This window comes from Dendropsophus ebraccatus, chromosome 9 (assembly GCF_027789765.1).
Source record: "Dendropsophus ebraccatus isolate aDenEbr1 chromosome 9, aDenEbr1.pat, whole genome shotgun sequence".
NCBI classification, from domain to species: Eukaryota; Metazoa; Chordata; class Amphibia; order Anura; family Hylidae; genus Dendropsophus; species Dendropsophus ebraccatus.
Window position 1 is genome coordinate 99,190,331 of NC_091462.1, and position 72,089 is coordinate 99,262,419.

General features: G+C 45.0%; 2 protein-coding genes across 5 annotated transcripts in view; both read left to right on the forward strand.

Moving 5' to 3' along the window:
- Positions 1-1,406: 1,406 nt before the first annotated feature.
- On the forward strand, positions 1,407-44,982 carry LOC138801320 (hexosaminidase D-like). 4 transcript variants are annotated; one of them, XM_069984019.1, is made up of 15 exons: positions 1,407-1,779; positions 8,045-8,135; positions 12,424-12,679; positions 16,097-16,206; positions 18,746-18,833; positions 21,429-21,593; positions 22,160-22,343; positions 23,052-23,123; positions 26,713-26,917; positions 29,117-29,199; positions 29,274-29,352; positions 30,975-31,076; positions 32,645-32,734; positions 33,686-33,860; positions 43,396-44,979. In XM_069984019.1, exons 2-15 carry the CDS (start codon positions 8,047-8,049, stop codon positions 43,477-43,479), a joined length of 1,782 nt encoding a protein of 593 aa, XP_069840120.1. In that variant the 5' UTR covers positions 1,407-1,779; positions 8,045-8,046; the 3' UTR covers positions 43,480-44,979. The 4 variants fall into 4 exon arrangements, with proteins under 4 accessions (XP_069840120.1, XP_069840121.1, XP_069840123.1 ...); XM_069984020.1 differs by having other exon boundaries at positions 1,407-1,680; XM_069984021.1 differs by lacking the exon at positions 1,407-1,779 and adding an exon at positions 4,509-4,590 and having other exon boundaries at positions 43,396-44,982.
- An 18,352-nt stretch (positions 44,983-63,334) lies between these two features.
- CASKIN1 (CASK interacting protein 1) overlaps positions 63,335-72,089 on the forward strand; it is a 170,331-nt gene continuing 161,576 nt past the window's right edge. Inside the window, exon 1 of the mRNA XM_069984037.1 lies at positions 63,335-63,904. Within this exon, the coding sequence (XP_069840138.1) occupies positions 63,811-63,904 (94 nt within the window). The 5' untranslated portion in view covers positions 63,335-63,810. The remainder of the gene's footprint in view (positions 63,905-72,089) is intronic.

A 72,089-nucleotide genomic window follows, 5' to 3' on the forward strand; every position in this document is an offset into this window, starting at 1 on the left:
CATAGTGAACCAAAGAATGGTGTTCTAGTCAGTAGTGGATTATAATAGGTCTGTTTCGGGTGGTAGCCCGGGGCTCTGAGCTCATGGCCCACCAAACAGACTTATACTTTCAGTGGTGTATTATCTCCAAGCTAAAGTTCTGCCATGATTTGTTTTTTTTACCGCAATTTTGCACAAATTAGAGCAAAACCGTAGCCAGGAGACAATGCAGTAACATTAGAGAACATACCGAAGGACCTTAACGGACTACAAAAAGACTAAAGCTAGTGCCACCATAGTTACAGTTGGTTGGGGGGGGGGGGGGGGGGGCAAGTTAATCCGCCCCTGGTTCTAGTTACTCCAATAGTCATAACAGCCAGACAACATGCACATAACCAAGTTGATGTACTTGCCATTGTGAAAGTAGCTGGATTACTCAGCCAGGATGCCCAAATAACATGAAAGAGGTCTGGTACCCTGGTGATCTCAAAGCTACCTCTGTACATAGATAGACCCATATCCACCAGTTTTATCTGTTCCATGAGAGAGGGCTCCAGTGAAGGAGCAGGGTCTTCCTTACATAGAACAATAGAAGTCGGCAAAGCGTACGCCTGTGTTTGGTGGGAATAATATAGTTAACTAGTCCTAATAGGCAATTGGTGGGCCCTAAGACATCCAGGATACACAACTACTCGTTCAAGAAACAGTGGAATCTGGACCAATAGGTGTGGATTACTGGACATTTCCATACCATATGAGGGGCCCCTGTACATCTAATGCATATATCAGTACAGAGGTGGAGCACCAGCTAGAGCACAGTTCTTAAAAATATAGTTCAGCCGCCATGTTAGATGTAGAGTATAAAATATGGGTTGTGTCTTTTCTGTAGTTTAGGTTTGTGGGTCTTCATATAAACCCACTAGAATAGCCTTGAGCTGGTTATTGGTGTCTACTGCTGTGAGGGACAATCGTGTGGCGAAATAGTAAATATACATATCAGGTAGTGACAGACCACCCCTGTGATACAGAGCCTCAGTGTACACCTGGGTGCTTGGGAGTCCCATAGAAATGGAGAAAGAAGTTTGTCTATGGCCAGGAAGTAGACGTTGGGGATGAGCACGGCCATCACCCTATAGATATATATTAGACAGTAGAACCATCTTGAAAATTTGTAGCCAATTTTGGATTTGCAGGTAATTTTTCAGCTCGGGCATTGCTACGTTGCCGCTATTTTGTACCTCCAGCATTGAGTAGCCATACTTGTATTTTGCAAGGTTGGGGGTTGCTCACTTTTTCTAGTGCTCTTCTATATAAGTAGCTGCAGACCAAACTTTTTTTTTTGGTCTGTCACAAGGGTCAATGTTCCCTGTTCACATACTCTGTTGGCTCCTACTGGATTAACCCATGCAGTGCTGCTGGGACCGTCCCAGCGTGCGTTAACGGGCTTGTGGGCGAACACAATCCTCAGTAATTCATGTGACAATTGTCGGTTTTATCATCCAAAGGGATCAACGGCACAAAGCCTATCATTAAAGTGACAGCCGGTGACACACTGCTCTGGAGCAGGAAATACGAGTTCTGCTGTAGACTTCCTGGTGTGTCCTTGTCAACGGGCGGCAGAGCTGACAAGAGGATTCTCTGCAACTAAACTTCTCTGTTTCCATATTGCCATACCTGTGCAGGAATTCATGGAGTGACCAGGTACAGAGATCTGCATTTCCGTCTTCTCACTTTCTTTCCAGTCTGGGTATCTGAAATAATAACTGACTGTAGCCTATAGGATTTGGCATCTATGAAGTGGTACGTTGTCTTTATTTCTATTGTAGTATACTTTTGTGCACTTCATTTTTAACCCTATCTGGACCTCCGTTTATGCCCTAGGTCTTGGCTATGCTTCCCAAATATATTAGATGACTGTGACTTGATCAGCATGGTTGTACCCCTCAAGCCACGTGTAACAAAATTTGGATGATTTATAATTTTTTGGGTTGTGATTGAATCCCTATTTCTATCCCAATTACTTCAGCCTGTTCACTCATCTGTTCACTGTCCACTATCTATTAAAGTTACCTTAGGGCCCTTTTACACGAGACGATTATCGTGCAAAAAATCGTTAAATCAATCATCGTTCAGTGTAATTCCAAATCGTTCATTCTTTTGCTGGGATAAGATGGCATAAACAATCATATTAATGACTGTTGTAACCATCATAACTAACGATTATCGTCCTGTGTAATGGTCCATTTAAACGGAGCGTTAATTTGCCCAATGGAACGATTAACGATTTTGAAGTAACAATGTGTTTTTTATAACGATCAGCATTAAGATGGAACGATATATCGTTTGAAATAATCGTTATAAGGATCGTTTTAAGATCGCTTAAGCCCATCTCAGTCATACATAGGGTGAATTATTGAAAGACTGTTTACACGTAACAATCTGCAAATTTTCAGTAAACGACGCATGCCGATTTGAGAACCTGTTGAAGGATCACAATGAAAGATTTATCGTTCGCCGCTTGATCGTTCGCTGTGTTTACACGAGCCGATTATCTCTCAAATGCGATCATTATTGTGAAAATTCGAAAGATAATCGTTTCCATGTGAACGCACCATAACATGGTGAACAATTTCAGGTTAACGATAAACAATCTCGTTTGTAATCCCTAATCGTTAAAAATAACTTTAAAAATAACCCTTAAGCCCCTATTACACGTGACAATCTCTGGGAGCAAGCCAGCGCCAAACTCGCAGGTCAGCACTCTCTTGCTTCTCGTTCCCCGCTCGCTGCCGGCGCTATTACACACGTCAACAGCAAGCAGGTAAGTGCGCGCGGAGGGTGTCGCAGGGAGCGGGCTTTAGATCATTTTTAGATCGCCCGGGGAGCCCATGGGAGATAGCAGCGATCTGCTACTGCCGCTCCTATTGCACAGAGCGACGGCAGCGGATCATTGCTATCCAGATTGTTGGTCTTTTAACATGTTGAAAGAAATTAAAAAGACAACGATCAGCTGACATCATGCTTGCCGGCTAATTGTTGCCTTTTATTACACAAAGCGATTACTGGCCATGACGGCCGGAAATTGGCCAAATACGGTCGATGATCGCTTCATGTAATAGGGCCTTTACTATCCAGTGGACAATACCTCACACTTTGGGGTTAAATCTGCAATCTATGGCGTCTCCTAACAGAAGCAATCTTTGTCTAAACTTTTGTTTCCCAGTGAGATACACGGCGTCAGAGATAGCTGGCAGCCACATCTCTCCCTATTGAAACAATAGGTGCACGTGTCCAAGACTAAAGACCCTATTGCACACACAGATATCTGGCAGATTTTTGAAACCAAAGCCAGAAATTAATCTGAAAAGAGGAGAAATCTCAGTCTTATCTTTATGACCTGTTACCTGTTTATAGTCTGTGCCTGGCTTTGGCCTCAATGATCTGTCAGATAAATCTTAAGAGTATTTTTACACGCTTAATCACTTGTTTAGCAAACGACAACGATAGGCGTTTAGACGAGAGGATAAATCGCTATGAAAAATGTAAATGCGATCGCAATTGTATATATTCTGCGATAGACAACATATCAACGTACAAATCAACAGAGTTTAGAAAGTTATATAGATTTGTTATTTATTTCTATTTAAAAAAACACAAGTCTTCCAGTACTTATCAGCTGCTGTATGTCCTGCAGAAAGTGGTGTTTTATGTTCAGTCTGACACAGTGCTCTCTGCCATTCCTGTCCATGTGAGGAACTGTCCAAAGTAGCAGCAAAACCCCATAGAAAATCTCTCCTGCTCTGTACAGTTCCTGACACGGACAGAGGTGGCAGCAGAGAGCACTGTGTCAGACTGGAAATAATACACCACTTCCTGCAGGACATACAGTAGCTGATAAGTGCTGGAAGACCGGACATTTTTAAAAATAAGTAAATTACAAATCTATATCACTTTCTAAAACCAGTTGATTTGAAAGAAAAAGATTTTCTCTGGAGTACCCCTTTAAGAACGATCTGAAATCACTCAACAGAATACATGAAACAATGGTTGTTGTTAACTATTGTGATTGTTATATGCTCGCTTAGGATCACCCACAAAGCATGTTTAGGCTGGGTTCACACTATGTATGACACCGGCTGTTTTATGTCCTGGCCTGGTCACAGAACGGCCGATGTCAGTGAAGATCATCCTGATGATCTTAATTTCTGTTGAATTGGGATGCAGGCGCATCTGTGTGTGCCCCCATCCCAATTCACCATAGCACACAAAAGAGAGTGCAGCTGGAGCCGGAGCCGCACTCTCCATTGTGTGAGGTGACCGGTCTCTGCAACCGCTATTCAATGACATGTCAGTTTTCCGTGTGGCCGGTTGGAGTCCCGACCAGAGTGTATACTGTGGGGGAGATTAATCAAACATGGTGTAAAGTGAAACTGGCTCAGTTGCCCCTAGCAACCAATCAGATTCCACCTTTCATTCCTCACAGACTCTTTGGAAAATGAAAGGTGGAATCTGATTGGTTGCTAGGGGCAACTGAGCCAGTTTCACCATGTTTGATTAATCTCCCCCTATGTGTATACCCTCTGGCCCGGATCCCATTCATTCACACAGAACGTACGTTTTGCATTAATTGGATTTATGTAAAAGATGCATTGTGTGAACTACCAACAATGATTATGTGACATATTAAAACACAACGATGGGCGACTTATCGTTTGTCATTCGATGACTAGGTGTAAATATCTGGGCAAATAATTGCACATTTTCCGTCGTTATAGCGAGTTTTCTAAGCTCTTCTGAAGTCCGGCTTTCTCTTTCCAAATAAAATCTATATAGCCGGCTCCACCTCCTCTCTTTAAGGGTTATTTTTGAGATTGGTGGTCGTAAATGGTCAGGATACACATACAGATTATTGTACAACTCCTGCTACATATGTGTGCTATAAGAATGTCCAATTGGCATTGCTTTGCAGTATTGGATCCCATATGGCCGCATGGCTAGCCGAACCTGTAGCTGTTGTGTTGATGGCCATATAAGTTTTAATGGGTAATTTACTAAAACCAGGAACACACAGCGCAACAATAGGTTCCCATAGGGAAGAAAGTCATACGCAACTTTTCAACACGAAAACTTTTATCACGAAACTCATGTAGTCAGAATATTTCCATTAGTTATAATGCAACTATTATATTGGTGAAGAACAATTGGAGTAGCATTTCCAGTTGTACAGTCGTAGTCTTATGCTTTGCTACTGCGATGTAACCATTACATTGCACTAGGATAGTCTGAGTATTCCAGAATTTATTGTAGTGTTCTCATCCACCCAGATCAGAGGTTCCTAAACATATTTGGCCTACTGCCCCCTTATTAGAAAAAAAAAATCACTCATCATCGCGCCTGGAAATCTTTTTTATTTAAAAGAGAAGTCCGGCCAAAAATTTTATTAAAGTATTGTATTGCCCCCCCAAAAGTTATACAAATCACCAATATACACTTAATACGGAAATTGCTTATAAAGGGTTTTTTCCCTGCACTTACTATTGCATCAAGGCTTCACTTCCTGGATAACATGGTGATGTCACTTCCTGGGTAACATGGTGATGTCACTTCCTGGATAACATGGTGATGTCACAACCTGACTCCCAGAGCTGTGCGGGCTGTTGCTGCTGGAGAGGATGATGGCAGGGGGAGACTGAGGGACACAGGGCACTGGAGGGACACTGAGCACCCCTCTGCCATCATCCTCTCCAGCAGCCACAGCCCTGGGAGTCGGGTCGTGACATCACCATTTTATGCAGGAAGTGACATCACCATGTTATCCAGGAAGTGACATCACCATTTTATCTAGGAAGTGACATCACCATTTTATCTAGAAAGTGACATCACCATGTTATCCAGGAAGTGACATCACCATTTTATCCAGGAAGTGACATCACCATTTTATCCAGGAAGTGACATCACCATGTTATCCAGGAAGTGACATCACCATGTTATCCAGGAAGTAAAGCCTTGATGCAGTAGTAAGTGCAGGGAAAAAAGCACTTTATAACCATTTCCCGTAATAAGTGTATATTGGGGATTTGTATAACTTTTTTTGGGGGGGAGGGGGGGCAATACAATACTTTAATATAAATTGTGCATTTTTTAAATATACATACAGCTCTGTTGCACTTACATACACAGCTCTGGCGCACATACACACACAGCCCTGTGTTACATACATACAGCTCTCCCACACACGTTTTTCACTACTGAATACAGTGAGTCAGCTTTAATCACTACAACAAGCCAATGTATGCTATCCTTTAGCCCTGACACTGAGGCTAGACCTGGTCCTTTAGGGAACCCCATAACCAGAAGTCACATAGGGTGAGATCAAATGTGCAATGAGACAGTGCTGTTGGGTAATAATAACAGATAATCCCCTGTGCACCTTTGAAAGTCAGTCCAAATTTATAACAAAAAAAAGACCAGTTCCTGCTAGAGTGCCACCTATTGGTGACTTTTTGCACAAAAATTTTTATTCAATAAATAGTGAGTGCATCATCTAAAGTGCAGTTGTCTGATTTTTGTCACATATAAACCATCAGAGCATCCTCCAGAGCTAGGGAAGTTTAATCTTGCTATCCCTGTATAATACATATTGTAATGCTGTGGTGGCAGCGCTGTCCAGGTGCTTCACATGCTCTCCAGTACTGCCCTGTCCGCTCCTCTGCTGTATTCCATATGGATCCTGGCAGGGCTGTATTAACAGTTGCTGCTGCCCTAGGCACTAAACCTGAAGACGCCCCATCTTCATGCACCTATTGCTGATACCAGACCTGACCAATACCACCATACCCCCCACCCCCCTAGAAAAGACACCAGATTTACTGGCAAGTCTGACCGGGAGGAGGGAAACTAAAAAATTTAAAAAAAAAATAATAGTTTTTTCTGTCCCCCTGCTCCCTGCTGCTGCCCCCCTGCAAGGTGCTGCCCTAGGCACCGGACCACGGGTGCCTAATGGTAAATACAGCCCTGGATCCTGGGGCTGCTTGAGTTCTTATGTCTTCCCCCTTCTCTTACAATGACACCACTGGGGTGCGCATGCTCTGGATTTATAGAGGCAGCTTGTCTCCACCTTCTTCTGCTGTCTGCCAATCCATAGGAACCCGCACCAATTTTTTTCTTTTTTTTTTTCTCAGAATTTTTTTTTTTATTGGTATTTTAAATAAATGACAATACAGACAATATGATTGTGTTAAAGGTGGAGAAGGGGAGAAGGAACCCGCACCAATTTCAACTAGCTCCACCTGCTCCTCCTTGCCTGAGCGTTGTTGCATTGCTGCATTCTAAGGAAAGGTTCCTTCCTGTGATCCTACTGATTCTCTAAATAAAACGCACACGTCAATTGCAGTTATTGTAAACCTATTTTAGTTATCTTAGTATGTAATCAGTAAACCATAAAGATTGACCATGAATTATACTCCGTAGGTACTTCTTGCAACATTGTTAGAGCTGCTTATCAGACAAGTCAGAAACAATCTAAATGAGATGTTATATGTCATGTATTGAAAAGCCACATATAAAAATGACACAGCTATCAAAAATGTATGGCCAGCTATAGAAACAGGCCTCTTTGTAGGACCAGGACAGTAGACAATAATGGATTGACAGCAATCAGAGATCTTGTATATTGGATAATGGTATAATTTACTTATACAAAGAATAACATGAACTCTAAATTTAAAGGGGTATTGCCATCCGGCCTGTCAATGACCTATCCACAGAATGTGGCATAAATGTTGGAGAGCTGGAGGATCTGACCCAACTAGACAACAAGGGCACCCCAAACCCATCGGCCTGCTTATAGACACCAGCGGTGGTCGAGAAGCCAAAAACATCTGAACCACCTGTTTTGTGCAAATTGAGGAATTCCTATTGTGGGCTTAGGGTCACACTATGAAGTATGGAACATGTTCCTATAAGAAGTCCTGTGAATCCCTCCCTCTTCACATCCCGTCTCCTGGTATCCACTTGCTGCAGCAGCTTCTGTATTTATGTTTCCCGTTGTCTCTTATCTCTGTAGAGATGGCGTCCCCAAGGAGAATCCAGTTTCTGCGGCTGGGAGTCATGGGCATTGTGGCGCTGGCTTTAATAAAGTATATGTACAGGAGCAGGTAAGTGATCTCCTCCACAACGCTTTCTTAGCTTCCATAGCCTTTGGTTATTTTACATATTATTGCTGATACCTGGGGGGGGGGCTAGTCCCACCAAAAGCTTATTAGGTTATACCCTCAGGCCCCATCCCCAGGTGTGACTACCACCTCTGCACCCTCTATAGTCATACCTCTGTCAGAGCAGGACATGTATCTCCATTGGGACCCCTGAGGACAAGATGGCCGGACAGCAATCTGACCGTGGAGCTTGTAAACTAGGGATGGGGAACCTACAGCCCTCCAGCTGCTACAAAACTACAATTCCCATCATGCCTGGACAGTCAATACCAAAATTCTGTCTGTCCAGGCATGATGGGAATTGTAGTCTTGCAACAGCTGGTAGGCCGAATTAAACCATCACTGCTCTAAAGTCCAGGCATCTATAGACCTTTAACCTCTTCACTGATCCTAAACTACCAGCAATATTTCTAATAAACTCTTGAGTAGTTAGGCATTGCATGACAGTCAATGAACATGCTCGGTCAAGCATAGTGCTCGATGAGGCATCTGGGTGCTCGATAGAGCTTGTGGTGCTTAGGTAAAAGTTGCCATACACCTGGGATAGCAATTGCCGGTGTTCCTGCCAGAGTTCTAATGTGTCTTGCAGAAACCTATTGCATTTTCTTGTTCTAATTTTTGTTTAAGCATCCCTTCAAGGGATGAAATATGCAAAAAAAAAAAAAAAATAAATAGAACGATAAAATGAAATCAATTAACCAGACACCCCGAGCAAGGGGGCATCTGGTTAAATACTTGAGTCTCCTATTGATTTTAATGGGGGATTGTTATTTGAGTCAAGCACTTGAGCATTGAAAAATGCCCGACATGAGTAACAAGCCCTCAAGCATTTAGTGCTCACTCAACACTAGTACCTACATAATATATATAGTGCCTATGTTATACTGCCATATAGTACCTACATAATACTGGCATATAATACCCATATAATACTAATTTCCCTGCAGTGACACCTCTGGTAAAAAAGAAGCATTACACTGCTCCAAATTAAAGGGGAACTTAGGCATATACTTTTTTTTTTTAGATCAACTGGTGCCAGAAAGTTATACAGATTCGTAAATGACATTAATTTAAAAATCTCAAGTCTTCCAGTATTTATCAGCTGCTGTATGTCCTGCAGGAAGTGGTGTATTCTTTCCAGTCTGACACAGTGCTCTCTGCTGCCAACTCTATCAGTGTAAGGAACTGTCCAGCGCAATAGAGGTTTTATATCGAGTTTCCTGTAACGGACAGAGGTGGCAGCAGAGAGCACTGTGTCAGACTGGAAAAAAATACACCACTCCCTGCAGGACATACAGCAGCTGATAAGTACTGGAAGACTTGAGATTTTTGAATAGACGTAAATTACAAATCTGTATAACTTTCCGATTCCAGTTGATTTAAAAACATATTTTTGTCCCCCTTTCAATCCATAGACTGTCTGCGTATTGCGTAGACTTCACCCCCAACTAATTTTTCCAGTAAAGTAGGATGACAGAGAGAAGATCAGCGTGCGGTGCCTAGGCATGTCACACCATATCACATCTGTATTACATAACAGCTATGCTTTTATTAGCACAGGTAAGGGGAAATAGAACATGGGCGGTTATTTATATTCTCCCATAGATAAAAGTCATGTTGCTACCTGAGACGTCTTCATATATTTCCTGCCTGGAACGCTGCCCTTATTGTTTAAGTCTATTACATAGGAAAACAGTAATATTTCCTGTAGCTAGGATCCCTACTGTTCTAAAGAATTAGCACTTTGCCTATAGCCTGTGCTAGATTGCTGTACTTGCCTTGTGCCTATATATGCCAGTCATGTAAAGAAGTATCCCGGCACTCACCAAATTCTTAAATGCTTGTTCATTACAGAAGAAGAACGCGTTTCGGGCCTATGGTCTTCATCAGCTGATGAAGGCCATAGGCCAAAACGCGTCCTCCTGTACCTGCCTGATGTGACACTTATTAAACAAGCATTTAAGCATTTGGTGGGTGCCGGTATACTTTTTTTCATAATCACCTCCACCCTACAGAGTACCATCTCACCCCAATACTATATATGCCAGTCATGGCAGAGATTTATTGGCGCCCCTTGGGCACCTAGAACTTGAAGTACACACCCCTGCTACTCCCGTTGCCATACCCTTCCATTCCTAATGCCAGCCATCAAAGTCTGTCAATGACGGACCCTTAGGGTACAAACCCACACACCGTATACACAGCAGATACGCAACAAATACGCAGCAAATACGCAGCAGATTTGTTGGTACAGATTTGATGCTGTGTTCAGTTATTTAGATATAATCTGCTGCGTTTTTGCTGCGTATTTGCTGCGTGTTTGCTGCGTATCGCAGCAGTAAATACGCTGCTTATACGGTGTGTGGGTTTATACCCTTAAGCAGTTTCCTACTAATCCGCCGTTTGGTCAGATTAGTGACAACTCAAGACAATCTTTACTTGGATTAGGAGGAGTTTTAATAGGTTAATCCGGCCTATTATGCTACATGTTCATCCCTGTTATACACGACAGTCCTGCGTCCTGCTTTTCCTGCATTCACACCAATCCAGCGCTTGGCACTGTTATACTGCAAGATATGGGGCATGGACTAACATCTTACCAATAATACATTGCTCTTATGTCTCACCCATGTATGTGTGGTAGCTGCTCTGCTGCGACTGGTCACTTGCTAGATGGTGATGTGCGACACCACTTCTATGGTGGTTGGTCGGTGGAATATAGCTCAGCCGGTTAGGAGGTCATGACGCCAGCACACAGGTGTGATGGTATACCTGCTTTTAGTTTTTTTGTGGCTGGCTATAGTACTCCCCAATGGTCGGTGACTTGGGCGCTTATGACGGGCATCCGGAGTGGAGAGATGATCCACTTGGACTGTCGGTAACGCCACCCACAGAAAGGGGAAATGACCCAAGAACGGTGTAGCTTGTGTGTAGGTGCTGGTGCAATAATCACTGAGTCCCAGTAGAATAAATAAACTTTCCTTTACTAGCAAGTCTCTTGTAATACAGGACAATAGGTGACTGTGGAAGTACAGACTTGTGTTCACTGAATCTGTGCTGAGAGATACTGAGGTAGTGAGTAGTATAGTAGTGCTGACTTAGATACATGCTGAGAAGAGTACAGACTTCAGAGAAGTGGAGAGGAGTTTGTTTTGAGAGTCTCAACCCAATGTAGTACTGTGCTCTGCCGGAACTTTAGAAAAAAAGGAATACTTGAGAAGTGAATACTTGAAAGAAGAAGAATACTTGTGCCCGTGTTTCGACCTTTTTCGCTATAACGACCTTTTGCCCTGTAGTGTCGAGTTATCCCTCCTGCCAGGGTGACACAAGCCCCAGTCCTAGTTACCTAAGTTGAGCAAAGTGTCCGAAATTACCCAGTGCCACCTGCGCTGCAAGATACAGTACTTAGGCCCTTGGCTGCTTTGCTGTATTTGGATCAGTTCCTCTGCTCTAGGATACTGTCCTGCACTGTGTATATATGTTCACGGCGTGGGTTGGGGTGATCCCTGACTTGTCCTCTCTTTAGGATAAGTGTTGCTTCAGAAAAGAAAGCCTCTGTGTTCTCCATACGTTTCTGTGCTGTCCCTTAGAAAATCAGAGAAGAACTGAACTAGACTTCCTCTCCCCATGTGACTACTTCCTACAGGGTGTATGTAACAGCTCCTGTGAGTGGTGGAGAAGAGAGTGTAAGAAGAAAAGAGAATAGAGATAGGTAGAGATGGTGCACAGAATCACAAAATACAATACAGTAACCCTTACATGACTACAGCTGTGCAACATATAAACAATGCTTCATCACACCTTTACTTTTGAAGTACCAGGCTTTTGTGAGGGGTGTTCAAAAAAGAAACACCCGTGGTGGAATACCACATATGTGTGGGTTTTATCTTGGTCGTCTGGTTTCTTTATGGACAATTACTTGTCACCTCACAAGGGTGTGATGAATGGTTAGTGGAGATAAGCACAATCTGAGCATGCTCGAGTCTGATCGTTTGGCATTTGTATACCGGAGGCTGAAGAAGTTTCCTGGACTACCTAGGGCTGCATCCAACTTCTTCAGCCACTGGTATACAAATGCCAAACAATCAGACTTGAACGTGCTCGAGTTGTGCTCCTCTCTAATGGTGAACCCATAGCATCCAGTACTGACCCAGCTGAAATTTAATATATCTAATATATCTATCTCCTATCTATCTATAAAGAAGACTCACATTGTCCTTCATGTCTTCAGTCCTCCTCAGATCACACACCGTGTAAAGTTAGAAAACACAGAGGATTTTTTTTGGGGTGCAAATGCAGAAGATCTGGTACACCCGCTAATCAGGGATCTTCCACCGGAGCCGCCACATATGGATGAAATAGTTGCTCAACCAAAGCTGAAGATAGTGGAAGGAAAAATCCCGGTTAAAGACTTCAGTCACATTGAGATGAAGCTAGTCCACCTGGATCTTAAGGGGGCGCCTCCAAAGTTGTCCTACTATGAGCAGGTAAGTAGACGATCCTATAACCACGATTCACATTAGAGAGGGGCCGCATTACACTCTGGGCAGATCTTTCCCGTGTTTGTCTATTCATGTTCTATTATAGGAGAAGGCGGCCTGGATCAGAGAAATGTACTACAGCCGCAAGTCAGGACATAAGTGGTGCCTCATGCATATCCCCCTTCCCTATTGAAACAAATAGTAGTATATAGTCAGCAGAATAGACAGTCCTGTCCTACTAAAATACAGCTTATCTTCCCATGAGTAAAAGAGTGTGTATATACAGTGTATATATATATATATATATATATATATATATATATATACATATATATATATATATATATATAGTTATAAAACAGTAGATGGGGATGGGAACATCCCCTAACCTATAACAAGTCAGACGCACAGTTTTCTTATGCCTGTCCCTCCAACTCTATGAGGTCCTAATATAGTGGAGGAATCAGGCCATGTGTTCAGTTCAGTGAGTAGCTGGAGGTTAGTGTAGTTGGGGTTCCAGTGAGTGAGTGAGTGAGTTCTGTTTCTTCAATTGTTCCTGTGCTAGCCATGCTGGGCTAATAAAACCTGGAAAGTGGAAATGCAATGGCTAACTTACCCACAAGGGTAAGATCCGTGTCACTGGGTGGCCTCAACCAGCAATAGGCGGATCTTCATAGCTGTGGATACAAGTATTTGTTCTAAAATATATTGCCACCAAGCCAAAGTGGTTAGAGGCCCTACAGCTGGGGGGGGGGGGGGGGGGGGGCATCACGGTGGGGTGGTTGTGCTCTGACACTGTCCCTGGAGGTGTGGTGGAGACGGCACTGCTGTAGTGGTGGTGGTGCTCGTGGTGGGATGGCATCCCAGATGTAGTAAAGGAGAAAAGCGCCAGAGCGCACTCACTGTTACAGCGATCTTGGCCATCAATCACTCTGCCCTGACATGACAGCACTGCTGGGACTCGGCCACCCTGCTCCTCACTATCCTTGGTGTCCCCCGCTCACCCACCTCACCACCGATTACGCCACCCTCCCTGTAGGATGGACTGCCATGCTATGTTGTGATACGTACTCCCATGTGACTACTATGTTTCATTCATAAATGTATGTTATTGTTTACCATGATACGGTATATTGGTCACTCCCACTGCTGTTTGGCGGTCTTTTGTACCTATTTAAACCGCTTGTATACACTGTATCACTGAGCTGATGAAGGCTATACGCGAAAGGTGTCCTCCTGTACCTTATGATGTTTGCACAGAATAAATAAGCAATACTTTATTTGGTGAGTGCCGGGATTTTCTTCTCTACTGACACTGTCCCTGGCTTGGCAATTGATTCAGTCCTTAGAAGGTTAAGTTACGGCTGGACTCTGTGGTTCCTCACCTACACTGTTCATCATTGGGCATGTGTTGGGATAAATAATAAATAAGCAATACTTTATTTGGTGAGTGCCGGGATTTTCTTCTCTACTGACACTGTCCTTGGTTTGGCAATTGATTCAGTCCTTAGAGGGTTAAGTTACGGCTGAACTTTGTGGTTCCTCACCTACACTGTTCATCATTGGGTGTGTGTTGGGATAAATAATAAATAAGCCATACTTTATTTGGTGAGTGCCGGGATTTTCTTCTCTACTGACACTGTCCCTGGCTTGGCAATTGATTCAGTCCTTAGAAGGTTAAGTTACGGCTGGACTCTGTGGTTCCTCACCTACACTGTTCATCATTGGGCATGTGTTGGGATAAATAATAAATAAGCAATACTTTATTTGGTGAGTGCCGGGATTTTCTTCTCTACTGACACTGTCCTTGGTTTGGCAATTGATTCAGTCCTTAGAGGGTTAAGTTACGGCTGAACTCTGTGGTTCCTCACCTACACTGTTCATCATTGGGTGTGTGTTGGGATAAATAATAAATAAGCAATATTTTATTTTGTGAGTGCCGGGATTTTCTTCTCTACTGACACTGTCCCTGGCTTGGCAATTGATTCAGTCCTTAGAGGGTTAAGTTACGGCTGGACTCTGTGGTTCCTCACCTACACTGTTCATCATTGGGCGTGTGTTGGGATCCAGGGAGGGCACATAACTATCCGAGCCTTGTGACAAGTGCCTTTTCCTTGCAAATACCAACTTCAACCCCTGGGTCACCACATATATACAGGTAGAAGCCCTTTGTTTGTTAAAATTGTAATTGTCAATATTTTAAGCAAATAGGAGTCTCTCAATCACTGAGCAAATATCATATAACCGCAATGTCAGCTGACTGGTAATAAAAGACTGGTTGTTTGTACTGGAACACAGATAGATCCTGCAATAGAGGAAGGGTATTGTCTCCCTGTTACAGTTGCAGTATTACACCATTATCACAGCCTCTCAACAATACACTCCAAACACAACATAACCTCTCTTTAAGGTGGAAAGAACACAAGGAAACCTTCTTTTCTCTTCATTAGCATGGATGGAAAGCCAAATTGTAATCAAAAGGAAAATTTTCATGCACCCCTTTAAATCACATAGCCTATGACAACCACAGATGGCATAGCAAGGGGGAAATCAAACAGCACCCACCCCTTACTGTCATTGTGTGTGTGTGTGTGATGTGGTCAGCCATGTCCTACACATAAAGGGGTGTGGGTCTCATGAAAACCATGGAAAAATAAAATTTATGGTCCTTGAGAAGAGCCCTCCAAAAATTGTGTTTTACGTATGGCGGCAGGCCAGTTTATTTTTTTAAACCTTGCGTAGAGCACAAGAAACTGTCCTGTGAAATTTTGTATGTAACAGGAACTCAACTAAGCCAACACTGGCGTATATAGTATGCGTGTAAAGTTTTACGTATGGCGACAGGTCTACTGCGTCAATTTGAATGTAACAAAAAAAAAATAGGCCAACATAGGTTTTTTCATGAGAATTATACACTGCCTGCCTGTAGTTCTGTAGAAGGCGAAATGTCTATTATAAGATTCTGCAGCAACTAAGGTGTGTATTCTGAGGTTCTGCAGCAGCTGAGGTGTGTATTGTAAGTTTCTGCTGCAGATGAAGTATCTATTATGAGGTTCTGTAGCAGGCGAAATGTCTATTATAAGATTCTGCAGCAACTAAGGTGTGTATTATAAGGTTCTGCAGCAGCGGAGGTGTCTATTATGATGTTCTGCAGCAGCTGAGGTGTATATCATGAGGTACTGCAGCAGCTGAGGTGTGTATTATAAGGTTCTGCAGCACCAAGGTGTGTATTATAAGGTTCTGCCACAGCTAAGACGTGTATTATAAGGTTCTGCAGCAGTTCTGCTTCATAACACATATCCGCATGCTGCAGAACATCTTGCTGCCCGAGAGCAGGGCATCATGTCAGTGATTGACATAAATCATTTCTGTAGAGCACTATGCTCATATCACTCTGGTGACCGGCTGCTTTTTTTCTTCTAGTTATTTCCTCTTTTATCTAAGCTTGGAGCCAATGGATTGCTTATTGAATATGAAGACATGTTTCCATTTACTGGAGAGCTAGAAATCCTGAAGTCTCCATATGCTTACAGGTAGGATGAGTATACTACATCATATAACTATCTAATACGCATCTGAGCCAGGAATCAAAAAGAGCTGGGCTTTGTGGTTCTGCTGGGAGGCTGGGAAACAGAAAGTACAGAAAGAGGCCTTTTTTCCGTAATAAAACCTATTACAGAATTTCTTAAAATCAATTGTACTATTGATTTCTGCAATAAAAATTTAAACCACCCACCAACCAGCATTTACACTATGGACCACTTGCTTAGTGCACCTCCTTGGGCCTCCATAACTATAGACCTCCCACCACACCTTACAGGGGTTGGCCACTTTATAGTAAAATTTCTCAGTGTACAGTATTATTAAGGCTGGGTTCACACTACGTTTTTGCAATCCATTTTTTTTTCATTCGTTTTTTGCAAAATTATAGTAAAATTGCTCAGTTTACAGTATTAGTAACTTTACTCACTGTATATACTGACAGCAGCTTCTGTGTACCTCATAGACAGCTAAAATCAGACTCACCTCCTCCAGGCTGTACTGCCCTGCTCTGTGGTGTTTCTGTCCGTAAGATGGCCGACATGGAGGAGCATGTGACCTTCCTCCGCCTCCATTATCCTCCATAGACATACACAGGCTCAGGTGGACACTTGGGGGCGGGGCATAGTCACATGCTCCTCCAGGTCGGCCGTCTAATGCTGCGTTTACACGAAACGATAATTCACCCGATCGTACGATTAACGATTTCGAAGTAAGGGTTTTTTTTTATAACAATCAGCGTTTAGACATAACGATATATTGTATGGAAAAATCGTTTTACGATCGCTTAAGCCTTTCTGGATCGTTATCACGCAAATTCGTACGATAATCGTTCAGTGTAAACGTAGCATTATGGACAGAAATACCACAGAGCAGGGCAGCCCAGCCTATAGGAGGGGAGTCTGATTTTAGCTTTGTATGAGGTACACAGGGAGCTGCTGTCAGTAAGTGCTGTGAGTACACTAAGGGTACTATTACACGGAACGATAATCGGCCGAATCGGCCCGATTCGGACGATTATCGTTCCGTGTACTAAAGACAACGATCAGCTGATGATCGTTGTCATCGGCTGATCGTTGATATAAGTTCAGACCTATAATCGTCGGGCGCCGACCATGCACCGCTACGTGTAATAGCAAAGAAGAATACATACCTAATCCATGGTCCAGGGTTCCTCTTCCTCAGAGCTTCTTACCGGGTCCCGTGCGCTCCGGCTTCTCAGCGGCCTGTGTCAGCTGACAGGCCCCTCGGCCAATCACAGGCCGGAACCGGAGTCAGCAGAGACAAGCCGCTGTGAAGCTGAAGTGCGCGGACCCGGGGAGAAGTTAAGAAGAAGAGGAACCCTGGACCATGGATAAGGTATGTATACAGTTTAAACAAAGGCTGCAAGGACATCGGTAACGATGTCCCTGCAGCCCTTGTTTAACGATTATCGGGCCAAGCCCTTGTTTAACGATTATGTAATAGGCCAAGTAAACGAGCAACGTTCTAGCAGATCGCTGCTCGTTTACAGGTATTATCGGGCCCCCATCCGCCCGTGTAATACCAACCTAAGGCTGGGTTCACACTACGTTTTGCAATCCATTTTTTTCAGCTGTTTTTTGCAAAAAAACGGATGGAAAAAACGGATGCATGTGTGTGCATCCAATTTGATCTGTTTTTACATTGAATTCCATTATGAAAAAAAGGATCAAAACGAATAAGGTCAGACACAAAAATAAGGTCGACTATGTTTTTTGTGTGCGTTAAAAAAAAACGGATCCGTTTTGTTCTGTTTTTTTTTTTTTTAATAATGGAATTCAATGGAAAAACGGATCAAAACGGATGCACGCACATGCATCCGTTTTTGCAAAAAACGAATGAAAAAAAAATGGATTGCAAAAACGTAGTGTGAACCCAGCCTTAATAATACTGTACACTGAGAAATTTTACTATAAAGTGGCCAACCCCTGTAAGGTGTGGTGGGAGGTCTATAGTTATGGAGGCCCATGGAGGCGCACTAAGCCAGTAGTCCATAGTGTAAATGCTGGTGGGTGGTAAGTAGCTTATTGGCAGTACGCAGGCCTGCGCCTCAGGTGCCTAACATTAGGGATGTCTCAGTCAGTAAGTATGTGGGAAGGTGTGCGGAGTAGTAATCCCTCACTAGAAGGCATGGTAAAGCCATTGTTTGTTGTAGTGAGACACATAGCACCACGGGCATAGCTAAATCTGGACGCCAGCGGCTATTTCGGCGGAGCAATAAAGTAAACAGATTTGGCCCGTATTTAGGACTGGTTTCCCTGACCAAGGAATGGTATCCAGTGTGTGAGAGCTGAGGAACGTGGAGGAACATGACGCCGCTGACATGACCCTATAAACCAGTGTCTGTGGCGTTTTCTCCTCCTGCAGGCAGAGAACCATATAAGTGACACCCGGAACGCAGGGCAGAAGTAGTGTGAATAGATTGATTTGTGTGGTGCTCTTAAAGGGGTACTCCAGGGTAGAAAAATCTCTGTCTTTGCTGTGTATCTCAGCCTTTGTCTCTGTTTGCAGTGAGGATGATCTTAAGAAGATTCTGCACTTTGCGGAGCATAACAACCTGGAGGTGGTACCGCTGGTGCAGACGTTTGGCCACATGGAGGTAAGATCTGGCCAGTATGTGCTCACCGCATTACCAGATGTTATTAGATTGTGCAAGAAAACATTTATACTGTGGGAAAGGCTGTTGTATAATCTGTAGGTATAAAGAACAGGGCGTCACTGGATCATACACAATGTTTATGGCTGTATGCCAAGTCTGACTCTGTATGTACAGTATATGGGGTCCGCGTCTTCCTCTAGTTACCTCAGTTATGTCCCATGTCCCTTACCACTCTCAGTCCTAGGACAGGACGTAGCAGTCTTCTTAGCTGTATTAATGAGGATGCTTTTTGAGTCCTATTGCGAGAGTCTTTCCATCTCCCTCTGTCAACTCTTCCTGGCAGTCAGTCCCAATAAGAGTAACACTAGAACTAGAGATGAGCGAAGCTGGAGCATGCTGGAGTCCATCCGAACCCGGACTTTCGGCATTTGATAAGCGGTGGCTGCTGAAGTTGGATAAAGCCCCAAGGCTATGTGGAAAACATGGATATAGTCATTGGCTGTATCCATGTTTTCCAGACAACCTTAGAGCTTTATCCAAGTTCAGCAGCCCCAGCTAATCAAATGCCGAACGTTCGGGTTCGGATGGACTCGAACCTGAACCCAGTTCGCTCATCTCTAACTAGAACGCATTGACTCCATACTATATATATCATTCACTGTATCCAGACCTTTAAAATTGCACAAAATCCAGTGACTTATATCGAACAAGCTTTGACCTTTCGCCAGAGCTCAAATCCGTATGTAACCTACATAATCTACATACTCAAATGCCAACAACGCTCCACAGATACAGATTAAGGCCATGTTTACATGTCGTGAGAGACTGGCCGTTCCGTGACCCCAGTGGGTCACGGAGCGGCCGGTCTCTGAAAAGATCATCCCAGCCAATACCGGACGCGGGGTTCTGATGCGGGCGCATCCATGCGCGCCCGCATCAGAACTCCCCACAGCACACTAGTGTGCACGTACATGGTTTTCTATGGCTGCTATTCACTGAATAGCAGCCGCAGAAAACTGACATGTCAGTTCTTTGCGGCACCGCGAGGGATCCCGGCCGGAGGGTATACGATGTGTATACGCTCCGGCCGGGATCCTATAGAAGGCAAGGCATCGTATGTTTTCGTACAAAGTATGGCCGTTGTTGCCGATTACTTTTAAGAAAACCTACATTATGTGAACATAGCCTTAGGGTGTGTTCAGGATCTGCAGCAGATTTTATGGTGGAGATTTGAAGTTGCAGATTCAAAGCAAATCAAATCTGTGCCATCAAATCTGCTGCCGATCCTGTATATGTGAATGCACCCTTAGGCTATGTTCACACGTTGTATGAGACCGGCCGTTCCGTGACCCGGCCGGATAACAGAACGGCCAGTCTCAGAAAAGATCATCCTGGCCGGTACTGCAGTACAAGCCGGATGATCGTTGCCACCGCTGAATCCGGATGCGGGCCCATCAGTGCGCGCCCACATCTGAATTCTCCGCTGCACATAATGGAGCGTGCGGACGGAGCCGCACTCTCTGTTGTGTGAACTGACAGGGTTTTCTGCGGTTGCTATTCAATGAATAGCGGCCGCAGAAAACTAACATGTCAGTTTCTCGCGCCGCTGCTAGGGATCTGGGCTAGAGCATATACTATGTGAAAACACTCCGGCCGGGATTCCGTCAGCCTTCAGCACAATGTAAGTTTTGTACTAATCATGGCTGTTGCAACAACGGCCGTGATTACTACGGAACTTACATTGTGTGAACATAGCCTTAAAGGGTATGTGTCACCTAAACTTTCTTTTACCGATTAGAGTAAGATACAAATGTTGTTCTTTTATTCCAATCTATTTCTATTTTCTGACTGTAGTTTTTTTTTATTTCACATTTTGTACATTATTATGGGGGCTGCCATATTCCCTGGGCTGTTCTTAACAGCATTTAGTGACATGCTTTACAGCAAGACTCATGGACATAGAAGACAACAGACAGACTCTGTCCCCTTGAGATGAATGTGAAACATTACTGACCATTCCACAGGGAGCTGCTATTGTCTCCTCTATCTACTGGTGTTACACGACGCTGCAATGCTGTACAGATCACTTTACAGCAGTCTCCTTTTATTAATGCAGACACAACAGGAAGTTTTAGCCCTTGTGGTGAGAATGAAAACTGAAAGATCTCAGGATTATTTTATAATATAGATTAAAAAAAATGAAAAATTAGAAAAAAATGTCACCAATAATTCTTAAAAAATATATTTAACTTAAAACATTATTTACACAATAAGTTATTTTCTGATGACACATTCCCTTTAAGGGGTTTTTCAGCCTTTACAAAAACATGGCCGCTTTCTCCAGAAACAGTGCTACTCCTGTCCTCAGTTTGGATGTGGTATTGCAGCTCAGTTCCATTGAAGTGAATGGATCTGAAATCTTATACCACACATAACCTGCAGCTTATCTTTACTGCTATTTGGATTGGGGATTCCCATGTCAACCAGTACATGGAGTTGTACTGACTTTGTGCTACAACACTACAACAGGGACAGTCTTCAGTTATCTTCTCTGTCATTGGACATTGCCTAAAATAAATGTCTTATTCATTACAGTACATCCTGAAGCATGACAAGTACAGGGGTCTGAGAGAGGTGGAGCGCTACCCCAACAGCCTGAACCCCCACAATGCAGAAACCCTGCCGCTGGTCAAGATGATCCTCACCCAAGTTCTTGAAAAGCATCCAATGAGCAGCTGGGTCCATATAGGGTCTGATGAGGTAAGAACACGTCACATATGGTGCTGTTCACTGCAGTAAAGCATACACGTTGAGGCCATGTTCACACAACATATGTATAGCATAAATCACGTCCGTTGTTGCAATTTGCAACAACGGCCGTGATTTATGCTAAACATATGTTGTATTTGAATGAATGTATACGCTCCGGCCGGGATTCCATCTGGCCGCACAAAAAACTGACATGACATGTCAAAAAACTGACATGGCCGCACAGACATGTCAGCTCATACAATGGAGCCTGTGGCTCCAACCGCACGCTCCATTGTGTGCAGATTTGAATTGGGGTGCGCCCGCATCCCAATTCAACAGAGATGAAGATCATCCGGCCGATATTACAGTACTGGCCAGGATGATCTTCTCTGACACCAGCCGGGTCACAAAAGGGCCGATGTCATACACCATGTGAACATGGCCCAAGGAAACTTAACCTATTAATTGCTTCAGGTTAAAAAAATTCCTCCAAAATACTTAACTGGGTGAAGGGGAGAGGAGGGAGATGCAGCTGCAGTCTTTCTACCTCACTGATCCCTGCCTCCGTATTATAGGTTTTTCACTTGGGAGAAGGGCAAGATTCTAAGTCCTGGCTGAACAGTAACAAGGGAGACCTGGGCAAGATGTTCTTCAGTCACTTGAAGAGTGTGGTCGACTTCATACACACTCAGTTTCCTGAGAAGAACCAGCTGATGTGGGATGATATGCTGAGAAAGCTGAGCATACAGAACATACAGGGTAAGTGGCCATTTCTCTACTAATGAAATGTGAGGCTGGATAAAACAGAAGCCAATCAGTGTCAGGTGGGTGGAGCTATAACACACTGCAGCCAATCAGATCATAGCATCAATGACAGCAGCAGGAGATGATTGTGCTGATCATGTAGGAGGCAGTGACCTCTTTTGTTAGGAGGTGAATGGAGACATACTGGAAGACAGAGACTGAGGTTGTTCAAGGAGAAAGGTGTAGTGATGTCAACTCTTAAAGGGGTACTTAGGTAGTAAAGAAAAAACAAAAAATGTTTTATATGTTTCTGCCCTAATAGAAAACATAAAAAAATATTATGCTTATTGCTCAGCGCTCCCCTGGCATCCCCCACGCACTACAGCCCTGCCACTTCCTAGATGGACTTATTTCGCAGTGACAGCTCACTCAGCCAATCAGTGGCTGAGACAGGACAGAGCCTCGGCCAGTGATTGGCTGAGCGGATCTTCATTGTGAGACAGCAACATATAAAAGTTTTCTACCACTGGAGTACCCCTTTAAGTGCGTCATATACATGAGATTTCCCTGATATTTTACATTATGTGTCATATATTAGATCATGCAGATACATGAATCGAATAGGTATAGAACACTTATACTATATTGATACTATATCTATATTGATTTACACCATGTAATATCTCAATGCTTTATACATAACATTATACATATGTCTTGTAGCCTCCGGGATCACTGAGTACGTGTCTCCAGTTCTGTGGCTGTACCATGGCAACTTTGATATGGCACAAACAGGTAAGGAACGAGGACAGTATCTGTATGTGCAACATGATCCAGGATAAGGATATGGTATAGATCAGGGAACTACCATTAACCCCTTCCTATGAGCAGGGCCGTCTTAACAGCATTATGGACCCCTGGGCAGAGGTGCGAATTGGCCCCCCCCCAACCGCCACCATCAAATCCCCCACATCTTTGCATATAGTGCCCCCCATATAGTGCCCCCCATAGTAGCCAATCCCCCCATAGTAGCCAATCCCCCCATATAGTGCCCCCCATAGTAGCCAATCACCCCATATAGTGCCCCCCATAGTAGCCAGTGCCCACATAGTAGCCAGTGCCCCCCATATTAGCCAGTGCCCCCATAGTAGCCAGTGCCCCCCATAGTAGCCAGTGCCCCCCATAGTAGCCAGTGTCCCTATAGTAGCCAGTGCCCCCCATAGTAGCCAGTACCCCCATAGTAGCCAGTGCCCCCCATAGTAGTCAGTGCCCCCCATAGTAGCCAGTACCCCCCATAGTAGCCAGTGCCCCCATAGTAGCCAGTGCCCCCACAGTAGCCAGTGCCCCCCATAGTAGCCAGTGCCCCCCATAGTACCAGTGCCCCCCATAGTAGCCAGTGCCCCCATAGTAGCCAGTGCCCCCATAGTAGCCAGTGCCCCCCACAGTAGCCAGTGCCCCCCATAGTAGTCAGTCAGTGCCCCCCATAGTAGCCAGTGCCCCCATAGTAGCCAGTGCCCCCCATAGTAGCCAGTGCCCCCATAGTAGCCAGTGCCCCCCACAGTAGCCAGTGCCCCCATAGTAGCCAGTGTCCCCCATAGTAGCCAGTGCCCCCCATAGTAGCCAGTGCCCCCATAGTAGCCAGTGTCCCCATAGTAGCCAGTGCCCCCATAGTAGCCAGTGCCCCCCATAGTAGCCAGTGCCCCCCAAAACAACAAACCAGTTACTCACCTGTCCGGCGGCCCCAGCAGCTCCTCTCCCGGCAGCGCGCACTCCCGACATCCTCCGGCACAGGCAGCGGGGTACAGAGAGACTGCCTGTGCCGGAAGTGTCCGGCTGCACGACACATCCAGGACACAGGCAGCGTCTCTGTACCCCGCTGCCTGTGCCCGGAGGATGACGGGAGCGCGCTGCCGGGAGAGGAGCTGCTGGGGCCGCCGGATGGGTGAGTTCCTGGACTGCCCGCCCCTTCTATCGCCGCTTAGCTGAGTCGATCAGAAGCCCAGGAAAGTGCTGCTCATTGCACTTTCCTGGGCTTCTGATCGGCTGTCAGCTGAGAAGCGATAGAAGGGGCGGGCGGAGGGGGTCGCTCAGGGCCGCTCACTATGCATATGCATAGTGAGCGGCAATACAGGGGGCGGGCAGGACGGCTTCCTTGCGGTGCTCAGCACTGCTTGGGAGCCGTCTTCGCTTTATAGGACGCACTTAGTTTTATAAGTGCGTCTTATAAAGCTAAAAATACAAGTCACAGAGGGCAGGGGCCCCCTAAGACGCAAGGGCCCCCGGGCAGCCGCCTACCCTGCCCAATGGATAAGACGGCCCTGCCTATGAGTGGACGCACTATTACATCTTAATGGCAACAGGTTCTATCCGTAATAGGATGTAATAATACTTCTGGTGGGTGGCATGACCTGTGCCTGTACCATCTGCAGTAGGTGCTGAGTGTCACATACAGATGACATCCCACTACAATGACCAGTTATTTGTGATCCTGGCAATTTAACTCCTTAGATGCCATGGTAAATAGCATCTAAGTTGCCTAACAGGTAGGAGGCTCCTGCGGGATGATCCCTGGGCGCTGATGGGTTACCATAGTAGGTGGGGGCATACCACAGGATCTCAGGTCTGGTATAGATGGAGGTTTAAACCTAATATATAAATTGAAAATAAAAATAAAAACTTATGGCTGTCAATAATATTAAAAAAATCTGATTGGGTCTGACTACCACCACCACCACCACCACCATTAAGCAGCTGGTTGAAGGGGCTGCAGAGTTTGAGTGAATAAGGAGTTGCAATACCAGGTGCAGCCATTAGTAATGTATGGCGCTGTGCTTGGTGAGCAAAGAAAAGGCAGCATTGCTTATACACCTTCAGTAAGCCGACCATGGAGGTGCTGAGAGTCAGACCATCACCAATCTGATATTCATGACCTATTCTAAGAGAACCCCTTCATAGAGAACCCATCACCACCTCTGACATGTTTGTATTATTAAATACTAATAATGTATATTACTAAATATTTGTATTCATTTAGCCGTGTTGTATAATTCTTCTATTTAGAAGTGTAGAAATAAATTGACAACTGGGTGTTACTAGGTGGGGGTGTGTGTCTCTACACAGTCTGACATTGTCCAATCATTACTCACCATTGCAGTCTGTGCATGGACACACCCCCTTGACCAGAAGTAGTAACACCCAGTTGTCTATTTATGTAGAAATAAGAAATAATAGAAGAATGTCTCTCCAGAATCACTGGAGAATACAAACATATACTGATACAGATATCTGGAGAGGTGAGGGGTCCCCTTTAAGTGGTTCAGTAGACCGCAGCTGTACATGAACTGCCGCTATTTGCTCCTAATTCCACATCTAGACATGTCTGCTCTGACTTTTTGTATTTCTTGTGTTAGAAATTAATTCCGTAACCTAATGAGGTAGAGATAGATTTTCTTGCTTTGTGAGCTTCACATCCGTGCAAAGCACATTAAACCGCTTATCACTGTGATTAGCCTGTAAGGAGGCTGCAGAAGATGACTTGGCGCCATCGCTACGAAGACAGATGGGATGTGACTTGTTAGACGAGGCCGGGGGAGGACAGTCACTGTGACTTATTATTACTATTCCAGCGGCATTTACCAAATACATGGCAGCACAATGGTTAGCTGTAATCTCATGTACACTGATCAGCCATAACATTAAAACCACTGACAGGGGAAGTATAAAGCGTGGATTATCTGGTGACAAAGGCGGCTGCCAGAGCGGGGACATATTGGGCGGTAAATGATCAGTCAGGTCTTTAAGTTGAAGTTCGAAGCAGAAGTGTAAGTGTAAGAATCTGATCGAGTGTCACATAGGACAAATAATAATGTGTAGACAGCTGGGTCACAGCATCTGTAGAAGGACCAGTCTTGTGTATATAATGGTTAGTACCGGCCAATAATGTCCTAGGAAGGACAACCAGGGACTGGGGATTATGACAATGGGACCACCTAATGGCAGTGGCTTTTATAATGTCTCGGCCACACTCCTGATCTCACAAGTCCCATCCATGGAGGCCGCACCTCACACCTTACAGGATCTGCTGCTGCAACCATAGGACTCTATGGAGCCCAGGCCTTGAGGGATCAGAGCTGTTATAGCAGCATGGTTGCGGCCTACACAATATTACCCTTGTAATGTTATGGCTGATCACTGTATATAGGTTTGTCCTTACCCGCTCGGCCACGTATGGTTACTGCTTTTTTCCCTATGCAGGTACAGACCTTTTCAATATGAGTGTTGTGCTGAAGCTATGTATATGGGAAAGGCAATAAGGAATTCATTGTGGAAATACCTGAGCGGTGTATTGTAATTTAATAGGATTCTCTTATGTTTCAATTCTCAGAGTCATATATTTCCAAATACGAGGAAAGCGGATTCACCAACATCTGGTTTGCAAGTGCTTTTAAAGGGGCGTCAGGCCCGGCTCAGATGTGGACTCCCATGAACGAGCACGTGAAGAACCATGAGGAGTGGAAGAAAGTCATCAACAACATGAGCAAGTTCCCCAAGATCCACTACAGCGGCATAGCACTGACCGGGTGGCAGAGGTCAGGAATCCTGTGTGCATGTATATGATTAGTGGGCATCTGACCACATAGACCCCCACCCACAAATAAAGAGAACAGGGACCCTTGTTCCTAGAGTAAATAATGTAGTGGTCAGACATGTCCGCTGCCGCTCCATTCATCCCAATGGTAGCAAACACTGTACTCTCCTATCTATAGAGTGATGGTCCGTTTACACAGAGCGATAATTTGCCCAATCAATTGTTTAACGTTTTGAAGCAACGATTCAGTTTTTATAACGATCTGCATTTAGATGAAGCGATAAATCGTTAGTAAAAATTGTTATTGCAATCGTTTTAAGATCTTTTAAGCCCATCTCACACATAGGGTGAATCTGTGAAAGACTTTTGAAGAAGCGATCTGCGAATTTTCAGTGAACGACCAATGATGATTTGAGAACATGTTGAAAGATGGTGATGAACGATTTCTCGCTCATCGCTTCATCGCTCGCTGTGTTTACACAAGCTGATTTTCACTCAAATGCGATCGTTATCGCGAAAATTCAAACGATAATCATTCCGTGTAAATGGACCATAAGCCATGATTGTTTACCACATCATTCACACAGGGGGCAAGACCCACTCTTTTAGTAATCCTGTTGGTCCCAACAATCAGACCCCAAATATTTATCACCCATCCAAAGGATAGGTGACATGTCATAAACTTGGAAGAAAAGGTGCAGCTACTTTCTCGCAAAAACAGCGCCACCCCTGTCTTCAGGTTGTGTGTAGAGATGAGCGAACCGGCCTGGAAAACTGGGATACAGCCTATGGCTATGGCTGTATCCCAGTTTTCCAGGCGGTCCTCAGGCTGTATCGACCCTCTCCATGGAGCGAGCAGACAGCGGGAATCAGAAGCCGAGAGTTCAGGTTCATACGAACCCGAACCTCGGCCTGTTGGCTCATCTCTAGTTTTGTGTGGTATTACAATCTAGCTCCATTTACTTTAATGGAACTGAGCTACATATTTACACCCAAACTGAGGACAAGAGTGTTGGAAGAAAGCGGTATTGTGGTATTGCATCTCGGTTCAACTGAAGTAAACAGTGGTAATACCACACATTACCTAAGGACAGGTGTGGTGCTGTTTTTGGAAGAAAGCAACTATATTTTTCTAATAATGCATAACCCCTTTTAAAAAAAAAAATTGTAGGCCTAGCCCCATCCCACCCCATAATAAAGCTATTCAGATTGCCCTATAGGAGTGCCAGTGTCTCCGAACCAACATGCAAGAGTGGGAAGGCCAAGAAACTCTTACGGGCAGATTCAGTCTGGTCCACCAGGGGATTCCTTGGCAGGCCTTGGATCTATCACACTAATGATCCATCAGAAGGCAACCCCATATGAAGCTGACTTTGAGCCAACCATTTGTCACTACAGTCTATTTTTATGGGATGATTCACAAATAACATATGAGAGCCTATTGATGATCTGTCCTGTATGTACTTCTTATTATTAATCCATGCACATCAATCTTATGTCATTGAGAAAAGTAGTTGTGAGCTGAGGCTCTTATTGATCACTAGAATTAGAGGCCTGCAAGTCATATAAGCCCAATGTCCCTTGGATTTGCACACATACACATTATACTGTAAGTGATACAAAAGGGAACACTGCTAAAACAAAGACTGAAATGATATCAGAAAATATCTAAAGGTGAACTGACACTTGTTACAGGTAAAGATGTCTATGAGATTCTTTGGAGGGGTCAGACGACCTCACACTCCAAAGTGGTGCCTATGACTTTGACACATGCAGTACCTATAGTCGCCAGCAGGGGGAGGCAGTCACCTGCTTTTCTCCCAGCTTTCAGCTTCAGCCGGGTGATGTGGCGAGGAACTGGCATCACATTTACGGGTCTCAAAGTTTCAAAGCGGATGCAGAGCCTTAGGCTACCTACATCTTTCGTAAGGGATCTAATGCTGTAAATACATCCATGTCTACTTTATATACTTGATTGTGCAGCCCTTGGGTACATCAGTCCTGGTATCACTATACTACTTGGTGCCTGTGCAGTGACTACCTGCATTGCTGTATAGTGGTAAGATTTGCTGTATTGTATTAATGGCAGTCTTTATGGCTTATGGCTGACTGCATAGCCGCAGTATAGCTGAGATGATGCTCTTCTACCTTCAGTGTTCACGTCACCGGCTGACTGATTGCCCATTGTCTCTCGCTGCAGGTACGATCATTACTCAGTGCTCTGCGAGCTGCTGCCGGTAGGCATCCCTTCCCTGGCTGTGTGTTTGAAGACTCTCAAGGATGGTAAGTGCGTCCGCTGATGTCATTTAGATACGGCGTCTTATTTGCGGCATTGTCACTTGTCTTCTCCCACACAGGGCAGTTCACAGAAGAGGCCAAAAAAGACACCGCTCTCTTACTGGGATTCGGAAGCATCGATGTGGAGAAAAACATTTGGTAATTACAACCGATAGTCTTGTCTGTGAGTGAGTTAATGCATGCCTGTATACATGGGCACGAAGATGGATTTAAAGGAGACTAGAAAAGGTCTGAGTGTGCTAGGCACCACCGTGATGATGTTGTACTGGTAGAGTACAGATAGTTGCAGCGGTGTTTAAAGGGTTGTAAGTAGAGTGGAGCAGCGTAGAGGAGAGGAGTTTGTCAAGGGGGTCCTCACCTATTATAGTACAGTGCTCTGACGTAACTTGAGAGAATACTTGAGAGATACTTGTACCCTTGTATAGACTATAGTCTGACCACCTTCTGCCCTACAGTGTCAAGGTACCCGTCCTAATAGGGTGATACAAGCCCCAGCTTTGCTTGCCTGGGTGAAGCTAAGTGTCCGGGTCTTCTAGGTTAACTTGCACTGCAAGATAGGATACGTAGACCCTCTGGTTGCCTTGTCCTATCCAGGCTAGTTCCTCTTGTGTATCAGGATACTGCCCTGCACCTTGTAAAGTGGTTCTCGGCATGGACTAGGATGATCCCCGACTTTTTCTCCCTCGGTAGTGTCTAGCACTGGATAGTAGATATAAGATGAGTACTGAAAGAACTAAGTGTCTCTGGTTGCATCTGACCACACGTGTGTCTTAACCAACTCACTGAACACACTACACTGAACTGTCCTGGACAAGGGTCCTGATAGAGCCAGGCCCTGGCTTGGCTACAGCAGGGACATTCGTTCTGTGTGTCCTTCTCCCATGAAAATCTGTGTAGAACTGTCTAAGCCTTAAGCTACACCTCCTCCCACCAAGTGACCTCCTACAGGGGATGTGTTATCTACCCTGTAAGTGGTGGAAAGGAATGTGTGAAAAAAAAAAATACTATATGCATTACCCGCAGAAGTCTGTAGAGAGGGAAGAGACAGGAAGTGTGTGTGTGTGGGGGGGGGGGGGGGGCTTGCTAAGAGAAACAGAAGCAGAGAGCCTACAAGAGTATTGGAGTATTAGATCTCAATCTAGCCTTGATTTGCAGCTTCGACTGCTCAGTACTGCTGTATTATGTCCTCATCCTCCATGCTGCCTCTGCTTAAGGTGGGTGTAGAGACTTAGAGTAGCAGGATCTGCCTTTCTGTGTGTAGGAGAGATATTGTAGCAATTAGGATCTACCTACTATCTCAAGGACAACTGAAATTTAGAGATGGAGCCTGCAGAGATGAAAAGTGGTAAAAAATATACAAGATATATATTGGCCAGAAATAGTGCTGCCTGCTCCTCATAAGCACACACATGACATTTTATGCTGAAAAGTCACCTAAAATAACGTGTAAGATTTAAAGGGGTTATCCACGAATAGGGAAAAAATATTGCAAAAACAGCACCACCCCTGTCCTCAGTTTGTGTGTGGTATTACATATCATCTCCATTCACTCTAATGTAACTGAGCTACAAATCCCACACCCAAACAAAGGACAAGAAGGGTGCTGTTTGTGGAAGTAAGCAGACATGTTTTTCTGAGCTTGAATAATCCCTTTAAGCCATTGAACATAGTGATGCAGGAAAAGGAAGCAGACACAGTTTCTAGATTCCCAGAAGTTTTATTGTAGAAATTTAATTTTTTCTGTGATTTGCTTCTCTTAGTGAAGGAACCGGAGCATTTCCAGGATCTGAAATCTATACCATGGTGAAGAAAATACACAGTGAACTGAAAAGAAAGGCTCGTGAAGTCACGGAGGAAGACAGGTAAGCAGTGAGTGCAGCAACATTATGGGGCAGACTGGTATTACACATAAGCCTTTAAACTAATGTACACCTGGGTAAAATGCACCAGATTTATTAAGAAGCGCAGGCTACTAATACATTTTGTGCATTATGGACTTTCTTTAAGCAAAGTAAATCTATATTTTTGCCCCATTTTCTGTCTTCTGGGGGTATTTTTATTGGTAGCTATCCTCTGGGTGGTGCAAAATAGAAAAGAATCATATACTCCCCTTACTCATTCCCCAACCGCTGTCATGGCATTGATCCCCACTGTGCAGCACATCCTTTTGTGGGTACAAGGACCTGCGTGCTTAGCCAATCACTAAATGAGGCAGGATACCTCTGCCAGTGATTGGCTGACCAGGCAGGTCTGTGTGCCCACAAATGGATGTGCTGCACAGTGGGGATCAACGCCATGACAGCGGTGGGGGAGTAGGAAGGTGAGTACAGTGATGCGTTGGATTACGAGCATAATTCGTTCCGGGACTGTGCTTGTAATCCAAAACCACTCTTAAACCAAAGCAAATTTTCCCATAAGAAATCATAGAAATGCAGACAATTGGTTCCACACCCCCAAAATAGTCATTTTTTATTCTGAATAACAAGTAAAACAAATGATACAAACATTTAGAAACAGCTGAATATGTGATATTATAAGTTACTGTACAGTATAGCAATCAGCATGTGGAGTATAATGTATAGTAAGGGCATAAACCTGAAAAAAACAGAAGCAGTTTGTAGATACAGGATGGAGCTGCAGATCCCCATAATGCAGTAGGGTAGTACAACAGGCTAGAATAGAGAAGCAGGGCTGCTGTCAGAGGTCTGTGTGGTCACATGACTGCAGTGGGGCAGGGGTGTGTGTCAAGCATGGACCAATCAGGAATTGAGAATCACAGAGCAGTGTAGGAGGACAGTGATAAACATTTTTATACAGCAGTGTGTATAGCTGAGTGTAAGTGCAGGCACAGTATAGCAGGGAATTGAGAGGATGGGAAACTCAAGGGTTGACAGAGACTGCAGGGAGCATGAAGGAAAGAGCAGGGCAGATGTGGGCACATACATGCAGCAGTCTCTGTCCGAGGAGAGAGGGGTTACAGCTATGAAGAGATTACCTCCACAGTCCTGTCCCCTTATGCAAGCCCCAGCCTGAAGTGGATCTGCTATGATTTGGAAGGTGAGGGAGACTTCCTGGGTCAGAGTACAGGGCTGTAGACCCTGCTATGCAAACCATGCCCCTCCCCTGCTCCCCCTTCCACCCAGTACAGGAAGCTTATGAACTAAAGCAATGCTCTTAAACCAAGTCCCAATTTTGAAAAACTGTGAGCTCTTCTTGCAAAACGCTCTTAATCTAAGTTACTCTTAAACCAAAGTACCACTGTATATGTATTTATTTTACACCACCCAGTAACCTCTGGGATACCCCTTTAAGACTGTAGTTCCCACACAGTTTTGCTCAGTATTTTGTACCAGTACATCAGCACCAGTCTTCGGCAATGCACAAGGAATGACTAAATGTTCCAAGGATCATGTTCCCTTTCCCTCCACAGTGATATCAATGGCTGGTTCTCCCGCTACAACAGGGCACACCGATTTGGCAATCCACATAAAATGGAGAAATTCAGGGCAAAAATCTTAAAGTGAGTATTACAACCACACACCATGGTCAATGATAGATTTTTTTTGTGCCAGGGCATCAAAGGTAAAGTTACAGACATCAGGTATCATCTTTTATTTTCTTTAATCTGCTTGGCTGTTATGAGGCTCAGTATCCCTATGATAACAGCTACAATAGCAGACAAGGTCTATACACAAGAGTGTTACCATTTCTGGAGGGAAAGAAAAGCTGATTTTTATTTCTTATCTATACTACCTGTTTAAAGGGAATCTGTCAGCTCTGGATCATGCTCAGAGCTCGAGTCTCAGCATGCATGCCTCCTCTCTCCCCCACCCCTCTTTGTCCTGCATGGTTTATATAGAGCTCTGATGCCTGTTCACATATGTGATGAGCTTCCCCTATGGTCGGTAACCTCCGGGGGAGTTTAGAGTCATTAGGACACTTGTCACGGTAGTCTAAAGTGGTAGTTGACCCACCCTGGGTTGTTGGTACTGCCACTTATAGAAAAGGGAGGGTAACCCAAGTATACGGTGGTGTGTAGGTGTTGGTGCTGACAGACTAAAGACTAGTCCCATGCATTTTAGTAAAAAGTATAATACTTTACTGAAGAGTAACTCAGGGTAAACAGTACACGAGATGAAAACAGTGAATATCTTTACATAGAACTTAGGTGCTGACAGTTGAGGTAAGACCATACTACCTGTTTAAAGGGAATCTGTCAGCTCTAGATCATGCTCAGAGCTCAAGTGTCAGCATGCATGCCTCCTCTCTCCTCCACCCCTCTTTGTCCTGCATGGTTTATATAGAGCTCTGATGCCTGTTCACCAATCAATGTGGCTTGGCACCAACACCTGAGCATGATTTAGAGCTCGCAGAGTACAGCAGAAGCCTTGACGGCTAGACAGATCAGCATAATCCAGATAAAAACAAGACAATACAATGTCCTCCTTGAACTTCTCCCATTTTCCTCCAGAACCAATGAAGAATTGGAATCTCAGATACAGGCCCTGCGATCTCAGCTCGACTCCATCTATTTTCCAGACACAGTGGAGGAGTGGATGGAGGAGAATGTAAACCTGCATATGGACGCACTGCGACAAATGGCTAAAGATTTCCAGGAAATTCTTCCACTCAATGCCCAACCAAAGGTCATACTGAAACAGTGAGAAGAAAACCATGTGCAATAAGAGATTGGATTTTGCTTGCAATTTGAACCAGGGAAGGGTTAATATTGCACAGGATGGATGTAGGGGTCTGGGAAACGCCTCCAGAATATGCACTATGTATATGGGAAGAACCCCTCAAGCCGTGGCATGTGAAATGTGACATTCTGCATTGTATATGGCAGAGAAGATACTGGTCCATCTCTACTCATCCTCTGTGATGGGTTATATATGATCACCTGCAGAGCATCATGGGAGTGTCTGTTACCTGTCATCAAAGTAGTCTGGTTGTATTGGATCAATGTAAAGGCAATATGGCCTGTTTGTATACCTGTGACTAATAGCTGCTTTGACATAATGCAGGGGGCAGTCATGAGATACTACCTCCAGTCTGTGGGTTCTTCTTTAAACCTCAAAAAAAAGGCTGTATTCCATTCCAGTCCATATACAAAATAAAATTTTTATTTTTAGAATTATATGACCAGACTTTTCACCGTTCCAGTAAGAAAAATAATAAAAAAAAGAACTAATTGATAAGATCCTAACTCCTAATATCCAGATTGTCCTGACAATTGGTTCTGTCCACTGCAAAAGAAAAATAATAACTCGATGGCTGAAAATTTCTCTGTCATTTTGTGTTTACAAATCTTATGGGTTTCCACGGTTACAGACTACAAACAAAACTGATGTAGTCTGATTCTTCTGTCATTATTTTATTTATCCTTTACTCCTTGGTAAGATAGTATATGACTGCAGGATCTATCAACATCTGGTCTGTTTGTAGACTAACCGTGGAGGTAAATAAATCTTTATAGGAGCTGTGTAGACAAAACAGTAAAAGACCTGAATGCAGCTTGATTATTTTTGTTGTACATATGTGATGAGCTTCCCCTATGGTCGGTAACCTCTGGGGGAGTTTAGGGTCACTAGGACACTTGTCACGGTAGACTAGAGTGGTAGTTGACCCACCCCGGGTTGTTGGTACCGCCACTCACAGAAAAGAGAGGATAACCCAAGTATACAGTGATGTGTAGGTGTAGGTGCTGACACCATATAAAATATAATACTTTACTGAAGAGTAACTCAGGGTAAACAGTACACATGATGAAAACAGTGAAAATCTTTACATAGAACTTAGGTGCTGACAGTTGAGGTAAGACCAATGGGTGTGTTGTAGAGACAGAGAAAAGGAGTTGCCATAGGAGCCCTGTCTAGTGATGAGCGAGCATGCTCGTCCGAGCTTGGTACTCGATCGAGTATTAGGGTACTCGATGGTACTCGTTACTCAGACGAGCATCTCACGATACTCGAGAAAATCTCATCATCCGTTTCCTGTAAGTTTGGGCGCTATTTCTCAGCCAATAAACATGCAGGAGACTCTTTGGTACATCCTGCGATCACGTGGGACCCATACATGTCGATAGCAGCGATTGGTTGGTCAGATCAGATGACCCTGTCATATAAAACTCAGCGCCGGCAGTGCTCGCTTCAGACGTGTGCTGGAAGAGATCAGGGACAGAGCTGCTGCTGGTCAGGGAGAGTGTCAGTGTAGGATTTAGCGTTCCAGTAGGCAGGGTATATACTAGCAATATAAACAAATAGCCCTTTTCAGGGCTTAAAAGCTTTTTTTAATAGTATTACTACAGACTGCTGGCTGGGACTTGCAGTGCTGCTACCATGATTTCACCAGTACACTGTGGTGACCGGCTGCTGGCAGAAAGGGGACATTAGGTGTTGCACACACACCCCTAAGAAGTGCTCAGTGTACTCTTTTTTGATTTTGGGGCTGGTGGTCCTGCTGTACTACACTGTATTGCTGGGATTTGTAGTACATCCTGCATAGAACTTCACTGCTCATTGTAAGGGGGTGTCAGAGAGTGTGTGTATAGTTCCGGCCAATACCAGATTGTACCGTACAGCCCCCCCCCTAAACTAGTGGGTACTACACTGTATTGTTGGGATTTGTAGTACATCCTGCATAGAACTTCACTGCTCATTGTAAGGGGGTATCACAGTGTGTATTTAGATCCAGCCAGTACCAGATTGTACCGTACAGCCCCCCTAAACTAGTGGGTACTACACTGTATTGCTGAGATTTGTAGTACATCCTGCATAGAACTTCACTGCTCATTATAAAGGGGTGACAGAGTGTGTATTGTTCCGGCCAATACCAGATTGTACCGTACAGCCCCCCCTAAACTAGTGGGTACTACACTGTATTGCTGGGATTTGTAGTACATCCTGCATAGAACTTCACTGCTCATTGTAAAGGGGTGACAGAGAGTGTGTATCGTTCCGGCCAATACCTGATTGTACCGTACAGCCCCACCAAACCAGTGGGTACTACAAGTATTTTTTCAGATTTCTGTATTTCATACGCAAGGCTTATCTCAGTTCCATACTGTGCAGTGTCCATAAAATGGTGAACCCCAGGGGTAAGGGTCGAGGGCGTGGGTGTGGGGTTCCAAGTGATGTGGTTTCTGGAGGGCGTGTTTCAGGGCAGGGTGACACAGCAGCACCTGTTGAGGAGGTAGCAGTGGCACACCGCAGACGTCCACTCCCTAGCTTCTCTGCCCAACTTACGGGGTCTCAAGGTAGACTGTTATTGAAACCGCCGCAGTGTGAACAGGTGATCACGTGGATAGCGGATAATGTGTCCAGTAACTTATCCACCACCCAGTCTTCAACGCAGTCCACCCACGCTACCCAAGGGAGTGGGACCCTTGCTCCATTAGCTCAGCCTCCTTCCCCACAGCCTGGCCCCTCCAGGGAAAGAAGGGATTCAGATCCACCACCACCACCACCACCATGCTCCCAGGAACTCTTTTCTGGACCCTTTCCTGAGTCAGAGCAACCGGAGCAGTCGATCTGTCCTGATGCCCAAACTCTGCAGCTCACGCGGTCAGTGGGTGATGAGAGTGGGGACTTGCAAGCGGGGTTGGAAGAGGTGTCTAATGATGACGATGAGACCCGGTTGTCAGACAGTGAGGTTGTTGTCATGGATGTAACTCAAAGTGAGGAGGAGAGTGAGGAGCTGGTGGATGAGGACGAGGTGACTGACCCGAGCTGGGTGGATAAGCCTAGTGAAGACCATGCTTCTGAGGGGGAGGCAAGTTCACCTGCAGGACCGGTTGGAAGAGGAAGAGAGGGGTTGGCAGAGGGAGAAGCAGGGGCAGAGCCAGTAGTCAAACTCCCGTGGCCAGGGCTAGATGTTCCCAAGTCTGGAGATTTTTTAAAGAAACTGCGGATGACGGATGAACTGTAGTGTGCAACGTGTGCCACGCCAGAATCAGCAGGGGAGCCACCACTACCAGCCTAACCACTACCAGCATGCACAGGCATATGAGTGCTAAACACCCCACTCAGTGGAACCAATGCCGTTCAGTGAGTGCAAGTCGCACACCTGCTCCTTCCCCTGGCTCTGTCAGTCCCCCCGCCCAGGCCCCAGGCACGAGCGCCTCCCACCCTACACGCACCCCTTCACCTCCACTCTGCTCCACACCCTCCAGCAAGGTGTCCAAGCGCAGCGTTCAACTGTCCCTACAGCAGACCTTTGAACAGAAGCGCAAATACACTGCCACTCACCCGCATGCACAAGCCCTAAATGTGCACATAGGCAAACTGCTGAGCTTGGAGATGCTGCCCTATCGGCTGGTAGAGACAGAGGCCTTTAGGAACCTCATGGCGGTGGCTGTCCCTCGGTACTCTGTCCCCAGAACAGCCGCCGCTAGATAGCCAGACCACCCTGACGTCAGTTTCTCACCAAGGAGTAGAGGATGAGAAGGAAGAGGAGCGGACTGGTGCCGCCACTGAAGAGGGTACCCATGCTCAATCCTTAGTTGTGGAGCGTGTATGGCCTAAAGAGGATGAATTGGTGGAGGAAGAAATTGAGGCTAGTCAGGAGAGGGAGTTCTTGCGTGTTGGGACCCTGGCGCACATGGCTGACTTTATGTTAGGCTGTCCTTCCCGTGACCCTCGGGTTAAAAAAATTTTGACAACACAGATTACTGGGTGTTCACCCTCCTGAACCCTCGGTACAAACAGAACTTGTCCACTCTCATTCCTGCAGCGGAACGCCGTATGAGAGTGAATCAATATTAACAGGCCCTGGTGCAGAAGCTGAAAATGTACTTCCCATCTGACACCACTAGCAACAGAGGACGTAGTTCTGTGGGCCAAAGAGCGGGGGAGAGGAGCGGTGGAGCAGGCAGCTTGTCAAGGGGCAGGGGAACACTCTCCAAGGCCTTTGACAGTTTCATGGCACCCCAGCAAGACTATGTCAACCGTCCCCAGTCTAGACAGAGTAGGGGGGAAGCCTTCAGGAAGATGGTGAGGGAGTACCTTGCTGACCATACCAGCGTCCTTCCCAATTACTCTGCTAGCTACAACTACTGGGTTTCAAAGCTGAATACGTGGCCTGAACTGGCGCTTTACTGGCAGCTCAACATGAAGATTCTTGGTATCTCCTCTCCTCCTCCTGTTCCTCCTCTTTCTTCAATTCTCAGCCAACTGCAAAGTCTTCTTCTGCCATGCAGGGTCTGGCCTAATTATTGGGAGGCTCAATTGTTTCCTCACTCACTTCTAATGGTTCTCTGTGTCCTCACTGCCATGCTCTGACGTCACACTATGTCTGCGGAGGAGCGGGACTGGTTGCCGGGGGCCCACTGATCGCGCCCCCGCCAACCAGCCAGCTGTTTTATTTTATAAAACACACCACCCCCGGTCGAGAGGCATCAGGTGTACCCTTGATTGGTGACTGACAGCTGGCCTAGCCAGTTAGCTGTCAGCACCCGGGTTCATGTTCACTAAATATCCCAGCCCCTGGACTCACTCCAATATTTGGGTGGGCTCATTTGCTTCCTCACTCACTTTTAATGGTTCTATGTGTGCTCAATGCCATGCAGTGTCTGGCCTAATTTTTGGGAGGCTCACTTGCTTCCTCACTTACTTTTAATGGTTCTCTGTGTGCTCAATGCCATGCTATGTCTGGTATAATTTTTTTGAAGGCTCACTTGTTTCCTCACTCACTTTTAATGGTTCTCTGTGTGCTCAATGCCATGCTGTGTCTGGCCTAATTTTTGGGAGGCTCAATTGCTTCCTCACTCACTTTTAATGGTTCTCTGTGTGCTCAATGCCATGCTGTGTCTGGCCTAATTTTTGGGAGGCTCACTTGCTTCCTCACTCACTTTTAATTGTTCTCTGTGTTCTCACTGCCATGCTCTGACTCCGGGCAACCGCAGCAGTCGATCTGTCCTGATGCCCAAACTATGCAGCTCACGCAGTCAGTGGGTGATGAGAGTGTGGACTTGCAAGCGGGGTTGGAAGAGGTGTCTGATGATGACAATGACACCCGGTTGTCAGACAGGGAGGTTGTTGTCATGGATGTAACTCAAAGTGAGGAGGAGAGTAAGGAAATGGAGTTGACAAAAATTACGTTTAGGATACACACCGCCACAGTTAATAGTTTGTTAATGCTGTTTTTGCCTTAACCCCTTAGCGACCCATGACGTATCTGATACGTCATGGCGCCGCGGGGGGTGTTCAGAGCGGGGTCCCGCCGGGACCCCGCTCTGAACGGCGCTGATCCCGGCTGACACGTGCAGCCGGGCAGTGCCTCTATTAGCCGGCGCGGGTCCCGTTGCCGCGCCGGCTAATTAAGCACTTCAATGCAGCTGTCAAACCTGACAGCTGCATTGAAGGGCTTCAGACATCACATCCCTGGTGTCTAGTGGGTCGGATCTCCCCCCCGCGATGCGATCGCGGGGGGGAGATCCGTTCTTCTGCCCGTGCCGGGCCTCAGCGTCGGAATGACGCTGATCCCGGCTCGGCAGTAGATTGCTATGGCCTGCAGCAGGCCATAGCAATCTATGACCGATCTCATGGATCTTTGCTGTGTATATACACAGCATTGATCTCTATGAGAGATCAGTGCTATGTATATACAAGCCCCCCAGGGGGGCTTCTAGTTACAGTAAAAAAAAAAGTAAAAAAGTGTTTTTATTAATAAAAATCCCCTCCCCTAATAAAAGTCCAAATCACCCCCCTTTTCCCATTTTATAAATATAAATTAATAAATAAATAAATAAACATATTTAGTATCGCCGCGCGCCTAATCGCCCGAACTATTAATTAATCACATTCCTGATCTCGCACGGTAAACGGCGTAAGCGCAAAAAAATCCCAAAGTGCAAAATTGCGCATTTTTGGTCGCATCAAATCCAGAAAAAATGTAATAAAAAGCGATCAAAAAGTCGTATATGCGCAATCAAGGTACCGGTAGAAAGAACGCATCATGGCGCAAAAACTGACACCTCACACAGCCCCATAGACCAAAGAATAAAAGCGCTATAAGCCTGGGAATGGAGCGATTTTAAGTGACATATATTTGTTAACAATGGTTTGAATTTTTTACAGGCCATCAGATACAATATAAGTTATACATGTTATATATCATAGTAATCGTAACAACTTGAGGAACATGCATAACAAGTCAGTTTTACCATAGGGCGAACAGCGTAAATGCAAAACTCCCCGAAATCAAAACAAATTCGTTTTTTTTTTTCAATTTGACAGCGCAAATGATTTTTTTCCGGTTTCACAACATATTTTATGGAAAAATTATGCCTGTCATTGCAAAGTACAATTGGTTTCGCAAAAAATAAGCGCTCATATAAGTCTCTAGGTGAAAAAATGCAAGCGCTGTGGACTTTTAAACATAAAATGGAAAAAGCAAAAGCGCAAAAACGAAAATTGGCTTGGACCTTAAGGGGTTAAAGGGGAGGGTAACTATCAGTTCATAGAACGATTGACGTGACTATAACTTTCATATTGACATGTCAGCCTCCTTACCACCAACAGTTGCCAAAATAGGACAGAGGTTGGTCAGGTCAGTGGCGGATTAAATGTACCCTGGGCCCCGGGCTGTCCACCCAACCTGGGCCCCCCCCCCCCCAGTCAATTCGCCCACATTATAATCTGCTACTGCGTCCCCTTCCCCCCCCACTGTCCCCAATAAACACTGCCTGCCTGCCTCCCCTCCCTGCTGGCCCCAATAAACATAATGTTTTGTCCCTTGCTGCTACCCCCAGTAAGCATTGCCCACCCCACCTCCACTGCCCCCAATAAACATATCGCCACCTCACCTGGTCCCCTGATGTTGCCCCCCCCCAAGGTCACAGCAGCACAGAGGATGTCAGGAGAGGAGGGTGCTGATCTTATAGGAGAGGTCCAAGCAGCAGAGAGGATGTCAGGAGAAGAGGGTGCTGATCTTATAGGAGAGGTCCCAGCAGCACAGAGGATGTCAGGAGAGGAGGGTGCTGATCTATAGGGGAGGTCCCAGCAGCACAGAGGATGTCAGGAGAGGAGGGTGCTAATCCTATAGGAGATAGTCCCCCTTTATAGATGGTCTCCCTCTTTCCCCCCCTATAGATGGTCCCCCTCTTCCCCCCTTATAGAGGGTCCCCCTCTTCCCCCCTTATAGATGGTCCCCCTCTTTCCCCCTTATAGATGGTCCCCCTCTTTCCCCCTTATAGATGGTTTCCCTCTTTCCCCCCCTATAGATGGTCCCCCTCTTTCCCCCTTATAGATGGTCCCCTCTTTCCCCCTTATAGATGGTCCCCCTCTTTCCCCCTTATAGATGGTCCCCCTCTTTCCCCCCTTATAGCTGGTCCTCCTTTCCCCCCTTATAGCTGGTCCCCCTCTTTCCCCCTTATAGATGGTCCCCCTCTTTCCCCCCTTATAGATGGTCCCTTATAGATGGTCCCCCTCTTTCCCCCCTTATAGCTGGTCCCCTTCCCTTATAGATGGTCCCCCTCTTTCCCCCTTATAGATGGTCCCCCTCTTTCCCCCCTTATAGATGGTCCCCCTCTTCCCTCTCCCCCCTTATAGCTGGTCCTCCTTTCCCCCCTTATAGCTGGTCCCCCTCTTTCCCCCTTATAGATGGTCCCCCTCTTTCCCCCCTTATAGATGGTCCCCCTCTTTCCCCCCTTATAGATGGTCCCCCTCTTTCCCCCCTTATAGCTGGTCCCCCTCCCCCTCCCTTATAGATGGTCCCCCTCTTTCCCCCTCTATAGATTGTCCCCCTCTTTCCCCCCGTATACATGGTCCCCCTCTTTCCCCCCTTTATAGATGGTCCCCCTCTTCCCCCCTTATAGATGGTCCCCCTCTTTCACCCTCTATAATGGTCCCCCTCTTTTCCCCTTTATAGATGGTCCCCCTCTTTCCCCCCTTATAGATGGTCCCCCTCTTCCCCCCCCCTTATAGATGGTCCCCCTCTTTCCCCCTTATAGATGGTCCCCCTCTTCCCCCCCCCTTATAGATGGTCCCCCTCTTTCCCCCCTTATAGATGGTCCCCCTCTTCCCTCTCCCCCCTTATAGCTGGTCCTCCTTTCCCCCCTTATAGCTGGTCCCCCTCTTCCCCCCCCCCCCCTTATAGCTGGTCCCCCTCTTCCCCCCCCCCCTTATAGCTGGTCCCCCTCTTCCCCCCCCCCCCTTATAGCTGGTCCCCCTCTCCCCCCCCCCCCCTTATAGCTGGTCCCCCTCTTCTCCCCTTTATAGAAGCCCCCCCAGTCAGTAAATAACACACAAATAACAAAATACAACTCACCTACCCTGCGTTCCCCCGTTGATCCTCTCTCCGTCTGCAGTCTCCGGCTGATGTGCGGCTGCCGGGGGTGTCCCGTCCTCTCCCCGGCAGCACGCGCATCACACAGCTCCTAGTGCCGCCTGGGCCCTGACTTCCAGGACGTGCGCTCCCAGTACCGGAAGTCAGGGCCCCAGGCGGCACTAGGAGCTGTGAGATGCGCGCGCTGCCGGGGAGAGGACGGGACACCCCCGGCAGCCGCGCATCAGCCGGAGACTGCAGACGGAGACTCTTGTGACCGCAAGCGAAACAATGCTTGCGGTCACAAGAGTGCAGTGGCGAGGGGGCCTATCGGGCGGCATTATAATGTGGGCGGCAGGGCATGGGCCCCCCCGGAGCCTCGGGCCCCGGGCGGCCGCCCAAACCGCCTACATTATAATCCGCCATTGGGTCAGGTCGTCACCTTTTTGTTTCTGTTTGTCTATCTATCCGGGAAGTGATCATCAGGAAGGAACAGATGCCGCACTCTGCTGAGGGCCCTCTGCCCCTTCCTTTAAGCATGTAGGGTTAGGGTCAGCACTTGGACCCTAACAAGTTTGGTGACATGTGAGAAATTTGGAAATGATGGTTACCCTTCAGTTTAATTTGTTGGGATATATTCATATTGTAAGTTTGCACAGTATGAGAGAGAAATCTATCTAGCTGTGCTCATGCTTGTTGGTTAGCGCTTAAACCAGTTAGCACTTAGAATTGTCACATTAGTCAACTAGGGAATGGGATGTCACTATTGTTGGGTGACTGTTTTCAGTTCATAGTTCACATTGTAAAAGTTTAAAGTTCTGCACTTATCTCACTTTTCATTGGTTGTATAGATATAGATGTATAGATTTATTGTACTTTTTTCTTAATTTAATATTTTTCCTTTTTTTTTTCTTAAAGGGGAACTCCGGATGGAGGCAAGAAAAAATGAAACTTCTGCAGAAGCATATAGCATTATTTATTACCTATCTAACCCAGTTTTGAAACGACCAAAAATCCATTTGTTTTGTGGTTTTTTGTTCTGTTTTGTGTTTCTGTATTTCCTGGTTGAGCAGATGTACTCAGTAGTACAGGTTCCAGAATGCATTGCTGTCCCTCTGTTTAAACCAGGCTGTTGCACAGAATTAGGCATAATGGTGCCATTAGGCAGCCTCAGAGGCAAGCATACATGCTGCCCCTGCTGTTTCCTGTCCATTTCCGTTGTGTTTCCATTAATTTCTGAGGTTGACAGGTTTTCACACGACCTTCTCTCTACCGAACTTGAGTCTCCTGCAAAAAAGCTCGAGTCTCCCATTGACTTCAATGGGGTTCGTTACTCGAAACGAGCACTCGAGTATCGGGAAATACTCGTCTCGAGTAACGAGCACCAGAGTATTTAAGTACTCGCTCATTACTAGCCCTGTCCAATGTAGTAAGTGTAATCTGCTGAAACAGGTGTAGAAATAGAGAACATAAGAAAATACTCGTACTCATGGATGCCTATACTGGCTCTGAACCGCCTTATGCCCCCTAGTTGCGGGATACCTGTCCTAAGTGAGTAATATGAGCCCCAGTCATCGGTTATCTGTGTGTAGCAGATTTCTGAGGTTTCCCAGTCATCCTGCGCTGCGCAGTAGAATACGTAGACCTTGCACGATAGCTATGTCCCACTGGAGTCACTTCCTCTTGCTACAGGTAACTGCCCTGCACATTTTAGAGAGGTTCCTGGCGTGAGCAAGGTTTTCCCTATGTGGCTTCTCCCCTCTTAGTAGAGCTTAGCACTGCATAGTTGTCTTGGTTACTTGCATAAAGAAGAAAGTCTGTAACTGCTATCTTTGGTCCCTGCCAGGGGTCCTGGCCAAAGCCAGGCCCTGGCTTAACTTCTTCAGAGACTAGTTTGTGTTTGCTTCCTCTCACACTGAATAATACTAGACAGATAGGACAGAGGAGAACTAGCACCTGTGACTGGTCAGCACATTACATGTGTTACAAAACAATTAACCCTTCTGCTCCTTCAGCTGTGCAATAAGTAAACTAAAGACAGTAGTGAAATCTAATGGGGAAAACACAATACTACATCTCCCACTTGTGAGAACTTGAGGGAGTGACTTACCAAGGTGCAATAGACAGCACCCTGTGGTGGGACACCACACACAGATGAAGGCCAAAATAAAGTGTTGACATAATGACTCCATATATATTAGAAAAAAGTTGGCTGTGTTACTGACTGACTGTCTAATGTGTATAGGAGTCCTCTCTTCAGAACATTTGTGTATATGGAGGGATCAGACCTATATCTTTGATCCTAGTCATACTGGTGAATGCGAGTTATCCCATTTTCTGCACCCGTGTACAAGTTCTGTGTTCGTTCCCCTATCACCCAAATACCTGAAATGCTCTGAAGCTGTCAGAACTGATCTTCTCATATTCTCTGCTGCTTTTGTTTGTTTTGTTTTTTTTTGTTTTTTTTTACAAATTCTAAATTAATTGACTTAAATTATATAAATTCTTGTGTAGTGTTTTTATGTTACGTTGTGTTAGGCTAAATAAAACATATTTTCTTAATTTATTTGCTGTGTTACATGAAGCATTTTACACTAATCCAGTCTGGGATCAACAGGCACAGGATGTGCTGAAAGGTCCACGGGGGGACCAGAGAGGTATGCACTTAAAGGAGTACTCTGATACCAGGTTTAATAAAAATGCTAAAGAAGCATACAGCATTGCTCACCTGTCCGGCCCATTTCTGACATTGCCAAAAATCACTTGCTTTTGGGTATGTAATCCCTCCCCTACCATGTCCTTTCACCACTTCCTGAAAGTTGTGCATTACTACAATTCCCAGAATGCATTGCTTTCCCTCAGCTATCCATTACAGCCCTCCTACCCTGCCTACTCCCCTCCCACAGCCTTCTGCTAGTTCCCTGCAGAGCATTTAATTTTATTGCAGACAATTGTATCTGCTGCATTGTTTCCCTGTCTGCTCCTCTGGCTGAGGCATCATTTATCACATGGCAGCATGCTGTAAACACACCTCATTCTTCACTAAATGCCCCCAAAAAGATGTATATGAGATATATAGTAAGATGGTGGTGAAGATTGTAGGGGCTGGGCAGAAGTGATGGCATCACTTAGGGGGTGGGTCTTCAGCTTAGAGACAAGATCTAGTCAAGACTCTTGAAACAGTATAGGATAAAGTAGGTCACCAGACATGCATTTTAAGCATGTTTTACAAGCATTATGTGTGAACAGCGCCTTAGGTTGTGTTTCATCTGTGGTTGAGCTGTAAATATTCTTCGATAGAGATGGACTATCCCTTTAAATATTTTCAATAGAAATGAAACTCCTCATTGATTATAGAAGCAGTCATTGTATCTTGGCTTCACACAAGGGTCTGTTCATATACAGGACCATATTTACAGCCATCTGCCCCAGGCACCAAGCCCAAAAACTCCCCCCATTTTCACTCACCAGTTGTCATCATAAATTACTAGTTTCTGAGCAATCACAATGGTAATTGGTCAGCCAATTTGGATTTTCTTTTACTTAAAACAGTGAAAAATATAAAGAAAAAAATGGGTTTTTTTAATAACACTTTTTATTCTTTAGTCTTTTAGTCCTATAGGAGTTGCAGGGTCACAAGGTAACTTTATATTTCAGGCCATGTTCACACAATATATAACACTGGCCGGTGTTATGCTGGGTTTACACGGAGCGATAGTTTGCCCGATCGTACGATTAACGATTTCAAAGTAACTTTTTTTTAAATAACGATCAGCGTTTAGACGGAATAATACATCATACGGAAAAATCGTTTTGCGATCGTTTTGCGATCGCTTAAGCCTATCTCGCACATAGGTTAAATCAGTGAACTGTTTACACTGAACGATCTGCAAATTTTTCGCGAACGACCAACGACGATTTGAGAACATGTTCAAAGATCAAAATGAACGATTTCTCGCTCGTTACTTGATTGTTCGCTGCCTTTACACGTATGATTATCGTTCGAATTCGATTGTTATCGTCCAAACGATCTTCATTTCTGCTGAATTTAGATGCAGGCGCATCAGTGTGCGCAGCATCCGAATTTCCAGCTGCACACAATGGAGCTACGTTGTGTGCACTGACAGGTTTTCTGCGGCCGCTATTCAATGAATTCAATGTGAGGCCGTTAGCGATCCTGGCCGGATCAAACATGGTGTAAAGTGAAACTGGCTCAGTTGCCCCTAGCAACCAATCAGATTCCACCTTTCATTTTCCAAAGAGTCTGTGAGAAATGAAAGGTGGAATCTGATTGGTTGCTAGGGGCAACTGAGCCTGTTTCACTTTACACCATGTTTAATAAATTTCCCCCTATGTGTATACACTCCGGCCGGGATTCCCTCTAGCTGCAGCACAATGTAAGTAAAGTATTAATCACGGCCATGTTGCAAATCGACAACAACGGCCGTGATTAATACTTTACTTACGTTGTGTGAACATGGCCTCAGTGCCAAATACAGCTCTTCTCATACTAACTGGTTACGTTAGTGTTTGGCCTCTGCCCTTATTCTTTATTCTTTGTTTCTTTATTCCCAATATCACAGCTGCTTGATTTTTAGGGCACGCGGTATTCTTTTTTGTACATACACATTTGCAGGAGTGGCCTTCCAATTTATAGTGTAACTCTTCTCCTGCAGTACCACTACTGACCACTGTGGCAGTATTGCTCCTTCCTCAGCATCGCTATTACTCCTTCATTAGAATGGCTGTAAGACAGAGAAGACAGTGAATATATCTTGACAGGCAGCTGAGAGGAGTCGGTGTAACGCAGAGAATAGAGAGTGACATGGCTCCCTGCCTCATACTCTCTCTTATAGTATATGGAGACAGGGAATTCTTGCAGCACAGTGTAAAGGATTATCGCATTCTCACTTAATGATAATTATTAGGAGCACGCTGAGGCTGCCAAGGCATCTTATTACTTTAACCCGCCATTTATAACCCTTCCTTCTATTATTATGTGGAAAATAAACAGGCAGAAGGATTGGAGATCTGACTCCCCCATAGCTGCTGCAGGGACTGAAACTCTGAAACCTCCTCCAGATGTTCCTATATTCTTGTAATATAACATGACTATAACATTACGGAGCCATTTATTATTACACTCTATACCAGTGTCCCCTAGCTGTTGCAAAACTACAAATCCCATCATGCTCTGACAGCTATCAGGGCATAATAGGAGTAGTAGCTTTGCTGAAGACCTATAGGTTGAGGGATCCGCTATTGCCGATCATATCCCATTGAAAAAACTCAATAATAGTCAGTGTCCATCATACTTTTTTAGGTTCAGAATCCTGTGCTGGTTCTGACTTGATCAATGATTTAATTCTGGCTGCCTGCAGCCACCACTAGGGGGAGCTCACTGCGAATTAATTGATACAGTTAGTACTGAACTGAATGAGAGTTCTATAAATCTGAGCTGTGAGCTGCCCCTAGTGGCAGGTAGCAGCTATTACACTATCACTGCAATCTATATCCTATAGCAGGTGCATAGACTGCCTCTATAGTAGATGTATTGCCTTCATGTATATACCACTCCGTCCCCTGCTATATATGCACAGGTAGCAATGGGTTATACAAGGATCTTCACGTCCCAGGACCTCAGTGTATATTTCATGAAGCAGGAGATCAGCCATGTTTAGCAATGAAGCGTCTGTGTTACTATAAGCAGAGCCCAGACAGAGTCTCCTCTAATCAATCCCATTCATCCCTGCTGTCCTATAGGAGCGGCGTCATGTCCTCTGCGTCCCATCATTACCGCCAGCTATCCGCCACACACACTCGTCTGAACTAAATCGATCTGTGCTGGGCCCAAGCTGTAAGAAACCCTCATGACAGCCACAGCTCTGCTACATCTGAGCCATCACTGACATCTGATGGATACTAAAATATCCATCTGAGAGGGCAGAATGTATGTGAGGAAGATGGACGGGGGTGTAGAGGCTGGCAGATAGGTAGCCACTATATCCATCCTCTACCTATGTATCTATCCATCCTTCCTTCCATTATCTCCTACTATCTATCTATCTATCTCCTATCTATCTATCTATCTATCTATCTATCTATCTATCTATCTATCTATCTATCTATCTATCATCTATCTATATATGTAAAGTATTCCACCGACACTCCAGATTAGGTGAAAAAAAACTTTGATTTATTCAGTGAGTATACAGCACAGCAAGCATAATCAGTCGGCAACGTTTCTGTGGCCTCTCGCCACCATTTTCAAGCCGGCTTGAAAATGGTGGCGAGAGGCCACAGAAACGTTGCAGACTGATTATGCTTGCTGTGCTGTATACTCACTGAATAAATCAAAGTTTTTTTTCACCTAAACTGGAGTGTCGGTGGAATACTTTAAATATATATGCACCTCGTGGTTGGAGGATACATCTGGCACCCTGAGTCCTTGTGATGTGCTGCTGATTATATTAAAGAATATCTATCTATCTATCTCCTATCTATTTATCTATCTATCTATCTATCTATCTATCTATCTATCTCCTATCTATCTATCTATCTATCTATCTATCTATCTATCTATCTATCAATCTCCTATCTATCTATCTATCTATCTCCTATCTATCTATCTATCTATCTATCATCTATCTATCTATCTATCTATCTATCTATCTATCTATCTATCTCCTATCTATTTATCTATCTATCTATCTATCTCCTATCTATCTATCTATCTATCTATCTATCTATCTATCTATCTATCAATCTCCTATCTATCTATCTATCTATCTATCTATCTATCTATCTATCATCTATCTATCTATCTATCTATCTATCTATCTATCTATCTATCTATCTATCTATCTGTCTCCTATCTATCTATCTATCTATCTATCTATCTATCTATCTATCCTTCTTTCCATCCATTATCTCTCTATCTCTCATATCCAACTAATATCTGAATATCTATGTCTATTGATCTGTATCACCTATTACCTATGAATGTGTCTGTGTGATGGTGGACAGCTCTGCTGATGTGTGACTGTGGCCTCAGTGTTCGGTATACAGCCATAGGACAATGTATAATAACCATGTGACATATTGGTAACGTACAATGAATACGGTTGTGTCTTCTCCTCTGTTCTGTATCATCTTTGTATCAAATGTCTGACATTAAGACCTTCAAGGCTCTCCTATAATAAGTCGGATGTTCTGGTCATTGTAGAGTGTACTGGTGTATACTATACATGAGATGATCCATTACATTGTGACCACTCCAGTCCACACACAGCCATAGTGGACACCAGTGGGTCTGGCTTCTTCTTCTTTCAATTACAATAAGGATGAGACAAACACAGCGCCCCACCTCTGAGCAGGTTATAAGTGGTATTGCAGCTTAACCCTATGTACTTTAGAAGAGCAGAAACCTGCATATGCTGCAAACTCACCGCCAACCACATGACAGGTTACGGCTTTGGTCCCATGTAACCCAAGTTTTTGCACTTTCCTCCATGGAGGTTTCCCATCCAACCAGATGTGCCTCCTTGTAATTCAGTCCGGAGGTCGCGGCCTCTTCAAGGTCACAGTGAAGTTTGTGTTTCACTACTTTATGATTTACGCGTTGTTAAAGTGGCAGATCACATTCTTTGTGATACAAGTAGAGGGACAGGTGGCACAGTGTACTGCACCACATGGCGCTCTCATCAACTGCAAGCAGGAGTCCTGGATCTGCAGGTTATTGGTCCTTGAAAGGTTTGCTGTCTTACGTCTTCACTGCTATAAGTACATGGCGAAAAATGTTGGTTTTTTTCAATCAACTGGTTTCAGAAAGTTATTAAGATTTGTAAATTACTTCTATTTAAAAATCTCTAGTCTTCCAATACTTGTCAGCTGCTGTATGTCCAGCAGTGGTGTATTCTTTCCAGTCTGACAAGTTGCTCTCTGCTTCACCCCTGTCCATGTCAGGAACTGTCCAGAGCAGGAAAGGTTTTCTATGGATTTTCTACTGCTCTGGACAGTGACGCCTTAGTGACTGCCCATAGACCTTTTTATGGTAGTTGGGCAGTCACTTGTGCACTTGTCAGGGGCCTAATCTGCACCCATGCCATGCAATCACAGTATGCTGCCAGGCTACCATGGCAACTGAAGGTCTTCTGAGGGCCTCCAGGGCTGCCATGTAGACTTTGCTAGTAGGTTCTGCCTAGGCCAGACTGTACTAGCAGAGCGCTGATATTACCGATCACTGCAATACATTAGTATTGCATTGACATATGTAAGAAATCAAATGATGGCTTATGAAAATGGCCTAGGGGGACTAAAAAAGTGTGGTGGAGGTGGTGGTGGGGGGTGAATAAAATTATATTACCCAATATATTAAAATAAAAATTAAAAAATGCCTCTTTTTTTATTAAATTAAAAAAAAAAAGTATTATTGCTATCACAGCATGCAGAATTACCTGAATACATAACATTATTGATCCTGCTCTGTAAATGGAGTAAAGAAGAAAAAAAAGTCATTAAAAAGTCCCCATTGTCCCCATATTGATAACAGACCAAGGTGCAAGAAAACATTTAGGGAGGCATTTATTAAGTCCGGCGTTTTTTACGCCGGACGTAAAAATGCCCCCGCAGCTGCGGCGCTACGGAGATTTATGTAGAGGCGGACTGCCTCTACATAAATCCCGTGCGCGCCGTTGCGCACCGCCGAAAACCTACGCCAGCTGAGGACTGGAGTAGGTTTTCGGCGTACATTTTGGCGGAACGGATGATAAATCGCACGGACTCTGAGTCCGCGCCCTCCGTTCCGCCCAAAATTTTATTAGCAAATCGGCCATTTGCGTATAAAAAAATACGCAAATCGGCACTTTCCGCCGAAAATCATCCGTTCGCCGGATGATACATGTGGCCCTTAGAATTTTTGTTGTGTGATATATGATCAATTTGGCAAATTAATTTTTTTTTTTTTTTGCATTTTGGACGTTTATGTTTTTAAAAAGTTAAAGACTAAAGATGCCGTAACTTGAATATCTGATCATCTGGAATCCATCAGCAGGTGCCAGATTAAAGGAATCTTACTGTACTTACTTACTATGAATGATATAAGGCAACTATAATAAGAAAACTCTTCTGTATAGAAGATGCTGGCTGTGTAGAATTTCAGTGTTGGCATTTCTGAGCACATAGGAGGGCGCCCCCCGCAGCCTCGGGGGTGGGTTACTCGGTCTTTGTAAAAACACTGAGGTGAATTCCCGGCCCGGTCCCCGGTGTTTGATTTCGCCTCTGGCTGCAGATTTTGCTGATATGGTCTCCACATCTGACAGAAGTAAAATGCTGAAAATTCTGCCAAATAACAAGGCCTGCCGGCCCCCGGCTTGTGTTATGTATGATAGAGCTGTGACAGTCACCCCCTGTACTCTAGATGGTATATAATACAGTACATATCACACTGATCATTCAGAGACAGCAGCATCACTGACCAGAATGAGCAGAGAGTCCAGGCCTCATCTTACCCATAGGTCATATGCTTTGTATTGTGTAGTTTCATGCTGCACCTCTAATGTGTTCTGGATGAGTGACAATAGTATGAGGTACTTTCTATGACTGTCAATGGTATGAGGGCACTGTCTATGACTGCAAATGGTGGGGAGGTACTGTCTATAGCTGCCAATGGCGTAGAGGTACTGTCTAGGTACTGTCAATGGTATGGGGGCACTGTCTAACTGCCCATGGCACTGGGGCACTGTCTATAGGTGGCAATAGTATGGAGGTACTCTCTATAGCTGCCAATGGCGTAGAGGTACTGTCTATGACTGCCAATGGTATGGGGGCACTGTCTATCATTGCCAATGGTATGGTGGACACTGTCTATAGGTGCCAATGGTATGGGGGCACTGTCTTTAGGTGCCAATGGTATGGGGGCACTGTCCATGACTGCTAACAGTAAGGAGGTACTGTCTATAGCTGCCTATGGCGTAGAGGTACTGTCTATAGCTGCCAATGGTACTGGGGCATTTTCTATAGGTGCCAAACTGCCAATGGTATGGGGGCACTGTCTATGACTGCTAATGGTATGGGGGCACTGTCTATGACTGCTAATGGATGGTATGGGGGCACTGTCTATGACTGCTAATGGTATGGGGGCACTGTCTATGACTGCTAATGGTATGAGGGCACTGTCTATGACTGCTAATGGTATGGGGGCACTGTCTATAGGTGCCAAACTGCCAATGGTATGGGGGAACTGTCTATGACTGCTAATGGTATGGGGGCACTGTCTATGACTGCTAATGGTATGGAGGCACTCTCTATGACTGCTAATGCTATGGGGGCTTTGCCTATGATTGCTAATGGTATGAAAGCAATGTTTATGACTGCCAATGGTATATGGACTATAGGGGAGATTTATCAGACATGGTGTAAAGTGAAACTGGCTCAGTTGCCCCTAGCAACCAATCAGATTCCACCTTTCATTCCTCACAGACTCTTTGGAAAATGAAAGGTGGAATCTGATTGGTTGCTAGGGGCAACTGAGCCAGTGTCACTTTACACCATGTATGATAAATCTCTCCCAATGTCTATGGCTGGCAAGTTACAAGAAGTGATGAGCGAACATGTTTGTAAATGTTCGTACGAATATGACGCTAATTGTTTGTGTTTGCTGATCATGAACAATTTGTTCGATGATCGGAATAATTATACTGATCATTTTCGAACTCATCTGAACTTGTGAACGTATGTAACTGTGTAATTCACGCTTTGAACCTGATAATCTGTACGCATGTGTATAGACCGAAACATACGCTTCTGCTGTACCTTATTTGTTCGTGAATGTTCGGCAAACACGAACACGAAGCGATCACGATCATTTTCTTGTTATATTCGTGTTCGGGATCCGAACCAAACATCAGGATGTTCACTCATCACTAGTTACAAGGAGAGTGCGATTAGCAATGTTAAGGATATACTGTATGTGGTTGGCAATGATCTGGTGGTGCTTTATATGACAGCTAAGGATATAGCAGTGCGGTCTGGTGGGCAGAATTACAGGGCACTGTAGTATGTAATGACTATATATCATACCGTCCCCTATCCAGAAGCTGGAGCTTATATGGCATACTTACCTATATTGTCCCACTGCTGTATACCATGCACACCTCTCTATATTGCTCTCTCTCTCTATATAGATGGGGTTTAACCCTTTACAGACACCCGATAGTTGTTTGTATTTAACCCTGGACTGTTCTGAATCCCAGTCCCTTCCATGTAAAATCTCTGCTGCCTCATTCTGCCCACACCCCACTACAGGTAACCCTGCACTATACCCGCCCTCACTGTATATATGTATATACATGCACAGCATCCCATATCATCACATTATCAGGTGTCTGTCCTGTGTATACAGAGCCGGGATGACCTCACACAATACAGATGTGGCGCTCTTGCGGTGTGTTCACAGGGTCGTGTGATAGTCAAACGCGAAGGAGAGGTCACCTCCTTTAGTTTACACAGCTCTACAGCAAACATGGTCCTGACCCCCACTAGGATACATGTATACACGCAGAGTGACATGTATACACGCAGGGTGACATGAAGCCTCTGGGTACAGTGCAAATTCACCATTTACTGGTGACCTGCTACTTCCAGTTCAGTTTTTTGGTAATTTCAGCCCTCATAATACCGCCATACAATGCCAATATAATACTACCGTACAGTATTAAATGATACAGAGTGATTCACATTGTCCTGAGGTTCTTGTCCTATGTTCTTGGGACAATGTTTGTCACCGGCTGTCCAGGGAAGAACAATGTAGCTCTGTGTGGTCTTGTTTTATAGAGAGTTGAACCGAAGCCCCTTCAGGACGCCTGGAATATTTCTGTAACCTACAAGGTCCTGACTCAGCTCCTCTGCAGATCTGTACAATGTCAGGAGTGTAAACCTTGCTTATGGGACAGAGAAAAATGGCCGCCTCAGCACCTAGACACAGAGCGATGGGGGAGTCCTGAGGTGTGTTGTGTCCGGCTTGGCCTCCCTCCCACCAGTGCGCTGTTTTCCCTGGTTTCTGGGAGGCCGCGCTCTATATATTCCTCTGGATGTGGTTTTCAGCAGCTGGATGGAATCAATAGTGGAAAGTGGAGAGTTGGAGCAGATTCCTCTCAGTTTGCTGCGTAATGATTACCTGTCCTCCCCCACCCCGGAGACCAGCCGCCGGCTCTGCCGCCTGTGGAAAAAATCCTATCAACATGCACAAGGCATGCAAAGTGAAAGCAGCTCTGCTCCAGGCCTACGAGGAGGGAGATGTCCCAGGGGAACAGCCTCCATGATGCTATAGGAGAGACCACACGTCAACTACTATGGAGAGGCCACACGTCATCTACTATGGAGAGGCCACATGTCATCTACTATGGAGAGGCCACACGTCAACTACTATGGAGAGGCCACACATCATCTACTATGGAGAGACCACACGTCATTTACTATGGAGAGGCCACACGTCTTCTACTATAGAGGCCACATGTTACCTACTATGGAGAGGCCACACGTCTTCTACTAAAAAGGCCACATGTCATCTACTATGGAGAGGCCACACGTCTTCTACTATGGAGAGGCCACACGTCTTCTATGGAGAGGCCACACGTCTTCTACTATGGAGAGGCCACACGTCATCTTCTATGGAGAGGCCACACGTCTTCTACTATAGAGGCCACATGTCATCTACTATGGAGAGGCCACACGTCTTCTACTATGGAGAGGCCACACGTCTTCTACTATGGAGAGGCCACACGTCATCTACTATGGAGAGGCCACACATCATCTACTATGGAGAGACCACACGTCATCTACTATGGAGAGGCCACACTTCATCTACTATGAAGAGGCCACACGTCTTCTACTATAGAGGCCACACGTCATTTACTATGGAGAGGCCACACGTCTTCTACAATCGAGAGGCCACACGTCTTCTACTATGGGGAGGCCACACGTCTTCTACTATAGAGGCCACATGTCATCTACTATGGTGAGGCCACACGTCTTCTACTACAGAGGCCACACATCATCTACTATGGAGAGGCCACACATCAACTACTATGTAGAGGCCACACATCATCTACTATGGAGAGGCCACACGTCATCTACTATGAAGAGGCCACACATCTTCTACTATAGAGGCCACACATCATCTACTATGGAGAGGCCACACGTTTTCTACTATAGAGGCCACATGTCATCTACTATGGAGAGGCAGCATGTCATCTACTATGGAGAGGCCAAACATCATCTACTATGGAGAGGCCACACGTAATCTACTGTGAAGAGGCCACACGTCTTCTACTATAGAGGCCACACATCATCTACTATGGAGGGGCCACACGTCTTCTACTATGGAGAGGCCACACGCCTTCTACTATAGAGGCCACACATCATCTACTATGGAGAGGCCACACGTCTACTACTATGGAGAGGCCACACATCTTCTACTATAGAGGCCCCACATCATCTACTATGGAGAGGCCCCACGTCTTCTACTATAGAGGCCCCACATCATCTACTATGGAGAGGCCAAATGTCATCTACTATGAAGAGGCCACACATCTTCTACTATAGAGGCCACACATCTTCTACTATGGAGCAACCACACATCATCTACTATGGAGAAGCCCCACGTCTTCTACTATGGAGAGGCCACATATCAACTACTATGGAGAGGCCCCACGTCTTCTACTATAGAGAGGCTTAGCATCATCTACTATAGAGGCCACACGTCATCTACTATGGAGAGGCCACACGTCATCTATTATGGAGAGGCCACACGTCATCTACTATGGAGAGGCCACACGTCTTCTACTATGGAGAGGCCACACGTCTTCTACTATAGAGAGGCCAAGAAACATCTACTATGTAGAGGCCACAGGTCTTCTACTATAGAGGCCACACATCATCTACTAGGGAGAGGCCACAGGTCTTCTACCACAAAGGCCACACATCTTCTACTTTAGAGGCCGTGCATCAGCTACTATAGAGGCCACACATCTCCTACTATAGAGGCCACACATCATCTACTATAGAGGCCACACATCATCTACTATAGAGGCCACACATCATCTACTATAGAGGCCACACATCATCTACTATAGAGGCCACACATCATCTACTATAGAGGCCACACATCTCCTACTATAGAGGCCACACATCAGCTACTATAGAGGCCACACATCAGCTACTATAGAGGCCAAACATCAGCAACTATAGAGGTCACACATCAGCTACTATAGAGGCCACACATCAGCTACTATAGAGGCCAAACATCAGCTACTATAGAGGCCACACATCAGCTACTATAGAGGCCACACATCTCCTACTATAGAGGCCACACATCTCCTACTATAGAGGCCACACACCAGCTACTATAGAGGCCACACACCAGCTACTATAGAGGCCACACATCATCTACATAGGTCATATAACTTGGGTATACGGGTCACTTAACCCTGGGACATCCCCAACACGTTTATACCATGCACATCTTCCTCTAAACTAGTTCTATATGTTTGCTACTAATGGGGCACAGTAGGACAGACAGTATTACATAGTTACTGAATGGCTGCATTATGTAGGCACTATTTGGCATTTTATGGTGGTATTACTTATGCACGCACAGGCTGTATCACATAGTTACTGAATATTCAATTTCTGTCAGCATTGTACAGAACTATTATCTGGTGATGTATGTTGGTATTACTAAAATATAATATAGCAGTATTACTAAGTTACTGAATGGCAGTATTGTTTGGGCACTAAATGGTTTTTACTGAGGCACAATATAGCAGTATTATTCATATAATAAGGGGACTCTATATGGCGGTATTATGTAGGCACAGAATGGTAGCGTTTCATAGTTAAAGAATAGAAGTATTCTTTCTGCACGGAAGTCCAGCGAAAAATTTTATTAAAGTATTGTATTGTCCCCCAAAAATTATGCAAATCACCAGGATATACCTATTACAGGAAATGCTTATAAAGTGCTTTTTTCCCTGCACGTACTGCTGCATCAAGGCTTCACTTCCTAGATAACATGGTGATGTCACTTCCTGGATAACATGGTGATGTCACTTCCTGGATAATATGGTGATGTCACTTCCTGGATAACATCGTGATGTCACTTCCTGGATAACATCGTGATGTCACTTCCTGGATAACATTGTGATGTCACGACCCTACTCCCAGAGCTGTGCGGGCTGTCGCTGCTGGAGATGATGATGGCAGAGGGATGCTCAGTGTCCCTTCAGTGCCCTGTGTCCCTCAGTGTCCCCCTGCCATCATCCTCTCCAGCAGCCACAGCCCGCACAGCTCTGGGAGTCAGATTGTGACATCACCATGTTATCCAGGAAGTGACATCACCATGTTATCCAGGAAGTGACATCACCATTTTATCCAGGAAGTGAAGCCTTGATGCAGTAGTAAGTGCAGGGAAAAAGCCCTTTATAAGCATTTCCTGTAATAAGTGTATATTGTGTGGGAATTAGCTGTGGTATATGCAGGATTGACTTACTTGGCAGACAGAGACAGGGACACTCAGGCATAAAGTCCAATAATAAAAGTCCAGTTTATTGTGGTGCCGGCAAAATAAACAGCCTTTACACATCAGGCAGGTTCAATGGCAAAACACAAAACAAAACCCTGCTCGTCTGAGCACTAACTAAACAGTTAACTACTAACTAACTCCAGCACCTTACTACCAGGCACTGGTACAGCTACTCACATAGCAGTTTGTCACCTTCAGGCATGACACAGGACTGAGGAGGAGACTGATCACTCTGCCTGGCTTCTCTATATGCGGCGGCTGCAGGTGCAGCTGATTAGGCCTCAGCCTTGACCACTACCAGCAGTGGACTATGGATTGGGGAACCCGCCCAACTCTTCCCCAATCCAGAAAACTCCAGGTCCTATTTTGGCTTCCTTGCAAAGCCAGATAAGGTTTTTCTTAAACACACACTGAGCACTCCCTGGAGCTATAACACGTATGACAGAAATCTGGGAGAAACTTACCTGCCATCTATTATTTCTCCAGTCACTATCTCACAATTGGTGATTTGTATACTTTGGGGGGCGGGGGGGGGTGGGGGGGGGGGGGGGGGCAATACAATACTTTCATTAAAAAATCTCCTAGACTTCTCCTTTTATATTTGACGATGTATGGTGGTTTTGCATAGGCACTGAATAGCAGTATGTGGGCACTATTTGGTATTGTATAGTGGAGGTATTGATGCATGTTATTGCAGTATTACTTACTGACTTAATTTGACCAATCTTCCTATATATAAGGTTACAACTGAGATAAATCCTTATTGGTGGAGGAACAGTAAGGCAACTCAACTTTCCATTGAGGGGAATATCCTAGAATAGGCCTCTTGTAGGCCAGGGCAATGGGACATGGCTGGGAATCATATTCTTGCACCAATAAACAATATACAATACAATATTACCCATTGACATTCAGCATAGAAATACTCTCTGTCCACATCTTGTGGCCAAAAGTGAATAGTACAGGCCTGAAACAGAATACAGGGAAGCATAGGAACTATAACCATACATACCTCAGTGCCAACTGATCACAAACATATACTTTGCAGTGGCATACCTGTTCCTGTGTACTGCACTTTCACACAACAGATAATCCGAAGAAGCAGAGCTGTAGTATAAAGTATAGGGAAAGAGAGAAAATCCTGCAATAAGAAAAGTGGTGGATTTTACATAATTGCATTCCCTGACGCAGCAATGCCCTAAAGGAGCTGAGCTAAACAGTAGAGACCACTTAGGTTCACTACAGAGCGGTCACAGGATGTTTTATGTCTGCCCTAGGGCTGTCGGTGCAACCTACTGACTACTGCCTACTGAGTACAGCAAAGCAGAAGTGCTGATCGCTGCTCTTCTCTAGGCTTGTCGTCCACATTGGAAGTGAACAGTGAATTAATGAGCAGATGAATCAATCAAGTCTGGGGCTGCATGAACTGGTTTATAGGGTCATTGAAGGTCATTGTATAATGATCCAGTCCAATTATAATTCTATTACTTCTCATTGGGAATTAAAGATATGCTGTTATATAAATCTCCATCTACATGTCTAACTATGTCTACGACACAATGGCCAAAGGTTTGATTTTCTTTATAATCACAATGTTAGAGGATACGGCATACATATCTGCACCATATTTTCCACATGAAAAGTGGTCTCTGAGCTGCAGGCGTCATCTTATAGAGCAGGAGAAGCTGAGAAGAATGATATATAGTTGTATAAGAAATGATTCATCAAAACCTGACATTTATTGTTTCTTAGCTTAGGGGTCCAGTGGGCGGGCCTACTCACTGACTGTCCCACCTACTTGACTCCTAAGGTCAGATTTTCCAGTAACTTATATATCAATCTGCTCAGCTCCTCCTGCTCTATAACCTGGTGCCTGCAGATTGGACGGCATGATCTATTTGTTTTATGTATATTTTGTGTATATCTATACGGTCTCACTGTTATATTACATGCTGTGGAGTGTAGGCGGCTCATGTTGTGACACAGCTGCTAAATACAATGGCAGACTCTCTTACTGACACATATTGGCGCTCAGTGGAACAGATCTAGGGACACAGACCTCAGCAGGGTGACGTTCTCTCCACTCATGTACTTCCATTCTGTGGATCACAATATACAGCAAACAACTCCCCATTGTCCAAGTTTCAACAATTTTGGAGATGTGACCACATTCAGAACAAGCGCTGGCAGCTCGTATTAGTACATGAAGCCAGCACTTCTGTTCTAGTGTAAGAAGAGGAATAAGATGGTATATAAATATATATTTATATTTTACCACAATCAAGATAGTTGCTTAAAGGGGTTGTTAGGGGAAAACTAACATTTGTTCCAGGGCTGTCCCAACCAATGCTCCTGGTTCCCGCACTGGACACCACTTCTTCCAGGTTCTTCCAGGACCTGTCCATTCAGCCAGTAGGTGGGCACAGGGGACGGCTCCTTTGGGGCTGGGACGACAAGTAGAGACTAATGGGGGACCAGGAGAGGTAACACGACGACTGTGGGGATGACCAGAGGAGGTGAGTATATTATGGGGAGGATTTTAACACAATCCCCAGTTGTAGAGGAAATGTTGTTTTTTTGGATAACTTATTTAACCCGTTGGTGACTGCACATGCATATTCTTACTGCAGTAACTAAGGGCCTTGTCCTGGCAGATCAAGCTGTTGGATGTCATGGTCACGCAATGGACCCAATCAGGTGTGGTAGCAGTGTAGACATGTGTAGTATTATATAACGTGTAGTATTATATGATTATATCGGTGTGGTAGTAGTGTGGATGTATGTGTGTAGGATTATATGGTGTGTAGTATTTTATAGTGTGTAGTATTATGTGATTATATCGGTGAGGTAGCAGTGTAGTTGTATATGTGTAGTATTATATGGTGTGTAGTATTATACGATTATATCGGTGTGGTAGTAGTGTGGTGGCACTGTGTGCTGTTGTGATTAGTGGTGTGTAGCATTATATGGTGTGTAGTATTATATGATTATATCTGTGTGGTAGCAGTGTAGATATATATGTGTAGTATTATATGATTATATCAGTGTGGTAGCAGTGTAGATGTGTGTAGTATTATATGGTGTGTAGTATATGATTATATCGGTGTGGTAGCAGTGTAGCTGTATATGTGTAGTATTATATGGTGTGTAGTATTATACGATTATATCGGTAAGGTAGCAGCGTAGTTGTATATGTGTAGTATTATATGATTATATCGGTGTGGTAGCGGTATAGATGTGTATGTGTAGTATTATATAGTGTGTAGTATTATATGATTATATCGGTGTGGTATCGGTGTAGATGTGTATGTGTAGTATTATATAGTGTGTAGTATTATATGATTATATCGGTGTGGTAGCGGTGTAGATGTGTATGTGTAGTATTGTATAGTGTGTAGTATTATATGATTATATCGGTGTGGTAGCAGTGTAGATGTGTGTAGTAATATATAGTGTGTAGTATTATACGATTATATCGGTGTGGTAGTAGTGTGGCAGCGTTGTGTGCTGTTGTGATTAGTGGTGTGTAGCATTACATGATGTGTAGTATGATATGATTATATCGGTGTGGTAGCAGTGTAGCTATATATGTGTAGTATTATATGGTTATACCGGTGTGGTAGCAGTGTAGATGTGTGTGCTATTACATGATGTGTAGTATTATATGATTATATTGGTGTGGTAGCAGTGTAGATGTATATGTGTAGTATTATATGGTGTGTAGTATTATACGATTATATCGGTGTGGTAGCAGTGTATATGTGTGTAGTATTATATGGTGTGTAGTATTATACGATTATATCGGTGTGGTAGTAGTGTGGCGGCGTTGTATGCTGTTGTGATTAGTGGTGTGTAGTATTATACGATTATATCGGTGTGTGGTAGCAGTGTAGATGTGTGTAGTATTATATGGTGTGTAGTATTATACGATTATATCGGTGTGGTAGTAGTGTGGCGGCGGTGTGTGCTGTTGCAATTAGTGGTGTGTAGTATTATACGATTATATCGGTGTGGTAGCAGTGTAGATGTGTGTAGTATTATATGGTGTGTAATATTATACGATTATATCGGTGTGGTAGTAGTGTGGCGGCGTTGTATGCTGTTGTAATTAGTGGTGTGTAGTATTATTATACGATTATATCGGTGTGGTAGCAGTGTATATGTGTGTAGTATTATATGGTGTGTAGTATTATATGATTATATCGGTGAGGTAGCAGTGTAGATGTATATGTGTAGTATTATATGGTGTGTAGTATTATACAATTATATCGGTGTGGTAGTAGTGTGGCGGCGGTGTGTGCTGTTGTGATTAGTGGTGTGTAGTATTATACGATTATATCGGTGTGGTAGTAGTGTGGCGGCGTTGTATGCTGTTGTGATTAGTGGTGTGTAGTATTATACGATTATATCGGTGTGGTAGTAGTGTGGCGGCGTTGTATGCTGTTGTGATTAGTGGTGTGTAGTATTATTATACGATTATATCGGTGTAGTAGTGTGGCGGCGGTGTGTGTGCTGTTGTGATTAGTGGTGTGTAGTATTATACGATTATATCGGTGTGGTAGTAGTGTGGCGGCGTTGTATGCTGTTGTGATTAGTGGTGTGTAGTATTATACGATTATATCGGTGTGGTAGTAGTGTGGCGGCGGTGTATGCTGTTGTGATTAGTGGTGTGTAGTATTATACGATTATATCGGTGTGGTAGTAGTGTGGCGGCGGTGTATGCTGTTGTGATTAGTGGTGTGTAGTATTATACGATTATATCGGTGTGGTAGTAGTGTGGCGGCGGTGTATGCTGTTGTGATTAGTGGTGTGTAGTATTATACGATTATATCGGTGTGGTAGTAGTGTGGCGGCGTTGTATACTGTTGTGATTAGTGGTGTGTAGTATTATTATACGATTATATCGGTGTAGTAGTGTGGCGGCGGTGTATGCTGTTGTGATTAGTGGTGTGTAGTATTATACGATTATATCGGTGTGGTAGTAGTGTGGTGGCGGTGTATGCTGTTGTGATTAGTGGTGTGTAGTATTATACGATTATATCGGTGTGGTAGTAGTGTGGCGGTGATGTATGCTGTTGTGATTAGTGGTGTGTAGTATTATACGATTATATCAGTGTGGTAGTAGTGTGGCGGCGGTGTGTGCTGTTGTGATTAGTGGCGTGTGTGTGTTGCTGTGCTCCCTTGTTCCGCCTCTGGATGCAGCTCAGAGACTGTGCAGCCAATACAGGAATAGACGGATGGGAGGAGGGATCAGGAGACAGAGAGCGAGAGGGACAGGGGGAGAGAGACAGCACACACATCCAGAGACACTCTCCCTCCCCTCCTGGAGACACACTGTCATCTCTTGTCACACTGCATCCTGGCTCCCCCCATCTCCCCCCTGGTTTCATCTGGGGACCTGCAGGACCCCGAGCCCTGAGTTGCAGCCGGAGGACCCTGCCCTTCCAGGATGAGAAGTCCTGCATCCCTTATTATATTATTAGTCTCTCCCTGGCTCCTCCTGGCTGGAGGTGTCTGTGCTCCCCCCCAGCACATCTGACACACTCTCCCCATCTCCCCCTACATTGCTGCTGGGTGTCTGATCCCTGCTTCCCTCCTCCTCCTCCTCTTCCTCCTCTTCATCATCATCATCAGCAGCAGCAGTAGTGCCTCTTCCAAAAAGGATGCTCTGGCTATAAGGACCTACCAAGCCCTTGCAGGATCACCCCCTTCCTTGCTGCAACCCCCAGCAGATCCCTCCACAAGGAAGCAGGATGGGGAAGGACCAGGAGCTGCTCCAGGCTGTAAAAGCGGAGGACCTGGGCATGGTTCAGAAGCTGCTGCAGAGACCCAAAGCGGGCAAAGCCAGTGAGTAGGACCTCAATGCTTTTAATTGGCTCAATGCTTTAAAGGGATTAAATCAACACAGAATCAATTAGCTCCTGATACATTGTATTGCCCCCCCGGAATGCACTACAGATGTTACATGGCTGGGGCTGGGGGGCATCAGGGGGTATCTGCAGAGCATCGCTCCTTTCCGGCATACAAAGAAAAAGTGCAATGTTATCGGTGTATGCAATGTAACACATGGGTCATTTGCAGCAATTGTCCTTACGGCTATGAGGTATTAACGTCCTGTGGTCACAGACATTCAATGGGGGGGTCATGGCTTGACATCAGTTGTGCATTTAAAGGCGATTCGGCAAATAATAGTGTCCTGCGAGGGTTAATTTCTTGCCGTTGCCAGCTACGGCTCAGGTGGTCCCTCCTGGCTGGAGATCGGGGTGAAGGAACCCTAATCTGCATCAGTGGTACAGAGATGGATGGGTGATGGGCGTTCTACAGATGCTATATGATTGCTGCAAGATGCAGGGGTGGGAGGGGACAGGCTCCAATACACATACATTGGGGTGTGAAATAAAAAATCACCTATTTGGTAGGGACCATCCTATTGGGGATGTGGAGTACCACACCTCGTGTGGTAGGATTTGCCCAGAAATTGCACTGACTAGTGAAGCGTATGCCAATGTTGGGGTTTGGCGGTAGATGTGACCCCCCCCCCCCCATTATAACGTATCTGCTGATGGCAGGGGTGGCCGGCTGGGCACTGCCATGGTGATGGGTCATTTCAATGTCTTTGGGCACTTTGATTATTGGCTGTGTGAGCAATCTCAGTTTTCCCTGGAGCGAGCTGCGCAGTGGACTGAGCAAAGCGTGCAGTCAGCTCTGCGAGAAGGACGGGGACCGGCTTCTAGTATTATTCAGGTTGAAGGATGCCATTGACTCACATGGGCGCTCGGGAGCTTGCGATCTGATGGAACGACGCTGTGCCAGTTTGTCTTATGTTATGCGCATGTCTACAAGGGGATCATCTGATTGATTCTATGTAATTGTATTAAGCGACAAATCTGATAACCAGGTCTGTCGTGAACTGTAAATTTGCTTATTAATACCGTTAAACTCCACCTTAATTGCAGTGTCATTAGAATCTCCCCTTAAAGGGCCAGCGCTAAACTGAAATCATGGCAGCGGCGGATATCAGTCGCTTCTGTGGATGGAAATGGCTGATAACAGGGAGCAATAGATTTTATTCACATGATTAATGAATTAAGTTGTTATTTCGGGATATGCGGGGGTCACGGTGGCCATTTCATCTCCTATCGGCTCCTCTTGGCTTTAAAGGGCTAATTCCAAGATTAGATCTAAGCCCCTATTCCCCGGAGAGGGTATAAGCATCTGATCCGACCACTGGGACCCCTATCCATCACAAGAATGGGGTCTCTTGTCCCCCGATGAATGTAGCTGTAGTGTGCATGGCCGGCCCGCTGCTCCGTACTTGGCTATCTTCTTCTGACCTATAGCAGGTAATAGAGTGGCAGATAAGCGTGTGTACTGCTGCTTCATCCCCCCAGGGGAATAGGAATCCCCCTTCTTGTGATTGGTGGGCTCTGATTTTGGGATAACCCCATCCAACCAGAGATTGCATAGTTGGACCCTTATAGTCATAGGCTGACCATGCAGCCAATGGAGGAGCCTGTAGGAGGCAAATGCACCCTAGGGACTAGCATAGACCACAGCGATAGGACTGATCTGACATTAATGGCGTATACTAGCAAAATGGCATCAATGACTCCGTTAAGTGTCCCTTTAAATCATGGCTGACAGAACGGGTTACCATGTACATGTGTGCAAAGTGATGTAAATTACAGGACATGACATATCTGCCTATCTGGGCCCACCATGAAATACTTCCTATAGATTTACTGGGAGTATTGGGATGTGGATTTCTGTTACGTCACTTGATTATAGTGAAGAGGTTACTTAAAGTGATATTGTCACCATCTTATTTCCTGCACCATCCACAAGCTTGGATGCTGCACATTTCATATATACCTGTATAAAACGTGTCTGTGTCTTCTTTTTTCCCTAAAATTGCATTTCATTGGTGAGCAGTGCCACCTAGGCGGCCCCCTCTTCCCGCCTAGGTCGGTGCCATAGTCTCTATCCCCCCTCCTCCTTGACGTTGCGCTAAAGGCCGCTCCTACTGCAGCACCAGGTTGCATCTCAGTGGCGCAGTTGTGGGTGGCAGTAGAGTTGCTGTATCCTTAGCTGCCCGTACCCCACTGAGCGGAAACCTGGTGCCCGAGCTGCAGTAGGGGGGGGGGGGGGCAGAGACTATGGCACTGACCTAGGAGGAAAGAGGGAATTCCATTAGGCTCCACCTTGGTGACACTGTCCATTGATGAAATAAATTGATTTTAGAGAAGAAAGAAGACACAGACACGTTTTATGAAGGTATATATGGACTGTGCTGTATCTAAGCTTGTACAGGGTGCTGAGAACCGCACGTAGAATAAGGGGGGTGACAGGATCACACTAAATCTGTTGTGTAAAAGGAGAAAAGTGTGAAAAAAGTGGTGCCCCCAGCTCGGGTCTGTCCATGTAATATGTAGGGTAAGCAGTCCAAGGGTCATGCTGCCCTCCTATCTAGCCTAGTGATGGGGACCAGACCAGACGAGTGATAGGGACCAGACCAGACCAGTGACGGGGACCAGACCAGTGACAGGGACCAGACCAGTGACCGGGACCCGACGAATGATGGGGAACAGACCAGTGACGGGGACCCAACAAGTGATGGGGACCAGATGAGTGACGGGGACAAGACAAGTGATGGGGACCAGACCAGTGACCGGGACCAGACCAGTGACCGGGACCCGACGAATGATGGGGACCAGACCAGTGACGGGGACCCAACAAGTGATGGGGACCAGACGAGTGACGGGGACAAGACTAGTGACGGGGACAAGACTAGTGACAGGGACCAGACAAGTGGCATCTCTCTTGTGCCAGGATGTGCAGTGAGGCAGCACCAACTTGCCACACTCTGTGATCCGTGCATGTACACCTTGATCTTATTGTCTATTTTGTTCAGGTCAAGGGGGAAACTTGCTCCATAGGGGTTTACCCACTATGGATTTCGAGTTGTGCAGGCCCAAACACTGGGACTCAACAAACATTACAGCAATTGAACTGTGGTACAAAGTAAACCATCAGGAGTGACCCTATATGAGAGAACATTCTAAAAATTGCTGAACGGTTTGACAGATCCGCTCAACGCCAGTGATAAATGTATTCAATTATAACAGGATCTGAGCGGTGGAAACCCCCCTGGTTACCCTTCTTACAGAGAGGGTGTAGTTCTCCTTTAAATGTCTGTGATCTCTGTGGTTGAGGTTGAGATGAGTAAAGTGGTCTTCCTCCTCCGAAAGGAAGAGACCTTGCTCTCTGGTGCCATCGGTTGGTGGTGATATCCCTGCTAGTCAGTGTCAATCCCTCAAAGGGGTATTCCAACTCACACACACCCTATCTACAGTGTAGGGGATAAGTGTTAGAGTGCGTTTACACAGACAGATTTATCTGACAGATTTTTTAAGCCAAAGCCAGAAACAGACTATAAACTGAGAACAGGTCAGAAGGTGCACCCATCTCTTTTTTAAGGGTCTTAAAAAAAGAGGAGGGTGCTGGCTAGCTAGTAGGGAGGGTTTTGTGGTGGAGCTGAAGCAAAAAAGAGTTTCTCCTTAAAGGGGTTGTTCACACATACACACACACAAAAAAAAAAAACTTCCACTACTCAGCTACTGTATGTCCTGCAGGAAGTGGTGTATTCTTTCCAGTCTAGAGAGCAGGAGAGGTTTTCTATGGGGATTTGCTGCTGCTCTGGACAGTTCCTGACACGGACAGAGGTGGCAGCAGAGAGCACTGTGTCACATTGGAGAGAATACAACATTTCCTGCAGGACATACAGCAGCTGATAAGTATTGAAAGACTGGAGATTTTTTTATAGAAGTAAATTACAAATCTCTGGCACTTTTTGACACCAGTTGATTTGAAAGACAAAATTTATTGGTGAACAACCCCTTTAAGGAGAGACAAACTGGTGTATGAAGTCTTACAGGCCATGCAGTGCTCCATTTGAAAAAATGGAGGAAGAGCGACCGCTCTCTGGTGCCACCTAATGGCCGTGAAGACTTTACACACCAGTTTGCAGCCCTCCTCTAGGAGAAACTTTCCCCCTTCAGATCACTACTCTCTTATTATATTGCATGTGACTTGTCTAGTCGTTACGGGGTTAACTACGAGGTCGCTGATCATAGGGTGTGAAAGCGTGCTGTGTGCCTTATCTACCAAGTCATGAGACCCTTTTATTAAGCTGACTGAAACATCTTGGGAGTATCCAAAATGTATCTCTTTGTATGTTGAGAAGGTTATCAGGAATGTATTGTAAAATATTAAAGTGCACCAGCACAGGAAATTAGAAAAACATGCCTGCTGTCTCCCAAAAACAGCACCTTCACTGTCTTCAGGTTGTGTGGGGTATTGCATCTCAGCCCTATTCATTTCAATGGAGCTAAGCTAGAATACTAAATATACCCTGCTTTACAGGGGTGTTGTTGATTTTGGAAGAAAGCAGGAATGTTTTTGTAATCTTGGACAAACCCTTTAAATAAAGGGTGAAGCATTAAAGGGGTATTCCATCCAAACATAACTTTTGTTATGTTGCTGCCCATGGTAAGTCTGACAATTCCTACTATACTTATTTTTATTTATTTAGTCTCCTTCCCCTAGTTCTGAGCTTCTGCTTTTTGCTACAGACACAAAAATCTGTGTGTAAGCTTTTCTCTCTGTCTTCCCCTCCTCCCCCCTCCCTTCTGAGACAGATGATGTAAACAAGTCCCTGACTGACTTTCTCTGCAACATGGTAGCTTCTTTGTAATGCTGAGAGGGTTAATCACAGTGAGTTCATCAGCAACTTGACCTCAGAATATTCCAGTATTACAGAGAAGCTACAATATTGCAGATAAAGCCTGCCAGGGGCTTGTTTACATCATCTGTCTCAGAAGGGAGGGGGAGACAGAGAGAAAAGCTCAAACACAGATTTTTGTGTTTTCACCAGAAAGCAACAGCTCTGAACTGGGGGAAGGAGACTGAATAGATAATAAGTATGGAAGGAATTGTTAGTCTCACTATGGGCAGCAACATATGAAAAGGGGAATACCTCTTTAGGCCATGTTCACATGGCGTAAGAGACCGGCCGTTCCGTGACCCGGTCACGGAGCGGCTGGTCTCTGAAAAAGATCATCGCGGCTGGTGCTGCAGTACCGGCCGAATGATCTTTCAGCCCGCAGAGTTCTGATACGGGCGCATAAGCGCGCGCCTGCATCAGAACTCACCACAGCACACTATGGAGCAAGCGGCCAGAGCCGCTCGCTTCATAGTGTGCAGTGACATGGGTTTCTGCGGCCGCTATTCAATGACATGGCAGTTGTTTGCGGCGCCGCTAGGGGTCCCGGCCGTAACGTATACTATGTGTATACACTCCGGCCAGGACCCCATAGACAGCTAGCTAACATATTTTTTGTATTAACTACGGCAACAACGGCCGTAAAAATATGAAAAAATATGTTGTGTGAACATAGCCTTAAACTACAGGGCACTGAAACCAATTTTAGGAGTGTTACAGGCGGCTTCCATCTTTCCTACTAAATTGGATGGCTTCTTCAATCAGAATGAATAGGGGCGGAGCTAGTTTAGCTTTATAGATGATGACAGATGCACTTTAAATTTTAATTAAAAGATTAAATTGGGGAATCAGACATTGGGGGTCTTTACTGCACCCTTGTAGTCAGGAGTCTGGGAAAGCTGGGTGACAGCCTGTGCGGGTCATAAATCTATATTGGTTGTCCTGTAGCGTTCTCAAGGACTTGATTGGTGTGAATTGTACGAAGGAAACAATTTCCGCACGTGATTTATACTATGTAACAATTCTCTGGAAACTGCGAATATCCCTGATGAAAGAGGCGTTCTGTGTCACCGTCCATAGCCATCAGTCACCACTTCCCAAATGAGCAGCGGCCGGGAGCACACAATGGTGGTAAATGGAAAACTTTGCTCCGGAACAAGAATTTACGACATTTCAGATGGGTGCTGGGTGACTTTGTGATGTCCGAATCAGAGCTGTATACTGTTCTCTAACATCAAAAATTTTAATTCTATTGTGGTAGCTGAAATCACACAGTTAGAGGTCACATGTCTGACAGAGGGGTGGAGCTAAGACGCTGACTGTTTCCAAGGGCAACCAGCAGAATTTTGAATTATGCCTTGGATAAAAATGTAGAAAGCATTACTAAAGTAGGTTCAAAAACAGTAAAGAATATGTTGAACATGCAAATTGATTTGATTTATAGTGTGAAATTACACATTGATGTTTGAGTTGTTGTTTTTTTTTATTCAGTGCTATATACATTATCATACTGCTGCTATGAAGCCTGCAGCAGAGATGATCAAAGTTGCATGAAGGTGCTTTTCTCTTCTTCTTCCTCCTCCTACTTTGCAGTTGCTTGGCCGTGTCAATATTTAACAATGACTATATATGTTCTCTGGAGACGTTAGATGTGGCTGAGGGGACACATTCCTAATGCTGCAATGCCTTCCTTGCTTGCACGTGAATGTGAAGACAGAGGTGATTCTGATTTGGCTGATGTCATGTTTTAAGAGTCTTCAATGGGTTGGGCATGGATTTAAAGGGGAGCTACTTCCAACAGGTGGCGCTGCAGTTCCACCTGAGCTAATTTGCATATTTTTTTTCCCAGGGGCATTGTCTGATCTGTATCTGCTGGTGCTCTCTACAAGGAGAATGAGTACCCTGTAGACCCTCATCTCACAGTGCATGGTACCTGGTTAAGGGGTGGTGTTGTGATGATAACATTCAGAAGCCAAGAATAATAGAAAAAAATCACAGTAGAATCTGTAATGGCTGCCACTTCCTGTTGTGACTTTTGCACCTAGTTATAAGTAAAGATGGCCATACACCTACAGTAGCTGTCTCTCTCTATGTAATGTTTTTTTGTTTTCCTCAAACACATGAATGTCTGGCTCTGCTGAATATTTATGTGTTGTACATGGGGAAGTAAGCCGCTGCCAGACAGTTATGGAGGTGGCCTATCTCCCCCAAAACAAAAGGGTCGGGCCACTGAATTACAGCATTCTGGATGTTTCTCCCAACATACAGTAGTCAGGAGTTGGATGGTCTCACTTTAAATATGTGAGGCTTGTCAGGACCCCTTAGGGCAGCGCAGGGTCAAGACTGTTACAAAAAAATAGATTTATAGATGGTGATTTTTTTATTCTACATGGAACTTTCTTCACCTCAAAAAAGCATTGCCATATAGTAGGATATAGGACTGCTGTAGAATAATATGCTGACTGTCCATGTAATCGATTTCAGAGCATGTACTGTATTATCCCCGACTATGACTGGGCTTTGGAGACACCAGAATTTACAACTTACTCTCACGAATGGACTGAACACAGTTGTGAGTAGACTCCATGCCATCCATTAAATAGGCATAGCGTATATTGGCATACCATTCTGTCAATATATACTGTGTTCATAGTCCACTAACAAGTGTGAACATTCTCTAACATGCAAGGATTGTCCCAAGCAGAGAACCCCTTTAGGTTTGTTGCTTCTTCTACCCTGCACAGTGACCCTCTCACACCATGCAGGAAACTCCTATACAGCCCCATCACTTGGCTCAGACCATTCACTATGTATCCTAGTAACATTATGTGATGGAATACCCCTATAAAGGAGTATTCCTCTCAAACATAACTTTTGATATGTTGCTGTCAATGGTGAGACTAACAATTCATTCCAATTCATTATTATGTATTCAGTCTCCTTCCTCCAGTTCTCAGCTACTGCTTTCTGCTGAAGACACAAAAATCTGTGTGTGAACTTTTCTCTCTGCCCCCCCCCCTTCTGAGACAGCTGATGTAACAAGTCCCTGGCAGGCTTTATCTGCAACATTGTAGCTGGGAAGGTTATTCTGAGGTCAGGTTACTGATGACCTAACTGTAATCTCCCAGCATTACAAAGGAGCTACAATGTTGCAGATGTAGCCTGCCATAAACTTGTTTACATCAGCCGTCTCAGAAGGGAGGGGGAGAAGAGGAAGACAGAGAAGAAGGCTCACTGACAGATTTTTGTGTT

Excerpts from the sequence above, each read along its gene's own strand:
- LOC138801320 (XM_069984019.1), top strand. The coding sequence starts at position 8,047 with ATGGCGTCCCCAAGGAGAATCCAGTTTCTGCGGCTGGGAGTCATGGGC. Across the intron at positions 8,136-12,423 it reads AAGTATATGTACAGGAGCAG|TCCTCCTCAGATCACACACC; the intron begins GTAAGTGATCTC and ends TCATGTCTTCAG. Across the intron at positions 29,353-30,974 it reads GATGTGGAGAAAAACATTTG|TGAAGGAACCGGAGCATTTC; the intron begins GTAATTACAACC and ends TGCTTCTCTTAG.